The 72,089-nt window shown below is 41.8% G+C and overlaps 1 protein-coding gene across 1 annotated transcript; it reads left to right on the forward strand.

Annotated features, from left to right (window-relative positions):
• Positions 1-876: 876 nt before the first annotated feature.
• On the forward strand, positions 877-28,346 carry slc7a11 (solute carrier family 7 member 11). Its single transcript, XM_061080282.1, has 12 exons — positions 877-1,153; positions 2,929-3,055; positions 8,118-8,233; positions 9,233-9,358; positions 10,770-10,869; positions 11,003-11,047; positions 12,930-13,053; positions 19,200-19,303; positions 25,604-25,700; positions 25,801-25,950; positions 27,400-27,577; positions 28,291-28,346. The coding sequence occupies exons 1-12, from the start codon at positions 877-879 to the stop codon at positions 28,344-28,346; spliced, it is 1,500 nt and encodes a 499-aa protein (XP_060936265.1).
• Positions 28,347-72,089: the final 43,743 nt, after the last annotated feature.

The following is a 72,089-nucleotide window of genomic DNA, read 5'->3' on the forward strand; positions in this document are numbered from 1 at the left end:
GGGCCAATGTGTCCCAATGCCCAGGGGAAGATTTTCTATTTCTACTTCTTTTTGTGGCTCCATTGGGGGGAGACACTGCCAAAAAGGGGGGCAATGTAGGGGTAAGGCTAAGAGAGAGGAATTGGGACAGGGCCCAAGTCTCTGGAATTGACACTGTGAAATTGTCATACAAATAGAAAGTGTGTGATTTTATGTCCTGGCCAAATCGTTGACTGTGTGTGTTCTGAAGACTATAAGATTAAAAATCTGTTAAATCTTTCATTAACTTTAAGCCCCTGGGTTTGGGACCCTGATAATATACCTGAACACAAATAGTAGGGTGTTACTATCCCCAAGAGTTACAAGTTATTTTGGGTTAGAATCTTAATGAACCCAATAAAAAGTTTATAGCACCTTAGTTCCAGCCCAGGAAGCATCAGTGCTTCGGCCCTAAAAAACTTTGGTAGAAGGGAGAGTTAAGGGGCAGGCACAAGTGAGAGATCAGTGAGCAGGGCAGGCATGACAATACAAGAAACAGAGTGTGTGTGTGATGTGTGAGAGAGAGAGAGAGAGAGAGAGAGAGAGAGAGAGAGAGAGAGAGAGAGAGAGAGAGAGAGAGAGAGAGAGAGAGAGAGAGAGAGAGAGAGAGAGAGAGAGAGAGAGAGAGAGAGAGAGAGAGAGAGAGAGAGAGAGAGAGAGAGAGAGAGAGAGAGAGAGAGAGAGAGAGAGAGAGAGAGAGAGAGAGAGAGAGAGAGAGAGAGAGAAGGTCTTTGCTCAATGGAATTTAGTTTAACTACTAGTTTTGTAACTTTGCCTGAACAGACCACTAAGTGGGTGGAGGCTCAACCACTTCAGTTCATTACTTTGAAGAGAGATTGCGTTAGACAGTGTTAAAATATGACCAAAAGGTCTACATCTACTGGAGGAGTTACAACAAATGGACTCAAGTTTTCTGAAAATGGGACTCCAGATTCCAATGGGAAACTGCAGGATGAAGATGACAGGAAGGTAGGATTGGGGAAGAAGGTTACCCTGCTTCGAGGGATTTCTATCATCGTCGGAACCATCATCGGGGCCGGGATCTTCATCTCTCCAAAGGGTATCCTGAAATACTCTGGCAGTATAGGAATGTCCCTAATCGTGTGGATTGGCTGTGGTGTGCTGTCACTTTTTGGTGAGTTCTTCATAGCTGTTTTAGGTATAGAGGAGTTGTCCACTACTTTGAAAATCTATTGAATGGGATTTTGATTTTAGTTTCATTGGAGGATATGCATTTACTGACTGTACACAGAATAAATAAGTCCTCAGAACACAAGAAATCCCTTCTCCTTGGAGAGGGGTTCCGACCAGGGAAACAACAACAACTTTTAATTATATAAATTAATGTCACAGCAAGCTACACAGAAAAACTGTGACAACATACTGCTAAAATACTCTTTGATGACCAAAACTTAGTGTAAGCTTGTTTGTATGTGTATGTGTTATGTTTATGCGAAAGAACAAGTAAGTTATGATACAAATACAAAAGTACACATTACTTGGATTATTGCAGTTGTGCAGCTTATTAAAAAACAGTGCTATGATTGAGTTGTGAATGGTTTTGTGATGTATGTAAATATCTTCTATGAACAACAAATTGTGCCACCAATGCACAGCTACATTGGGATATAAGGTAGGTATGCAATAGTGAAAACCTGGTTCAAAGACTAACATCCGTTTACATCATACTTTTATGGTACGTTTTCTTTAAATAGTTCTGTTTTATCAAAAACCCTTACAAAGCATAAGCAGAGAGTATTACAACATAGGTGTAGTAGTTGTTGTCTCTATAACAAAGTCGCCATTTGTTAAATGTTATGTGGGATGTACTTGAGCGCAGCAGGGGCCAAAGCCAAAACTTTACCCCAGGGTCCCTCAAACAGCTTAATTGAAGGTAACAGTAATACTGCAGCTGTGCAATGCCTTTGATGCTCATGCTCATGATCTTAAACAAAAATATAAATCATGATAATGTGAATTATCATTATTATTCTTGGAGCAGCATGGCTCCAGAGGGAGAGTGGTCGTCCAGCAACCAGAGTGTTCCTGGGCTAGAAAAGTGTGACATAAATGCACTCCATTTTTCATCATTAGTATTATTATTGATGTGATATGATAAGTGTAATGATGGCAACATCACATTTTGAATAATCTGATCTTGCAGAACACATTTTATTATATTATTCAACCTGCTTTAATTATGTTTCGGCGCTGTTAGCACTTGCTCAAGGTTTTAGAAGGATTGTGGTATGGTTTAATACAGAACACAATGTTAACCAAAACCACCTTTCACCAACATTTTCCCCTGGCTTTTGTGGCTTAACCACAGACAGGAGGTCAAGATTAGCAAAACAAACAACAGAGACCCGAATCCCTCCACAGCAACTCATGTGCATTTTATAACTGTCACATCTCATCAATTCAAAATACTAAACAGACAACATTTAGGCAGCAGTTGCTTTCAACAACACAGCACAATGTTATCATAGTAATATATAAATGTAATATCTAGGAGGTTTGAAATACCAGAATTGCAGGAGACAGTGCTAAAGCACTATTGTGCATATTTGTGCATTGCAACATATATTGTTGAGGCATTCTTAAAGCCTTGAGTTTTTATACTGTAATAAAATGCCCAAGCACATTATCCTTGCGTTCTCTTCATAAACCCCCCTTTCCTGAATTCCCTAACCTTGTAATTAATGCATACACCTAAATCTGTCTGTCTTAAGTTATGGGTTGAGATGTTGGAAACCTCCCCTCAGTGATATATCTAGGTGATCATGGGGCCCAGAGAGGGACAGTACATTTCTTCAGATGAGGCTAAGACAAGTTAATTGCCCTGGGTCTATTCTCTGCCTACCTTATTGTTTCAGAGCCAAAGCTAATCTGTCAACTCTGTCACTACAGGAGCCCTGTCCTATGCTGAGCTGGGGACTTGTATTAAGAAGTCTGGTGGACATTACACATACATAATGGAAATCTTTGGACCTCAGATGGCTTTCATAAGGCTGTGGGTGGATCTTATTGCAATAAGGTAATGCCTGCCTCCTTGATGCATGTTTATTAACCTAACCTTTAACTTAAAGCTGCACTAATCAATACTTTTATATTAACAATGGAGGAAATCCCTATGTGTAATGTTCCTCATTCTGCATGCCGAGCAAGATACGGGGGCAATGTGGGGTTCGCTTTCTTGCCCAAAGACACTTCGGCTTGCAGATGGGGAAGACTGGATTGCACTGCCGACCTTCTGGTTAGCCACAGAGACCTGTAGCCTATGTACTCATCAAATACCAGGACACAACGGTCCTGCAAAACACATAAAACATTGTCAAAACAAATGGGTGGATTCAGTTGTCCAAAACGCTAGAGGGTTCTTAACTTGAAACAGGTACAGTAAAGGATTCGAGTAGTTCTGTTTGTGACATAGTCAATAGATGGATATTGAAACTGGGTTGAAAGAGAATTTCACTCCCAAATTCGCTGTGAACCACAGGCGGCCACAGGCGGCATGCAAAGACAATAGACGAGACTGACTGAGGAGCAGCGCAGCTCCTAGTGTGTGGCTTCTCACATAGCGGCTAAAATACAAAGCAAGACAAATAGTTGGTGAACATTATAGAGGAGCAGGTACAGACTCAGATATTTCCCTTAAGAGTTGGTGGTGACCCAACAGAGCGGGATTATTAGACTTCATAACCGTGACCTAAAATAATGATAATGCTCTTATGTGTAAATAGGTAACTGTTTGCTTACATGTTAGACACAAACTATTTTGTAACATGATTGTACGAGATTGTTCCTTTGCCTCGAAGTGGCCACGAATATAAGTGAATGCTGCTCTAACCTTTTTGGCCTGCTTGAACATTGTGTAATCTTTTGATCTTGTCACATTATTAGTTAAATATGAGAAATGCCATGAAAGGGAGGAAACAGAGCCCTGGATTCCCAAATGTAACTATATCTATGACACACTATCACTTTTATATAACACAGTTCTATTGAAGTAAACTGAACTAAACCTCCCAAAAAGAAATACAACAAGGTTTGCACTTAGACATGACACTGACCTATATGTGATAAGCAAATACCTTAAAGCAAATACATTATGTAATTTCCAAACCATTACCACCTGTAGCTTGAACGGTTCTCAAGTGTTTGCTCTTTCACAAAGAACCGGATCTTGATATGATTAGTTCAAATGGAAAGCAGTATAAGATATTGAAAAATATAAAAAAGAAAAGAGAAATATATATAAGCATAAAAACCTCTCAAACAAATGCATCAGCCTGCATACCTTCTCTTAGGTCAAGCCTTTTGTTCAGCATGTTCTAAAATCATATAGTTTATCCAGAACGATGCTGTGTTGAATTGTCACCTGCTCATGGTTCCAACCCTCTGCCAGTAAAAGTGTATTTAGTGGTTAATCTGCAAGTCAGCGGTGTTTAATTGAACCCTCTCCCAGGACCGACAGAAGAAAAATAATCTGTATTTATATTACATGTTTCTAGTCTTGATGACAATTCAAAGCACATTACACAACGGTTTTACATTCTTCCACTCACACAGTGCATCTAATTGCAACACTTTCTCTATGAGTAGGGGCAATTTGGGATTCAGCATCTTGCCCAAGGACACTTCGGCATGAGGAATGGGGAGGACTGGGATGTAACCACTGACCCTACGGTAAAAAAAAAGATATAAAAACAAAACCATTTACCATTTACCCTCTGATTGGAGGACAACCACACTAAGCCCTGAGCCACAGCTGGAGTCCGAGGGGCAATTAAGACTACATAATGTCTAACGTAAATGGAGAGGTGTATCAATGTTTAAAGTTTATTTACAAAAGTAAAAAGTCTGAGAGATGAAGGGAGCAGTAATTACACCTGTAATGATAGCAGTATTGCCAATAATGGTATATAAATATATATTATGTTATATTATATACTATATATACTGTACTATTTTTATATACTGTCTAACAATAACATTACCATCATATCATCAGTACTATTACCATCATCTTGCCACTGCACCTTATCTACCTATTTATCTTGTGTTTCTGTTTTTATTCTTTCTACCTCAATATTTTTTATTTTATTTTTTTGTATTGTATTTTATTGTATTCAAATATACCGGCTGCTATGACGACTTAATTTCCCTTCGGGGATGAATAAAGTAATCTATCTATCTATCTATCTATCTATCTATCTATCTATCTATCTATCTATCTATCTATCTATCTATCTATCTATCTATCTATCTATCTATCTATCTATCTATCTATCTATCTATCTATCTATCTATCTATCTATCTATCTATCTATCTATCTATCTATCTATCTATCTATCTATCTATCTATCTATCTATCTATCTATCTATCTATCTATCTATCTATCTATCTATCTATCTATCTATCTATCTATCTATCTATCTATCTATCTATCTATCTATCTATCTATCTATCTATCTATCTATCTATCTATTTATCTATCTATCTATCTTATCAAAAAGGAAGGTTTAAGCCTTCTCTTAAAGCGATGAATCCACAGAGAAGTGGATTATGATTCAGGAGTTTATATATACGTATAATTTTATCTTTTGACCTGTAATCTGGAATCTATTGTGAAATCCATTTGAACTAACATTGAAGTTGCTATACTCCCGTGAGAAGAGCGATAGAGTTTAATATATATTACACAATTTACACATAATGCAGCCCATTGTCTCAGTGTGGTTTGTTCCCTTAACATTATCTGCATTTCAGGAAATGTGTAAGACTTTGCTGGGTGACAGAGATCACCACACCTGAAAAAGAAAGGCACTGTCTGTCTCTGACCTTGTGGTGGTCCGAGGTAAGTTCAAACCAGTGTGGGGAGAAAAAAGCTCCATGTGAAGTTGTGTGTGTACACAGCCGAGGCAAAGCAGTATAAACAGTCCAGTGGCTATCCTGAGCCGCCCAATTTTATGCTGGCCTCGGGCTAGCAGGACTGAATGGAAACCATGGGAAATGAACAAAGACAGAGGTAGAGAATGAAAACAAGAGCGAAAGAGAGATTTCCCAGGCTGCAGCAGCTCAGTGGCTGTTGTGGGAAATGAAGAAGGGAATACTGACAAGCTATAAGATGAGCCAGTGGGACCAGTCAACCTTATTTGATTCTTATTGAAGCCAAGCACAAGTCCACCACATGAGGAGGCCATTATGGGAAAAGGTTGGATGTAATCCTCCCTTAACATATCACACACCCACACACAGTCACACACACAGTCACACACACACACACACACACACACACACACACACACACACACACACACACACACACACACACACACACACACACACACACACACACACACACACACACACACACACACACTGTATCTGTTCATTTGAGAAAAAAAGCTACCATTCACATTAATACAACTTCTGTTGAATGTAAAACCTGTGTTACCTACTATTTCATGTCAAAATTGCTGCTGTGAAAAGAGTCTATTGGAAGTCATTTCTATGACTGTGTGGTGAAGTGTGCATTTCAAAAGGGTACACTTCATCCTGCGGATTATATCTTCTTTTGTGTTTGCTCTTATTAATCTAAACAGAGTCAGGACTCATTGACTGGACCCTATAGCTACTGGTGAGCTATACAAACAAAGTAGAGGAGATAAAAATCTTCAAACTACTATAAATATAATCTACTATAGATATAATCCGCTGAGGGTTTGACTGTTATTGTTATGATAGACCCTCTGTAGGGCTATTATTGAACTACCTTTTTATTGAACTTCCTATTAAACACCGCATTGACTATGAAATCCTCCTCCATACATTTAAGGCCATCCATAACCTCGCTCCCCTATACCTTTCTGACCTCCTCCATATCAATGTCCCTACCCGGTCTCTCAGGTCTGCCTCCTCCATCAGCCTGACCGTCCCCCGAGCCCATCTGTCCACCATGGGATCTAGAGCCTTCAGTCGCTCTGCCCCTCACCTCTGGAACTCCCTCCCCCCTGACATCAGGAACATTGACCCAAATTCAATCGCTCTTTTTAAATCTAACATCAAAACCCACCTGTTTAGGCAGGCGTATAAATTTTAATGTTCCTGCCTGCTGGAATTGTTGTTCTGCTGCTGCTCTGCTTTGTGCATTTAAAAAATTTGATTTAACTGTATTGTTGACTGTTGTACGGCGACCTTGAATATCTTGAAAGGCGCCTTATAAATAAAATGTATTATTATTATTATTATTATTAACTAACCAAAGCTTGTTGCTGTCACTACATTCTGTAATACTCGAGTCTCATAAATGGATTTTGTATTTAATATTAAGTTGGATGTCTATTTCGTGTCTGCCCTTTTGAGTGATGTCCTATGGAAAACTGGGTTTTGCTCATTTGTCGTGTTAGCCAAGCTAAATATCTTGGCAGACATGTTTTTTTTGCGTGGTGACAAGTATATCCTACTTAAAGGTTCAGTGTGTATACTTTAGTGACATCTAGTGGTGATGTTTCAAGTTGCAGCTGAATACCCCTCACCTCACTCTCCCCTTCCAAACATAAAAGAGAACCTGTGATAGACTTCAGTTGTCATTAAAACTCAAAGGGTTTTTAGTTTGTCCAGTCTGGGATACTGTAAAAAACATGGCGGCCCCCGTAGAGAGGACACGCTCCTGGTGTAGATATAGAGTGTTTAAATATAAAGAACCCGTTCTCCGGTAATACAAAAAAACAAATTGTACATGTTAGATGATTACACACAGGTGAAAGCATCTCTAGGATTACTTTATATTCAATATCTGCCAGTAGAACCCTTTCACCTAAATCTTACACACTGAACCTGTAGGGCCTTTGCACGGAAGACAGGTTTTTTTCATGCACATAATTTATACTTTTTGAACCTGTATCAAGTTAACGCAAGCTTTCACATCAGTGAAGGAAAATTCAATGACCGATATTGTAGCTTTTTGCAAGGTTTCATGATGAAACAGAGTTGTAATTAGTTTCAGTATAAAACACAAAACAAAAAAAGGAACTGTTAATTCTTAGAAAATGTGGTATTAGTTTATTCCAAACCTGTGTGTGTGTTTTGCAGGCCTGCAGGGATGGCAGTCATCTCTCTTGCCTTTGGTCAGTACATCCTGGAGCCTCTGTTCATGCCCTGTGCTATCCCCCCTGTAGCTGTCAAACTGGCCACTGCAATCGGCATAAGTAAGTACATTGACTGCTGTTAAATGAACTAATCAGAGTGACAATATGTCAGGGTGGTGTTTTCTGTTTAACCTGTTATAACCTGCTATATGACTGACAGGAGATGTAAGCACACAGGATAACAATAATTAAACTATGCAGTTAGAGGCTGGAGAAAAGAAGGGGTTGGTGTCAGCTGTCCACATGGAAGACCTACGACTGTCTTTATCTTGACAAAACTGTCAATTAAAACACAGCAACACTGAACACCACACAGACAAAGTATAAAGCAACTCTACAAATTATGTGACAAAATACATGACATAATTGAATACCCATATTCAACAAAACGTATAATAAAGCTGCTAGCAGTATATGCTGCCACAATCGCTTGCACCTTGGGGATGCCATTTGTGTTCATTGTACACTGCACTAACATGTTAGATGCCCTTTCCTGCTTGAGGTACATGGTGGCATGTTTTGCACATTTGATATAATTTGCTGTCTCTTCTATGTGGTGCTGGAGAAAATGTGCGAAACACACATTTTGTTGCTGTTTAGACCAGACCATAACATTGTTATGTAAAACCAATGTCACTTGTCAGGCTTACTTCCTGTTACCAGAAGGTGGACCTATGACTTTACCTGAATATGTGCATTTAGATGTCTTCAGACAAGGACACATATTAAACATGTGAAGTTTGGGACAGAGGACAACTCAAAAGCTTGTCAAATTAGCTTTGGAAAAGACTGTCGATTAGCCTGAGGAAAGTCAGTTCATGGTAACATTTCAAAGTTTACCAAAAGTTTTTTTCTTTTAGATATTTTTCATATATATATATATATATATAGAAGATGTAGATGTGGTAGATGTGTAAATTTGCTATTTTAATGTAATGACTGAATGTACTGAATTACCAACTTCTAGTTTAGAAACACAATAAGCAACAGCCACTGATGACTAATGGGCTTCCAATATGGCCACCAAATAATGAATGATATGAATCTCTCTATCTGTAGCGTCTGTCATGTACCTAAACAGTATGAGTGTGACCTGGTCAGCCAGGATCCAGATCTTCCTCACCTTTAGCAAGCTGCTTGCCATCGCCATCATCATAGTGCCAGGATTGTATCAGCTATTTAAAGGTAAGACATCAAATAGCCACTGTCAGTATCACACTGGAGCTTCATCAGCCTCTCAAGTCCAGGGCAATGTAGTGTTTCTTTGTGTTTCAGGATGGTTTTCCAGAGTTCACACAGAGCAGCTGCAACAATTAACACAGCTTCCTTTGTCGCACATCAACATGCACTATAAATATGACCTTGAAGCCTTTCAGGCCACAACACACAGCTGCTCACAGCATGAGCATTTCACAATGTTCTCACAGCAACAACCAGAGTTCACAGGGACCAGAAGATCAGACAATACTTTAGGATGACGTCTTCAGCTGTAAAATGATAAATGTCTTACTGGAGTTGTTATCACGTTCCATACATGATAATAATGCTGCTCAAATTTTCATCTTATAATCACAGATCACAGATAGTGATAACTAAACACACATTTCGTTTTTAGCTGAAATATATTTAAAGTTAACTTAATGACACTATCCACCAATAACTGCATCATATCAGGTGTCAAAAAACAACTTTTTAAGTTATCAAATTACTGGAGGATCATTGATACACAGTTCATCTTTGGCTGAAGCTCTGGAGCAGTTGTTTACTGGTTTGTAACTCAGCTCTTCACATACTCTTTACAGAGTATTAGTGTGAAGGGTTGTTTGTCTCTCCACGTCAGCCCTGTGATATGGTGGCAACCTGGCCACTGTGTACCCTGCCTCCTGACCAATGTGCCCACCCCCTTAAAGGATTTGCAGTATATATAGTAAATTAATAAATTTTTATATTGCTCATACAGGCACTCAAATACACTTATAATAGAAAATGTAAATATAATATACAAACACAAAATAATTTGTAGAGAATTTATAACCATAAAATACTGTAGTTCTTTTAGTAAATCATAGGAAAAAAATATATATAGGTACTGAAATAATAATATTAGACATCTTTAATTTATTTGAGGCAATGAGTCATTTTCTCATTCACAAAAAATAAATAAACTGTACTTCATACCTGGTGAGCTCTGAAGAAACCATACACATCAAATCACTTTGTTTTAACATTATATGCAAATATATTTAATTCAACGGAAATCAAATTAAATCAAAACTCAAAACTGCAGTTTAGCATTATTATTCCATTGTATGCAAGTATGTTTTTTCTGTTTGTAGGCAGACATTTTTCTAAAATATGATCTACATAAAGCAGGGCACTTATATATAAAAAGTATTTTTAATCTCCCTGAAAAACCTGCATTGTAATCTTAACAATTTAAATTTTTTTTGAAAGCTCATCACATCCTCATCATCCTTAAAAAAATAAGAAAAATTCTCTCTCTCTCTCGCTGTCATGTGTGTGTGTGTGTGTGTGTGTGTGTGTGTGTGTGTGTGTGTGTGTGTGTGTGTGTGTGTGTGTGTGTGTGTGTTTGCAGGGGAGACCAAGAACTTTGAGAATGCCTTTCAGTTTGACAACATGAAGCTGTCTGGAATGCCACTGGCATTCTACTCTGGGATGTATGCATACGCTGGGTGGTAGGTATGGTCCTCCAACGTACACATGAATACACACATACTGTTTGTACCTGTGTAAAGTTTCAGTCAGACATTTATATCTCTTCATCATCCTTTTAATCAGTGGAGGTTTTACAATTGCTTCCTTTTCCAGGTTCTATCTGAACTTTGTGACAGAAGAACTCGAGCAACCTGAGAAGTGAGTTAACTCTGTTGTACTAATCGTATATTGATCAAGTTAACTTGCTGAATTTGAAACCCCAAAGAAAAATGTAATTTTTTTTAATAGTTGCACAAAAGTGAATCGAGGCACATGAAAAGTGTTTATCACCAATGTTTTATTTTGGCTCACCTTATTTAGAACAAAGCTAAAGGTGTTCCACACTTGTTTAGTGGCCATCCACCAGTAGATGTCAGGAATCACCAGGAGATGTTGGTGACTACCAGTGGAGGTTAGGGACTTATCTTCAGTTGTGTTCCGAGGCAGGCCCACCACAGGGTGATCTGATCATGTGTGTGAAAGGTGTTGGCCTAAGTGATAAAGGAACTCTGTAGACTGTTTAAGCATCTTTCAACTAATTTAATCAAACCTTAACTGTTTTGGTGAGCTATCTTCAGTGAAATGGCTCCGAAAACTCACTATAAACTACCTGCTCAGCACTAAACAGTGAGTAGAAACAATTAGAGACCAGCTGGTTAACAAATTGGAAAGATATTGATTTACCTCAGGAGTCGTTAGTGACCAAAATAGAGGTAAAAGAGAGAGAGAACAGAGCGGAAATATGAATGTTGATTTATTCAAAAGCACGACATGTTGTCAATCAAACTAATGATCAGCGAGATCATTATCTATGACAGATTAAAGTAACTTAATATTTAATAGTCCAAATTAAAAATGTTATATCCTATTTTTGGTAAATTAACAGGAGTTATTTTTATTTTATTACGTTGTATCCCTCCTTGTCTGTTAATGTTTGATTTAATTCATTTAAGTTGTCATACGGCAGAAACAATTTCTGGGGTTTAGGGTGACTGCTCTAATAGAAGCAGAGATGTTTCGTATTGTGCGTGTATCCAGAGCCTGATATATATATTTTTCCTTAGAGTGCCCTTGTTGTCCGAGAATGTACTTGAATTGAAAATACTTGAAAATACACAATTGAGCCACACAGTTGCACTGGGTGACGTGTTTCAGGATGATTATTACACACTTTGTTCTGAATCGACTCCAGATGAAGTACCCTGCTGCTGTAGAGACCAAATGCGGATTCATCTGCTACAGAAAAAAGCTCCTAAGAAATGCACCATTTTCTCCTGCTTGACTTAAGTTAATTTACAAAAGAACATCCAAAAGCTTTTCCTTTTTTTTTAGATTTGTATGTTCAGTAGGAACCAATGCACTTGGGGCCGTGAGCCACATGGGAAGGTAATCCAAATACTGAAGAATCACATTATGGGTTTCTGTCTTTACATGGATTTGTTGAAAGTAAGGAAAACAAGAATAATGCTAGACTAATGAAAACGCCTTTAGATATAAAAACCTTTAAGATATGACTCAGTGCAACTAAAACAATAACGGCGTTTTATTGTCCATTCTTGAATGGAAAGAAAATATGCCAAGAAGTGATTAAAGATTGGAAAACTATGACTACTACTCTTTGCTGTTGTTTGATATTCTGCCATCACAACTAATGTAACAAGAGAATGCTACCCCTGGTTCATGTTTTCATACACAGTAGAGTTCAGTTATCAGTAACTTAACATTCCAGTTACAACAAACAGAAGTGAGGAGAAATCAGTTAATGAAAACAGCATTCACTGATCAAAGAGAAATGGACAGCAACAGAGTATGACCTAACTGTTGTTGTGCAGTGGAAGTTGATGTTATACTGACTTTAATATGTAACAATATTCAAATTTACTTGTGTGTGTTATTTTTTGAAAAGCAGCTCTCACAACCTATCCTCAGAAAATTTGTTTAGTCAGGGCATCGATGGTTGTTAGACAAGACGTATCGGTCACACAAAGTGAAATAAAGGTGAATGACCTTGTGCTACTGTTATTATCCCTCCTATCCTCAGGACTCTTCCGTTAGCTATCTGTATCTCCATGTTCATTGTGACCTCCTGCTATGTGCTCACCAATGTGGCCTACTACACAGTGATGTCAGCAGAGGAGATACTGGCGTCTGATGCTGTTGCTGTGGTAAGTAATACAAAATGTTTTAAACACAAGCACACAACAAACAAGGTAAAAATAAATAATAATAATTGCATTCACTGGCTTGGTTCAAAGTTCAAAGTATAATATTTTAACATTTCAACTCTCAGGGTCGTGGTCAGGTACTCTTCCTTATATATTTGAATGAAAAGACAAAAAGGACAATCTCCCCTCTAACCAGAGATGACAATACAAAATAACACTCTAAATTACTATCAACCTGAAAATACATTTTTAAGTATAACAATTGCTTAAAAAGTTACAGTTATCCAGTTGTGTGTAGAAGTTTGAAGCTGATTGCTCATGTTTTTGAACTAAAAATAATTGCAACACCTTGGCCACTATTACTCATAAGTCTAAGACCTTGCTAATTCCCTCAATGGGACTTGTAAGGTAGGTCAACACCTGCCATTTGGAAATGTCAGCTCATTAGAAAAGCTCCTCAAACTTTCTGGTTACACTAAACATCATGGGATCCTCTGAGCAACTGACGGAGGATGCTAAAAGAATAAATGATCAAAGGTGTGGGACAGATAAAACTTCCTGCTTGAAATCTGAAAGAGATGTCAGTTAAAGGGATTTTGATGAAGACCAAGAAAGCTTTCAGGAAAACTGCCTTTCTGCTGGGCTGAGGCAAAACTAAACCCCACCATGTAACTGCAAGAATGTTTAACTGACGTGTGGATTTGGTTGGAGCACAATTTTACTGTGCAGCAAGGATGAACACACAGCCATGCACATCAGGGCCTTGTGAATTAAACAAATGTCAACATCTGCAAAGTCACATCTGGTTAACTCCAAGTGTTTTGGGGACAAAACAGTCATGTGGACAAACCTTCCAACTAAAATTCGCATCAAATTCAGGTTAAAAATGTCAAGAGGAACACACACAACAAAGCAAACCCCTTAAAAAAAACTTCTACTGCAACAACAAGGCAGTGATCTTGAACTGCTACAACAAACACAAACTAAAGCTTTTAAAATATCTCAGATGTAAAAATGTTGACTGGAAATTCCAACATCAAGAGTAGAAGGACTCTTACCTGCTACAGGAAATGTTTGCAAGCTGACCATCTGCCAAAGGTTGGCTTGTACTGACATCATGTGCTGCCAAAACTCCTAATTGTGCATCATCCTGTGAAACTCTTAACACAACATCGTTTTTTTTTCTCCAGCAGAGCAGCAGAGACTGATGATGTTGTGTAGTGTTGTGTATAAGTGAACAATAATGCCCTGTTGGGGTCTTGTTAGGACCCTATTCATAACAACACAATGATGGAGTTTGTTGAAGATTTAAGTGCCTAAATGAAAACAAACAAAGAGAAGGAATAATACATAACCCCACATGCACAGACACAGAGCACTGGTTGCTTGTTTATACAGTTTTTATTGAGGGAGACTTGTGAATGTTGAGAGAAAAGACCCAATAGATTTCTTATATATTAACAGAGTATCGTAAGATTGTACTATGTTTCCAGTGATTCCAGCTGTATTATTCTTTTTTTAAGATTAGTTTTTTTACATTGTTTTATATCATTGAGTTAACAATTTTTTTTTATCTTATATGCCTAAAAAGGAATGAAATCACAGACAGAGGCTGTTATAATTCATGCATATTAAACTTAAACCATGTCCAAATTGCACTAAACTTGGCACTGCCCTTCCCATGACCACTAAGAATAAGATAAGATACATTTTTATTTATCCCACACACATGCACAAACATATTCATGCAATTTGTCCTCTGCTTTTATCCCATCTGGTGCAGGACACACAGAGCAGCCATGTACGGCGCCCGGGGAGCAAATGTTGGGGGAGTAAGGTGCCTTGCTCAGGGGCACTAGACAGGGTAGGGAGAATAGTCTTATGATATTTTGGAAAGATCCAGGTTCGTCTTTTGTTGCTATTCCATCCAGGTAAGTTTTCGTTGAAACTCTGTGGAGTCGAACCGTGGAGTCGAACCAGCGACCTTTTTCTGCCAGTAGTCCAAGTTTCTGCCACTAGTCCACCGCCTCTCCCCAAATACACATGGCAAGTGTGAAGTCAATTAGAGGAAAGATTTATGAGATATGACTATTATTATCATCATCATTATTATTATTATAATTACATAAATTGAAAAGTTCCAGTGTTTTCGAACTTTGTCAGCCCATTTTTAACAATACCTGGATAACACTGATGATATTCCCATGATAATCCTGGTATTTTTATTGGTGATATAAAAGGTTACACACTGCGTTATATGTGGCTGAGGTCTCACCTCTCTGCTATTAGTGATGTTTGGTCCTATACCGAGCACCATGGTTTCCTTCCTGCACTTAAAATGTCATTATCAGCAGAGTGTCTCTGACAGCTCGGCTTCCAGCAGCTGTTAATGTGATTGTTTCAGCCGTGATACTGCTAATCAGATCACAGACATCCCCTAATAACAGCCACCATTGCTTATTAGACTAAAGGCTGCTATCAGTGCTATTGTAAACCTATAGCAGAGGAAGACTCATTCACTGAGAGATCTCTGATCTTTGCTAATGCACTTAGTTTTATTGCCCTGTGCAAGATGAGTGATAGGAGCGCCTTAAGAAAGGTGTTAAGAGCAAGTGTTCTTAGACGCCTGTGCTGCTATAAAGGAATTCTACTCTGTTCTTTTCATAGGCAAAACTTCTCAAACTTAATTACATATTTTAACTCATGTTTAGCACTTGTCTTGAGGAGGCCGCCCTATATATTGGAGTTGTACGTGAGACATAAGATAAGTGTAGGTGCTTTGTGCAGTTGGTCTATGAATGCCGAACAACATTTATGTATGTTTCTCTTATGGCTGATCACATATGTCTTTAAAATTGACCAACATAATAAATCAAACCAAATGTTAACTGATGAATCTCTAACGGAACCTCAACAGTTAGTTAGTCTAGTTTAGTTGGCTCTTGTGTCACTTGTATATTTGCCCAGTGTGACATTATACTGTGTGTGGCTTTCTTACAGATGAGGTACATTGGTTTTTGTAAACACAAACTGGTGTCTTTTGAATCTCTAAAACATGATGGTATGCCTCTGTGGCTACAATGGAAGCCAGTGCACCACTCAGTGATTGACCTCTGTCGTTATGTGATAAGACTGAATGCTGCCTCTGTGGTGTTCCAGATCATTTCCACATGCTTGACTGAATTAAAAAATGTCATAGTAAAAGCTAATTTGTAAATAAACTCTAACCTCACCAAGACAACAAAAACAACTCCCTTCTTTAGTTTTATAGAGACCTCATTCTGTGTAGAGCTCCCTGTACACATTTGAATCTATATATGTTATGGTGATTAATCCTTCAAGCCATTGCATAAAGACCAATTGGGTTTGGGAAAAATGTCTTCAGAAAATGTTCTCTTATAAACTCATTGCAGTATTGTAAATATTTAACATATTCAAACAGGATTCATTGCATCGTTACCTGGAAAGGATCCTAAGTGACAACATAATTTCCGTGTCCGTTTGTATACATTTACAGACACATATTACAAAGTCATAATTTTTCCCTCTTAGTCTGTGCTTGTTCAAACAAGCATGGGCCGCGACTAATCAGCACTGAAGGGCTTCATGAATAATAAGCAGCTTTTGCTCCCACCTCTGCATGACCCATTTATGACGGGTTTTACCAGCAGCCCTGTAGACTGCTCTAATTCTATCTAAAAGCCGGCGTATGCTTCTGCAACTGCGGCTTTTCACGCAGTTGTGTCGACGGACTCGTTATAATTTATGGTTCTCCAAGGGTTGCGCGTGTTGCAAAGCAATTCACCACCAGCACACTAGGCGGAGTACTGTTTTTTGTCGAAGACGACCTTAGAGACGCCTTCTTTGTGTGTGGCAGTAGTCTTCGACTGTTTATTTACATCGCCACTGCTGCTCCTCATAGCCTTTTTCTTGGGGACAAATTTGTCCCATATCTTCTGTTATACAAGTGGTCATACTTTCGGATCTTCTGCCAAACACTCTTCTATTTTGATTTTCTATTATTTTCTCTTCTAAATCTTTCATGGTTTCTGCCGGTATTATGGGGCATGAAACCGGAAATTTGACTCCGGAAAGGATGTAGTTAGCAGACCAATCGCAGCCTTGCGTGCTGTGTGAGGCTTACGTAGCTTTATGGTTTAGTTAGAAAAATAGTGCGACGCACGCAAGAAGGGGTATGCAAGCAAGCAAGGGGCTCGCAAGGGCTCTTGCGCTGTGGTATTTGCGCTTAAAACGTAGGACAAATTTAACGTTTTGCAAAGGGAAAGCAATGGGGCCAAAGAAAATCCTGTAATAACAACCTGAAGAGACCCATTTAAGATCACAAAGGAATTGAGGTTAGATATTGATGCGTCAAGTTGTTTTTCAAGCAAAAATAATCCAACTAGAAATAACTACTTTAAAAGTGTAATGAAGTGGCAGTGACATAAACAGGCTATTACACCTACGGCCTTTACAGAAATTACAGAAAAAAATCAACTGGCACAGTCGTGACAAAACGGAAGTTTAGAAGGTCAGGATTAATAGCAGCGTAGCATTCTGAATGTGTCTGAGTTACCTCTTACTCAGGGTCTGTGTTATTATACAGAAAGTTCAATGATTGGCTGGCTCCTGTTTTAAAAGTTATATTGCACTGGAGACTTTGTTGTTTTATTCTCTTTCATATCTGAATGTGTTACTTAAATTAATAAGATCAGACCAAACACCCTTGTGGCTTATTTGCATTTTTTTCTTTCAGCCTAATTGGATGAAATCTCATTTCAAAGCAGATGCTGAAGTTTGACTGACGTGCTCGTCTTGTTTTTGAAATCACTGCTGTCAGCTAGTATTTTTCGTTAGATTAAATTCTTTACTTTGGCAACTGAAACTGACTAAAACTAAAAAGGATGAGGTGGACCAAAAATGATGAAGAGCGGTGTTGTAGGATCATAAAAGATCAGATAATCATCCCAACGTAGACGTCTATAGATTTTCACCAGGTTTATCAGAATATGATAAATATAAGAGGGGAGAGACTGTTCATTTTAAACTGTTTCAACACTGTCCCTCTTCTTCACCTCTGCACTATCTATCTCCCTCTTTCTTTAGTGTCTCTGTCTCTGTCCTCTCTCCTCATCTCGTCTCCTCTATCCTCCTGTTCTCTTCTCATCGCTCCTGACCTGCTCATAAAGAGGATAAAATCACAATTTTCCCAACAAAATTCGAAGTCATATCTAATTTATAGATTTATTTTATACATAAACTTAATCAGTTATTTGAACCCGTCAACAAATATCTTATTATTCAACGACATTATTAAAGCATTACTCCATCCCATAGGGATCAAGGCTCAATAATCTATAAGGGCCGACACACCACACAGCAACATAACTGAATGCCAGATACAAGCCAAAATTCAATGCAATCAGGTCTCCGCTGCCATGTATGACTTGCTGCAGTGTAATAAGTGGATTCTGAATTTCAATAACATTTATCTTCCATAACATTATCTAACCTCAACCATTCCTCTTTGGGATCTTTCAAATTCTCTCTCCTATTGAATTCCAAAAAATTTTTGGTGTCTCTCTTCCATTTTACTCCGGTGAACCTGTGAAAGAGTTTTATTTTTTATTAATTATCCAGAGTATCAATAAATATATTTAAAATTGCACTTTTGACAAAACATAATTTAGTCTTTTTCATTTGAAAAAGCTTCTTACATCCATATCCTTTGGGGCTTGCCTCAATGACTTGGCTTGTTAGTTACCTGCCTGGTGACAAGTAACACATTGTCACACAAAATGCACAATTCCCAAGAGGTGGGAGCTAAATTGGCTCATTGAATGATACACAGAGGACTTGTATCATATTGATCAACAGGATAAGATCAGCATATTAATAGATTTTGGGCTATTCATAAAACATTCAAGGCTAATGAGACCAGGGACGACAAAAACTAACATGGACATTTTGTCTCAGCACTAAGGCTAAATCTATAAATACTTGATATTAACACGACTGAACATAAAGACAGGAGGCAGGGGAAACAGCTAGCCTGTCAAAAGATGACAATTGCTGGTCACTTATTGCATTCATGAAGTCTTCAATGCTCACGTTCTTTTCTCTCCGTATGTTTGTACCTGTCACAGGCATTCGCAGAGAAGTTGCTGGGGAAATTCTCAATAGCTGTTCCGGTGTTTGTGGCTCTGTCCTGCTATGGCTCTATGAATGGCTGCATCTTTGCCTTGTCAAGGTATAGATGGTTTCTCTTTGCTGGTTTTCATCTCACAAATGTGTACATTTACAGGATATAACAAACCTACTTAACCAATAACCAACTCTTTGTTGACACTCTTATATTTAGCCTGTGCAAGCAGCCCTCCAAATCTGTCAACTCAGCCTGTAGTGACTTATTAGGTATGCCTACAGTGTATCAACCTGCAGGTAGCTTTCAAAGGTTAAACTTCAGGTTTAACTTCTCGTTCTCCATACCGGCAGCCTTGATTTCTTACTCATTGCAGTCCTATGACCCTCTAAGGTCATAGGCCTGATCCTTCATGTGCTCATCTTCCAAGTACTCAGTCAGTGGTGTGATGGTTGTCACGGGTATGGTGAGGACCCAAATGCAGCACAGGCAGACGAGATCTTAATTGGTAATGAACTTTATTTGTCACTGCAGTCTTAAACAGTTCTTAACAGTGGCAGGGTGAAAAGTCTTTGTTCCCAGTGATCTTCAGCGAGATCTGGCAAGGAGTGAGTCTGGTGTTGCTGAGTGGAGGCAAGGTCCACAGCAGGAGGATTACCTAGATGCAGACAGGATCAGTGGTGAGCTGTGTAGCAGGCCGGAGCAGGTAGCAAGCAGGTAGCAAGCAGGTAGCAGGCAGATAGCAGGCAGATAGCAGGTAGCAGGCCGGAGCAGGTAGCAGGCAGGTAGCAGGCAGATAACAGGTAGCAGGCCGGAGCAGGTAGCAGGCAGGTAGCAGGCAGGTAGCAGGCAGATAACAGGTAGCAGGCCGGAGAGAGAAATGCTGGAGGTCAGGCATTTACGCAAGACAATCTGGCACTGAAGCAGAGACAGGAGCAGGCTTATATGCAGCCAGGGCTGTCACAGGTGTGGAGAGTTGGCCTGATGAGGGGGCGTGGCTAACAGGTAGAGTGGAGCAGAGACAGAGGAGTGGAAAAATACCAGCAGACAGGAGATGAGCAGACTGTGACAGAACCCCCCCCTCAAGGGACGGCTCTCGACGTCCCAAGACGAATGGACCAAACCGGGTGGGAGGCGGGGGCCTGGAGGAGGGCTAATACTCGTCCGAGAGCCCAGCGTCCATCTCCAAGACCCTGGTCCCGGGGAGACTGTCGTCGCTGTCGTTTGGGGACTCCGACGGAGGATGTGGTCTGGGAGGTGGCCTGGTTCTGGACGTCTGGGTGGGGTTGCGTCGATGGAAATCCCTGATGATGGTGCGGTCCAAGATGTTCCTCCCAGGAACCCAGAACCTTTCTTCAGGGCCGTAACCCTCCCAGTCCACCAAGTACTGGAATCCCCTCCCACGCCGGCGAGACTGCAGGATACGACGGACAGTGTAGGCGGGACCTCCATCGATGAGGCGAGGAGGCGGTGGAGGTGGTGTGGCAGGAACCAGGGCGCTCTCTTGGACCGGTTTAACCTTGGAGACATGAAACGTGGGATGAACCCGCATGGATCTAGGGAGTTTGAGCCTCACTGCCACTGGGTTGACGATCTCCTGGATCTCGAATGGGCCGATGAAGCGAGGAGCCAGTTTCTTGGATTCCACCCGGAGGGGAAGATCACGGGTGGAAAGCCAAACTTTCTGACCCGGCTGGTAGTCTGGGGCCTTGGAGCGGTGGCGATTGGCGGCCGCGGTGTAGCGGTCAGCGGCCCGGAGTAGAGCCGCCCTGGCTCGGGTCCAAGTCCTGCGACAACGGCGGATGAAGTCCTGGACAGAGGGGCAGGATGTTTCTTTCTCAAGTGCCGGAAAAAGCGGTGGTTGGAACCCATAGGTGCACTCAAAGGGGGAGAGACCGGTGGCGGAGCTGGTCAAGGTGTTGTGGGCGTATTCTACCCATAGGAGCTGTTCGGACCAAGAAGTAGGGTCTTGAGAAGTCATGCAACGTAGTGCCGTTTCCATCTCCTGATTCTTGCGTTCGGTCTGGCCGTTGGACTGGGGGTGGTACCCCGAGGACAGGCTGACGGTGGCTCCCAGGAGCGAGCAGAACTCCCTCCAGAATACTGAGGCGAACTGGGGACCCCGATCAGAGACCACGTCCACTGGGATGCCATGGAGACGGACGACGTGGAGGAGGAGTAGTTTAGCCGTCTCTTTGGCAGATGGGAGTTTGGGCAGGGGCACGAAATGTGCCATCTTGCTGAACCTATCTACCACCGTCAGGATAGTAGTGTTGCCGCTGGATGGTGGTAGACCGGTGACAAAGTCCAAAGAAATGTGCGACCAGGGACGATGAGGCACAGGCAGAGGATGTAGAAGACCGGCAGGGGCATGATGAGCCGGCTTGTGCTGGTTGCAGGTGGGACAGGCATTGACGAACCCCCGAATGTCCTCATCCAGTGACGTCCACCAGAACCGGCGCCGCACCACGTCCTTGGTCCGTTGGATCCCTGGATGACAGGTAAGTTGAGTGCTGTGGGCCCATTGTAGAACCTCAGACCGGAGGTCAGGCGGGACGAACAGACAGTTGGGAGGGCAAGCACTAGGTCCGGGCTGGTCTTGGGCGGCGACCCTGACCTTCTCCTCTATCTCCCAGGTGAGTGTGGCCACCAGACGGGAAGAAGGCAGGATAGTGTCTGGGTCGGTCCTGTCCCCCTCCTTTTCCGAGAACTGACGGGACAGGGCATCGGGCTTGACGTTGCGGGACCCCGGTCGATAGGAGAGGGAAAAGTTGAAGCGGGTCAGGAAGAGTGCCCATCGAGCCTGGCGGGAGTTCAGTCTTTTGGCGGACTGGAGGTACTCAAGGTTTTTATGGTCAGTCCATACCAGAAACGGCAGTTTAGTCCCCTCGAGCCAGTGTCGCCACTCTTCTAAAGCCAACTTGACGGCGAGGAGCTCTCGGTTTCCAATGTCATAATTCCTCTCTGCCGGGGTCAAACGTCGGGAATAGAATGCGCAGGGGTGCAACCTCTGGTCGGAGGCTGCTCTCTGGGACAAGACAGCCCCCACTCCCGAGTCGGAAGCGTCCACCTCGACCACGAACTGCCGTTCAGGGTCCGGTATTTGGAGGATGGGGGCCGAGGTGAATCGTGTCTTCAGGGCCAGAAAAGAGTCATTGGCGGCCGTGGACCAGAGAAACGGAACCTTGGAGGAGGTAAGAGCTGTGAGGGGGGCCGCCACCGAACTGTAGCCCCTGATGAACTTCCGGTAGAAGTTGGCGAAGCCCAGGAAACGTTGCAGCTGCTTGCGGGAATCAGGGGCGGGCCAAGTGGTGACGGCAGAAACCTTGGCTGAGTCCATCTCCACGGTCCCTCTCCCTACGACGTACCCCAGGAAGGAGACAGACGAGACGTGAAACTCACACTTCTCGGCCTTGATGAACAGCGAGTTTTCCAGCAGACGTTGGAGGACCTTCTGGACGTGATGTACATGTTCCTCTCTGGAGCGGGAGAAGATCAGAATGTCATCAAGGTACACAAAGACGACCCTGTTGAGCATGTCTCTGAGCACGTCGTTGACCAGAGCCTGGAAGACAGCAGGAGCGTTGGTGAGGCCGAAGGGCATCACCAGGTACTCGTAGTGACCAGTGGGGGTATTGAACGCCGTCTTCCACTCGTCCCCCTCGCGGATCCGGACCAGGTGGTAGGCGTTGCGCAGGTCAAGCTTGGTAAATATGGTGGCCCCCTCTAGGAGCTCGAAAGCTGAGGAGATGAGAGGCAGGGGGTACCGGTTCTTGATGGTAATGTCATTCAATCCACGATAATCAATGCAGGGGCGGAGTGTCTTGTCTTTCTTCTCCACGAAGAAGAAACCTGCTCCAGCCGGAGACGAGGAAGGGCGGATGATGCCTGCCGCTAGACCGTCATTGATATATGTCTCCATCGCCCCCCTCTCAGGAACGGACAGGGAATACAGGCGTCCTCTGGGGGGCGTGGCACCGGGCTGGAGGTTGATGGCGCAGTCATAGGGCCGATGTGGGGGCAGGGAGGTTGCCTTGGCCTTACTGAAGACCTCCCTGAAGTCCAGATACTCAGCCGGGACCCCCAGCACATCGGTAGAAGAACTGGTCGTGGCAGAAGGTCGTGGTGTGGCGGCTTGCTTGAGGCAGACCTGGTGACACGATGAACTCCACCCCAGGATCGCCCCTGTGGTCCAATCAAGGTGTGGATTGTGACGTCGGAGCCATGGGAACCCCAGAAGGAGAGGATGACGAGGAGAGTGCAGGATGTGAAACTGGAGTGTTTCATGGTGGTTCCCGGAAATTAACATCTGTATAGGCACTGTCAGGTGGGTCACAGTTCCCAGAAGTCGGCCATCCAGAGCGTTGGTGGAAACTGGAGCTGGCAGGGGAATCTGACCGACACCCAGCTGCAGAGCTAGGTTAGAGTCCATAATGTTGGCATCAGAGCCAGAGTCAATGAGGGTGGCGAGGGTCTGGGATCCCTCAGGCAGTAGCAGGCGGACCTGGCACAGGGATCGTGGGCTGGAGGAGGAGCTAGATGTATGACTCACCAGGAACTCCTTCCTTCCTGATGAGCCCGACCTTTTAGCGGGCACCTGGAAATAAAGTGTCCCGCTTGGCCACAATACAGGCAGAGGCTCCCCTCGCGGCGTCTCCTCCTCTCTTCTGGCGTTAGACTGGCCCGACCCACCTGCATGGGTTCAGGCTCCCCTGAATACCGGCAGCCAGAAAGCATCGATACGTCGGAAGCCGCTGGTGAAGGGGCGGGCTGGCGTCGTCCTGCGAGCCCCTGATGTTTCTCCCGCTGTCTCGCTTGAATGCGACGGTCAATGCGGGACGCCAGCTCGATGATGCCGTCGACAGTGGTGGGAAGGTCGTACGAAATCAGTTCGTCTTTAATGTAGTCAGCGAGCCCCATCAGGAATGCGTCGCACTGGGCAGCCTGGTTCCACTCACTGGAGCTAGCCTGGGTGCGGAAGTGGATGGAGTAATCGGCCACTGAACGAGACCCTTGCTTCAGACCTAGAAGCCCTCCAGAAGCGTCCGGACCTCGGGAAGCTTCTCCGAACACTTTGCGGAGCTCAGCGGCGAAGGCTTGGAAAGTGGAGCACGCTGGAGTGCGACGCTCCCACTCGGCTGTTCCCCACAGCCGAGCGCGCCCCGTCAGATGATTCACGGTGAACGCCACCCTGGCGTCTTCCGAAGCGAAGGTGTGGGGCTGGAGGGCAAACAGGATGGAACAGTTTGTGAGGAACGGGCGGCAGCCCTCCGCGTCCCCGGCGTAGCGTTCAGGAACCCCCACACGAGGCTCCGAGGCGGAAGCAGAGGCAGCCGGGACTGGTAGAGGCTGGACTGGTTCTGGAGGCAGAGGGACAGCTTGAGCAAAAGCTGCGGCGAGTTGTTGGACCTGCGAGGCTAGCAAGGTAACCGCCTGCTCCTGCTTAGTCACCGCCAGTTGAACATCTGCTGAGTTCGAAAGCAGCAGCGCCTCGTGGTGCTGGAGCATCGCCTCTACCTTCTCCAGGCGATCCATCGGCGTGTGCGCTGGGTCCATGTCTGGCCAGATTGTACTGTCACGGGTATGGTGAGGACCCAAATGCAGCACAGGCAGACGAGATCTTAATTGGTAATGAACTTTATTTGTCACTGCAGTCTTAAACAGTTCTTAACAGTGGCAGGGTGAAAAGTCTTTGTTCCCAGTGATCTTCAGCGAGATCTGGCAAGGAGTGAGTCTGGTGTTGCTGAGTGGAGGCAAGGTCCACAGCAGGAGGATTACCTAGATGCAGACAGGATCAGTGGTGAGCTGTGTAGCAGGCCGGAGCAGGTAGCAAGCAGGTAGCAAGCAGGTAGCAGGCAGATAGCAGGCAGATAGCAGGTAGCAGGCCGGAGCAGGTAGCAGGCAGGTAGCAGGCAGATAACAGGTAGCAGGCCGGAGCAGGTAGCAGGCAGGTAGCAGGCAGGTAGCAGGCAGATAACAGGTAGCAGGCCGGAGAGAGAAATGCTGGAGGTCAGGCATTTACGCAAGACAATCTGGCACTGAAGCAGAGACAGGAGCAGGCTTATATGCAGCCAGGGCTGTCACAGGTGTGGAGAGTTGGCCTGATGAGGGGGCGTGGCTAACAGGTAGAGTGGAGCAGAGACAGAGGAGTGGAAAAATACCAGCAGACAGGAGATGAGCAGACTGTGACAATGGTGGATTGAGTAGCATACTGAATGTTTCAATGTGAACACAGGAGATTATATCAATGAAGATTAAATAAGTAGAATTGTAGTGTTTGGCAAAATCCCATTTAATTAGAAGTTGAAAATGACCTATAAAGGAGAATAATTTACAATTGGATGTAATGTACTCAGTACTTTTAGTTACAGTCAGTTCAATATTACTATCACTATTTGTGCTCACCAGAATGTTCTATGTGGCATCACGTGAAGGACAACTCCCCGAGGTTTTGTCAATGATCCACGTCCGCAGACACACTCCCCTGACTGCTGTTCTTATAATGGTTAGTTTACTGCAACCAGAACCACAATGTACAGAATTAATAACTGCTCCTTAGACAACACTGACAAAGTGAAATATCCCTAATACTATCATGTGTGCAGTACCCTATGACCATGCTCCAGCTGTTTGTGGGGGACATCTACAGCCTGCTGAACTTCATGAGCTTCCTGCGGTGGCTGTTCATTGGTGTGGTGGTGCTGGGTTTGATCTACCTCAGGTATAAGAAACCTGACCTCCCTCGCCCCTTTAAGGTCAGTTTCCTAACATCTATACTAAATCCTATGCAACAATATAAATTCTAACAGAGCTCACTCATTGTCACTGTTTTCCAGAGTATTTCACCTTGGTCTTATACCTGTAAACCTGTGATTTTGCTCAGATATTTGTGATTATAAATAAATGTGAAATGCATCTTTCCCCACAAACTCAAAAACTCTTTAAACAGGCAAATGTATCTGTGGTCTATTGTCAGAAAGTATTCACACCTCTTCACTTCTGAACTTTTTGCTGTTTTAGATTTAAAAAAGTTTTCAAAACCTGTAATTTAGTATGTTGTAGAAGTCAGTTTCGGGGCAGTTTCAGCTCTGTGTCTTCTTGGGTAAGTCTCTACTAGCTTTGGACAGATGAAAGGACTGAGATTTGCCCTGAAGCTGCTCCAGTGTTGTCTTGGCTGTATGCTTCGCAACATTGTCCCTCCAGTTTCAGGTTTAATCTCCTGTGCAGCAGGATTTCTTCAAGGACCTCTTAGTATTTGGTTGTATTCATCCTTCCCTCAGTCCTGACCATTCTCCCTGTCCCTACTGCTTAGAAGCCTCAATAGCATGATGTGGCCACAATGCTTCACTGTAGGGATGGTATTAACCTGGTGATGAGCAGTAACTGGATGAAACTTTTTCTCACCAGAGAATCTTTGCCAGAGAACCTCTGCCTTAGGCCTGGTGATCACAGGACTTTCTACTCTGTAACAATTTTAAAAACGTTGAGGAGCAAAGAAATAACAACAGATTTCACAGATTTTTATTTTATGATTTCCAGAACATACACACAAGACTTTTGGTCAGAACTTAAGATCACAAACTTGCCGTTTGTAGGAAATTATTTCACGGAGACTTATGATCTCACAGAAACTTGTGTGATCAAAGGTGATTTTCAAAGAAAAACAAACACGGCAATATTTCATGGCTGAGAAGGCAGACTAAGCTTTCGAAGAGTGAGCTGGGGGTGATTTGGAAATGTATCGTTGCTTTTAGTTGCAGTACGCAACATCCGGTTGGTAGTGCTTCCTGATAAGTTCGCTCTCGCTGGCTATAGCGAGTTATCTCAGTATGCCATCAAACATTATTTTATAAACCCTATTTGGGCAGATAACGGCAATGCCCCCACTGTAGTCAGAAGAGGCAAATTGGGTCTAAAATTGGCCCACTTATCCTTAGGTGTGGCTTTTCCACAAGTTCTCTCATCCCTTCAGGATGTCTGAAGCTATGTTAATGTGACTGTGGGTCCTGGGTCACCTCCCTGACCAAAGCCCTCCTTGATGGGTTCTCAGTCTGATTGGTTGATCGCCAGCTCTTGAAACTCTAGTCATGCTGGTTCCAAATGTCTTCCATTTCACAAGTGAAAATGGGGTGTGCATACTTTCTGAAATTACTCTATATACAGTGAATGAGTCGTAACAGAAATCTCTCCTGACTTGTCCATAGGTCCCGATCTTCATTCCAGTGGTATTCTGCCTTGCAAGTTTCTTCATGGTCTTTCTGTCTCTGTACTCGGACCCAGTAAACACAGGGATTGGATTTGCCATTTCCCTCACTGGCATCCCAGCATACTACATCTTCATTTACTTCGATCAGAGACCAAAGTGGCTTCAGAGGGCATTAGGTAACCTAAAGGATAGCTGACAACTACTAATATAATGGCTCTTCATATTCATTCGCACATGTGAAAGATTATGAAGATTGGGTAGTCCACTGACAGAAAAATAACTTTACTCAACTGTTCTAACAATGAGCAATAAGCAACTCAATCAAAAAGACAGATTAAACAATAATGGATAATTTTTTTCTCATACAAGTTTTTCTGGAACCATCAGAGACATGTGACACAGAATCAAATCAATTTTTATTGTGTACTCATATGGACTGGCATATGAGTGACACTTATTGTTGGAATTAGTCACAACTTGGAAAGCCTCACAGGAGTTTGAACAAATACTAGCTTGTCTCCATTCAAGAATTATGTTTAAGCTAGAGTTGTTAATCTTCCCATAAAACTGTAGAATATCTGTGTGGAATATTTGTCATTTGCAGAACTTTGCACATCCCCTTGACATGCCTGACGTTCACATTGAAAAACGTTGGGGTCTACCCACATTAGCCAAAAGCTAAATTTAACTTCCAAATTACACAACATTTTTTTAATCATATAAAAGCACATTTGTAGAAACCCAATTATTGTAAACTTCCATATGTTCCAAATTGTCAAATGAATTATCAAAAGGTGGTGGAAAATTACTTTTGTGTTATATAGGTATATACAGGTTACCTTATTCAAGTCTAGAAATGACCTGATAATGTTCTTTTCTCTTTCCTTAGATTCCTTCAACAGAAGCTTGCAGATCATCCTGGAAGTTGCCCCTGTTGAGGAATAACACCACTCAAAACACTATATCCTACTTTCAATGATAAATAGCTAATATGCTGACGTTTGTAAAAGCAAAACTGGTGTCCACTCAACATACTTCTGTAGGGTTGAAAGTGAAGTATGTCACTGCTGGATGTGATTTTAAATGTAATCCATTTTTTGGAAGAATAAAGACTTAGGAAAAAAAAGTTAAAATATATACTACTGTTAAAGTCGATCATACATCTTTGACATTATGATTATTCTCACCAGGGGAATGAAAATCTCATCATCATATTCTTGGTTAATAAACAATAATAACTGTGTGTCGACACAGCAAGTCACTGCACATGATACAAACACTGTCTGAACTAATGGGGTTTTATAAACTCTACGGAATCTTTGTAGAAATGTATGTCCCATTTTATCACTTTGAAGTTTCCTTGAAGTACCCACACACACAGATGTGTTTTATGTAGTATAGTTCACTCTAGGTGGGTCAAATACCAAACACTGTGAAATAAAGATCATGTTTTCACATTAAAACACCATCTTATGTGATCAATAATAACTGAGTCACAACCATTTCTCTGCAAAAACCGGCTTAGCTACGGACCTAAGTCTTCATTTAACTCTTTAATTTAAACATTAACATATGGTCACCTGCTTTTAGGGGACTCAGTTGATCCCCTCCTGTGTTCTATTAAAGCCACTTTGCAACCCCAGCAACTAATTTTCATACTGAAGCTGACCTCATAAATGTGTTGTGGGCATGCATTGTCATTGATGCCTGCTGTGTTCTGTGCCAGAGTATTTTAGCTGCTGCTAAAGCACCAAATATAACTCAATGCAATTGTTGAAATCAAATGAATACAAACTTATCACTTAGCACATGGGAGACAAGATGTTTTTTTTATATGTTCACAGATTGTCAAAGAGATGATGGTCACTGATATTGGGGTAAATATTGGTCTATTTAGGGGACTGGAATCTATGAGTGTAATTTGCGCAATTTGATGCAGCTCTGAATCTTTTTTTTAAGGTCTAGTAGAATTTAATGTAGTTCTTTAAGGGGAAGCATGACTAGTAGAATTAAATTGTAAATATTGAAACCAGAAATATAGTCAGTATTAAATTGGATTTGTTTGTATAAGGAGCATTGTACAACAGGACAAGTGCGTATTTTTTAGGTAAACTGCCGAAAAGGATGATATTGACTATATATCTGATTTAAATGTTAATCAAGACTTGTAAGTTGCAGCATTACTTTATACATATAAGATTTATATATATATATATAAGATTTCTTAAGATTTGAATTTTGATTTTTCACACATTATCACTCTCAACATGATGTTACCTGTCAACTGTCATAATCAACTAACCCACTGTGGAATGGACATAAGGTCGCATTTACAAAACACCCTTAATAGCTCAGAGTTAAATCGAAGAAACTCCTAAAAATAAAGGAGCATGTCTCTCCCAACTCTCAAAGAGACTCCAGAGAGTAACTCAAACATCCTTTTACTGTTGAAAGGGTCTGAGCAGTCTGACAGAAGTGTTAGGTCACTAAGAAGCAACCAAGTCCAGCCGTGTGAGTTGGATTCAACCAAACCACTTTGCACATTCAGTTTTACTTTTCTAAAAAAAACACATCATCTTCAGTTTCTGTGCTTCTAAATCTGCCAAGTGAATCCAGTGAAATAAATACATGAGGATCATAAAAGCACCATCTATTTGGAGCATCTGCAGTGAGTTCTGCATTTTGTGTGGATTTTTAAAATATATAAAGTCCTTGAATCCAATCTGCCCTCCTTCCCCCCTGGGTAGGTCATCTGTCTGTGTAACTGCTGCCCAGTGGCACAGCTCTGTGTCCTGTGAAGTGAGGGCTTTTACTGCTGAGGAGAGGATGGAGACAAAACACTTTAGTGTGGAACCATGAAAAAGCTGGCTTACACTCAATGAGCATTAAATGGGAAATGGTCTGTATTTATATAGCGCTTTTCTAGTCTTGATGACCACTCAAGGTGCTTTCACACACACATTCATACAGTGCAACTATGAGCAGCATTTTTTTCAATAAGGGGCCATTTGGGGGTTCAGCATCTTGCCTAAGGACACTTCAGCATGCCGATGGGGAAGCCTGGGATCAAACTACCGACCTTCTGGTTGGAGGACAACTTCTCCACCCCTCACCCACAGCCGCACATAAGTTAGCTTTGCCTGTAGTGCAGGCATATGGATCTTCACCACTCTGCTGATGGCTTATAGGCTGCAACTGCTCAGGAATTACTTGAGCATCAACCAGTTCAAATGAGCTTTTAAGGAGCATTCCACAATATTTTCATTTCATTAACCCTCGTGTTTTTCCTGGGCCGGATATACCTAGAGTTTGTATCTGCAGGGTCATTTAGACAGACAGCTGATTCCAATTGTATTGTTGGGGGGGTCAATTAGACCCATAGAGAAGCCGGTGTGTTTCTCCGTGTGCCTTTCTCCCTGACCAGGTCACGATGTGATGTCAAGACCGTTTCACCTGAGAACAGGTTCTCGAACAGCTATTCTCCCAGCCAGTGGCGATTTTAGCCTGAAATATCTGGTGGGGCAATTTTGTATGACGTCATGTCACCGTCACAAAAATAGAGGTAGCTAAATATTATAAGCAGTAGGCCTATATAGACCAGTAAGATATACTATGTGCTGCATTTTGAGTGCCAGCAGGGTGCAGAAATCCTATTTCAAATTCATTTCACATGCTTTAGCGCTCAGCCCGACACAAAGATGTTGCCTATAATACAGCAATAAAGTAAAATTATTGCAACAAATTAAAAAGATTAGACAGACACATAGCTCAAATAACTTGCATAATTTATTAATTTATTATTATCAACATGAGGCGACATGCACCAGCTTCATCTGCACAATACTTTGTGTTTTCCTCCCTTAACTAAAGAAGGCCTTCAACTGTTAAGAGTTGGCAGTCTCATGGATAATAAAGTTAATTTCTATATTCATTATATATTATATATTCAAATGAACACTTATTAGAACAATGTTTATCTTTTGATTTCTGATTTGATACACTTTAGATAAGAACCCAGTGTTTTATTTTTCTTCTTTGCCATAAGAGACAGAACACGGTCAGCACAGCTGTGTCCTTCAGGCTCGTCTGTACCTAATAAAATGATAGGAAACATAAAAGTATGGCATTATTGTAGAGGAAGTGTTACTTATGAATAAAGTTTGTATCTTTATTTTCTGTGGATATTCAACTACTGATTTTGAATATGGTTTTGGATTAAACTGTGCACTACCAAGACAATGAATGTACTGTATGGAGTTCTTCCACATTATAAGTATTTCATAGTTTATTCTCCAAACACACTCATCCTCTATGAGTGAGAAACTAACGCTTCTCTCTGCTGGGTGGACCGGATCATGTAGCATGCCTGCGTGCTAGCCGCCGAGCTAAGCTAACAACCACACGACTACAATTACACGTCCCTTTGAATCACTACTTACAGATAAATACAATACTAAACTTGACTAACCTCAGAAACGGGAGCTCACACGTCTTTAGCCTCTCTGTCAGGAGAACAAGCAGAACTTCAAAACGTATCATTCATCCGATGTGAGTGAACCTGTACACAGACTCAGGTGGTGTTCAATGATGGGGGTAGCCTGTTAGCCTTTTAGCTCAGGTGACGCCGAACCGGAAACAGGCTGACCCTGGAGTCGAGTAGCTTGGGAGATTTCGTAGGGCCCATCTGAAAAATCTCCACTCTCCCAATGTTAAGTGTGGCCTGTGTGGTTCACGCTGATTGGTGTTCCCATGGCACACATCTGACGCTTGCCCCGTTGTGCCCAGAGCAGAGACGGACGGCAAGAGGGAAGTGTTTCACAAAGCAAACTCACAGACAGAAATACACACAAATCAAATGACTCCAAAACAAGACTATAATGCTTGTGAGTCAAGTTTATTCACACACACATTCACGCTACTTTGCATTTAAATAAAATAAAATATATTTTTGCCACAAAGTTCAGATATGCAGTATTTAGCTTAGCTTTAGCTGCACAACAGCGCCATCTGGTTGGGCTGTGCCCCACCTTCCCCTAATGTAGAAACGCCACTGCTCCCAGCAACAATCCTCCGATCCCGAAGAGGACTCGCAAGAGCAAAACCGAGAAACGGACGGAGAAGCAGACTGAGACGACGGAGACGACGATGGCGACCACAAAGACGGCGACGGCGACGAAGACTACGACCCATTGGGTGATGCTGCTGCAGATTTATCATCCTTGGAGGAAGAAGAACAAGAAAAAGAGGACCCCGGCACCACCACCACTACCGGAGTCGTGGAAAGAGAGACATTCCTGTCAAGAAACAAAGAAATAGCATGGACCTTGAGGGCGTACGACCCCTCCTCCTCCTCTGATGCGGGTCAAAGCACAGCAGCTAAGCCCATCTGCGTCCGCCTGGGCCCCACAATGCACGCAACGTCCCGCGCCGGTGGCCTCAGTCAGTGAGCTCCAGGACCCCCTATGAACCACCTCCACTGCCTTTGGGGCCCTGGTTCACTGTATGGGCTTTTCTTGACTCTAGACCCCCAGCAGGAGCTTCTGTATCCCCATGTGGGAGTATAAAATCTCTCCATCCCCTCTCACCACCCACAACGACCTTTATTATTAGGGTCAAAAGAAATCCAATGTATTTGTTAGTGAGCTTAGCACTAACACTATAATGCATTTCCCTTTATCTACCATGATGACATCATTAAACAACACAACCAAGTCCAGTTGACCTGTTTTCAGCAGTTGGATATACCATGACCTCGATGACTGAGAATCACCACATACCAGTAACCACAGGTGTTTCCAGTTCCAGCTCTTTTCACTGTGCAATACTGTCTTTGAAGTTACATCCTCAGTGACGCCTAAGACATCAGTTGAAGTCAAGGTAATGTAGAACTGTATATGGGAAAATGAAATATTAACTTAAATGTTTGTTTACTTGAAAGAAGTTTTTTTACAACTGGACTTTTACCTATCACAGAATCGTGTGTATTTTCCATTAACATATCTTTAGTTGCATTAACTAACCAGTATACTAATGAACAGCATATAGCCAGATAGCTGTGGCAACAACAGATTGGAGGGGTCCATATCTGAGAGTCCAACATTAATCTTTAGTTCATGTTGAGACTGTTGACGCAGCACTGGGCTCTAACTATGCTCCAGCTCTTGTTTTTTCAGTTGTGTCATACTGTATGTATTCATGCAACCAGGTGCAATACTTGGAGAGAATGTCTGGACACGTTTGTCATTCTCCTAATTTTCAAACAATATTCCCTTTCTGACCATCTCAATGACAGCCAGCTTTTCACCACACATTTGAGTGTAACCATTAAGACCAGGATAGGCATATGAATCTCGCAACTTCAGGCGTGACAGGTGAATTAGCAAGGATGCAAAGGTCAGAGTTGAAAATTGATGAATACACACAAGCCGGATTATGTGTCCCTACTAATGTAAGCCGTTTCCTCAATGCTGTGCATAACACACTGAGGAAGTATGTTCCTTGTGCAAACACGTTTTAATATAAAGCCTTACTTACCTTTCAATTCACATATGTGTGTGGGTGTGTGCAGGCAAGATGAAACAGTTTTATCACATTGTGTCAGTTGGAATGAACGTTGTTGCAGCTGTTTAAAAGCTACACACACGCACACACACGGAGAGGGTGGGGTTGGCACAATACTGAAGGCCATTGTTGACAGACAGAGAAAGACAGAAAGAGAGAGAGAGAGAGAGAGAGAGAGAGAGAGAGAGAGAGAGAGAGATAGAGCTATCTTGCATTTTGAGGAGCCATCTGAGAAAACACACCAACCTGCATTCACAGTAAAAGTTGGCCAGCATGTGCTTTGACTGAGGTGTCCAACTGAGACACAAAACAAACAGTTGATAGTGTGTTTATCACATTTCATACAAATTTAGTCAAGCTTCCAAATTATCATTCTGCTTTCTACTTTGAGCCTATTTCATTTTTTTCTCAGTTACTGCTAGATAAAAAAAAAAGAACTCAGGTGGAGTAGAGATCAGACAGAAGACATAAAGAAAGGTGAATGGTAAAGTTATTACTCAAACTATCTGATGTTAACATTGATTAGAGTTTACAGACTTCCTGCTTCAGCTTTCACCTACTCAATCTGCTCAGTGTTCAAGTCCTCCAAACAAAGACACAAGGATGCTGTCACACTTAAAGACCTGCATCACATGTTTAAAGCTATGGAGGGAATTGTCCTGGATATTGATTTGTTTTTGAATGTGTGTCAGGCTGTGGATTTAAGGTCCCTGTGCGCTGAATTAAAAATAAGAGCATTGTTGTTGGACGCAAAATAAGTAACGCCCTTGAGTGCAGGATGAATCATCAAACAGTTGAAAGTATTTCGCAGGGAGAGAAAAGAGAAAGATGTAAAATAATGTGATGTTGGTTTATTACAATTGATAATTGAACAGTTAACACTAGGACACCGGATTGAACCTGCAAAAATGTAATTTTCATTTCATGAGTCATCAAACCTTTTTGTTTTGGTTCAAACAATCTCTCATGTGCCACAGGACATCTTCATGTATATATCTGAAATGTTTTACATTTTAAATGTTGTTTTCATTAATTGTCAAAATGAATCTGAAATCTACTGAGAATTAGCCAAGAAGCAGCAGCACAACAGCATGCTGAACATTGTCAGGATGTGATGTTATTTTTAGTTCAGCAGGATGAATATGAGCAGTCAAGCATTGAAAGCTTCCTCTAAGGGAATATCACTACAGTATACGACACTTGAGCTTCTGCTCTCAAGCTGAACTCAACAACAGTGTGAATCTGCTCAGTGATCTGCTGCTCTGTAGTGCAGAACATAAGTAACTGTGCTATGTGAAGCCTGGAATGGTGAGTAAATTCAGGCTTGTCCAACTTGTTCGTCCATGTATGATTTTAAAAATATCTATTTTTTTAAATAAATGTGGCTTTGTGCTTACAATATTCTTCTCTTTTCATGAGAAATGTGTTTATAGGTAAATTGAATACTTTCTTGTTTAACCACTTACAGTTGCAATCAGAAATATTCAACCTCCCAAAGATTTTAAGGATTTATCAATAAGTTTTTTCAAAGAGCAAAATTCTACTTCGGATTAATTCTTTATGAGTTGAGTGATACATAAAATCTACACGGAAACGCATGATGTAGTATTTGTGTGTAACAGTATATTTTGTTAAGATAGCCATGTCACAATTATTCAACCCCTATATAATGTTTTTGTTTTTAAAGCTGTCTGATAGTTTCTATGGCCTAAAGTGGAGTTGAAACATAATTAAGTCTTTGGGAACTCTATAATGATCCTTCATTTGCTTCAGCTGTGATGCATATATAAACCCCACCCCTGAAGGTATTCAAGGTGAGTTGCAATCATGGGAAAGACAAAGGAGCTTCCACAAAAGCTGAGAGAGGAGATTATTTCATCAAACCTGAAGGCCCTTGGGTGTAAGAAGATTTCCCAAAAATGTATATTCACAGACACACCATTGGGAGCATTATGAGGAAGTTTAAAACGTATGGAGCAGCTTCAAACCTGCCTGGCCGTGGAAGAAAGCCCAACATTACATCAAGGGCCCTCAGCAACTTAGTCAGAACAACTCAGATAAACCCCTGTGTGACTGCAAGACACCTACAGGATGACCTGATGAAGGCTGGTACAAGTGCTTCACTGGCAACTATAAGACGTGCACTGAATAAACAAGGACTCCATGGCCCGACTCCAAGAGGCACTCAGCTCTTGACCACAAGGAACATCAAAAGTCGACAAGAATATGCCAGGAGGGCAGTTGACTGGATAAGTCAACTGAGTTTTGGTTGACAGTTCTATGGACTGATGAAACCAAACTGGAACTATTTGGACATATGGACCAGCGGAATGTCTGCCATGCGAAAGGACAGGCTTATGACCATAAGAATACCATACCCAAGGTCAAGCCTGATGGTGGGTCATTGATGATGTTGGGCTGTTTTTCTCTGGCAGGAACTGGCAATCTTGGTCGTGTACCTGGCATCATGGATTCTCAGAAATACCAGGCCATTTTGAGGAGGAATGTGATGCCTTCTGTTGACAAATTAAACCTTGGTGATCATTGGAAATTCCAGAAAGACAATGATCCAAAGCACACCTCCAAGTCAAGCAAAGCTTGGTTGAGAAAAAGATCCTGGAACGTCCTGGAGTGGCTTTCTCAGTCACCAGATTTAAATCTGATTGAACATTTTTGGTGGGATTTAAAGAATGCAGTTGCAGCACGGAAGCCATCAAACATCATTGAGCTAGAGGCGTTTGCCAAAAAAAATGGGCAAAGATTCCGATCGAGAGGTGTAAGAAGCTTTTCCGGACTTACCGTAAACGTTTGTTAGAAGTTATAAAAGCTAGAGGATGCGCCACAAAGTACTGAAGTTGGGGGTTGAATAATACTGCACATGCACATGTGTTAAAATAGTTATATTTTTCATTTGAACTTCAAAGTTTAGTCAACTTCAGTCAAAAAAACTCAAATATGTATAAATAAATATCTTTTGTTGTTTAATGAGGTTTTTTGTCATTTATTGTAATTATCTGTCATCCACATCACTATAATGTCTATATATTAAAACTAATCTTAATGTAAGAATATTCACAAAAGAATACGAGGATCTTTGATTGATTTGATATTAATTTCTTTAAAATCAAATTCTTTGGGTTCACTGAAGTTCTCTGATAAGTAATTTTGGTAAAAATAATGAATTAAAATGTAACATAAGTTCTTAACTGTTTATTATAAGAGACAAAATTAAACCTTACATGAAAAAATTATAAGCTAACAAGTTTTCCCTGATAGTGTGATATCTGCATCTGCAGTTGATTGTGGCCATTTTTAAGCATCTTTTATTCAACATCTGAACGTATCGCTGTAAGATTGTGTGGTGATGTCACAGAGACAAGAAGACACAGATGGAGGCTACATTGCTTGATCTGCTGCCAGACCATTAAAGGGTCCATTTCTTTATCTCAATCTAGATGAACATACGTCAAAGGTAAACAATCATGTCATTTGTATTCGTAAATCGTGCAATACACTTGAGTCACCAGTTTGTGTTTAAGTTCACAAAATATTTTGTTTAGATAGACTTTGTTCACAGAGATGAGAAACTTTATTTTCATGAGGTACAATGCTTAATGGGAAAAACATGAAGATAATGTACAGGACGACATATTATAACTTTGCAATTAATTTGCATACAGTTCATTCTATACACCATCCTTGGCAAACACTAGCTGTGTCTCAATTCAGTGGCCGCATCTTCGGAGGACCCGGTCAACGCAGCCTATAGCACAGTACAGGATAACTATCTCAAATTCTCTGCTCTATAGTTAAGTAAAGACTGTGACCTGCGGAAGAGAGTTTATATGGACACCTGTATAAGGTCAGAGGGGTCGTGCTGTGCTTGTACATGCAGGAGGTTTTAACAGAAGCCATCATGATGCACTGTATGAATATCTCACTGTCCTTTGTTTAAGTTGCAAGGAGAGTGACAAGATGAAGCTAAAACATAAGGCAGCAAAATCTCAGTTACATTGGGGCAGTGAACAAATCATCCAAAATACGACATCTTCCAAAAACATGTTGATTGAATCACTAACAGGACATCAGAGGAATGTCCATGGGCTCAACTGTGTAACCCCTCCAAAACTGACCAAATGCCTGATGACATGCAACTATTCGCCTGTCAGTCAATGTGAGTCCAACCACACTCCTAGGTTCATTTTTCTCTTTTTGTTTTTTTGTTTTTGCCTTGTTGCACAGTGAATGAACAGTGTGAAAATGTCCTACATGTATAATTAAATATCGCTACAAACAACAATGCACAGGAAGTAAATAAACTTGTATTTTTGAATTACATTACATTGGTTTTCCATTGGCTGGATTCATTCTTATGTTCTAGGGTGATTCCCCTCCTCTACTTTTCTGTTTACTTCTCTCTTTGCCTCCATTTTCAGGACTGCCTGGCCTTTCATTGTATTATGAAGTAGTATTCACGCACTCACACAAACATACTCAAACGCAGACACGTACGCAAGCGCACACACACGCACACACACACAGACAAACACATCCTATTTTCCTGAAATAACCCTGGACAGCCACATGGAGGTGCTGCAGTGCTTCGTAACATGCTGGACATTTCCTATATATTGTCCTTCTTTAATTTCACTGAAAGGTACGAAGCAATGAGAAACACCTAAAGTAAAACATGTAGACAGCATGAAGGTATTGTCCCACTAGAGTTTAATTGAGGCAGGAGATTTGTTTGTCACAACAAAGGAGGGACATGGAAAAATGTGTATCACAATAAACTGACATCCTTTCATTGAATGCTTACCTACATGTACACTCGAGTAGCATTAGAATGAAAAAAAACACATCAAATAATGACGTGCAGTGGTTTGAGCTGTGTTTCAGTCTGTCAATGAGGCAAGAAGCTTTTCTCCACTAGACAATGGGAAACAGTTTCAGACATTCAGTGGTGCAGGATGAAATGACAGAAATGGGTCTCATGCTTCTAGCAAACAAGGTTACATAATGTTTGAAAGATGGGTTCTTTTCAAGTCAAGGATGAAAACAGAAAGACGGTGGCAGAAAGTCTGAATGAGACATTTATGTGTCATTAATGTCCTTTTCTTCAGTTTATCCTTATTCTCCTCTAATCACTCTGCAACAGCAACATTTCATCTAAGTCCTGATTGCTGTCAGTTGTCTTTGTAATGATAAAGATAGAATACCAACAATATCAGTACCAACTTTAGTATATTGGTACAAGTTTTGGAGTGTGATGTGCCTTTGGTTACTTGTGTTGACTTAGCTTTCATTTCTGATTGCATTGTAAAACTCCAAAACTAAAAAATGATTCCCTCCTCCATTTGGCAGAACAGGTGTGCGAGACGAGTAGATCAAAAACAAACTTTGTTTCCCAAGCTTGTACTCATTACGAGTGTTGATTTAGTAAAAAAAATTTAATTTCTTCTTTGCCTTTTTGTTTTGGAATGGGGAAACACAATTATAAATCAAATTCATCAATTAAATTTAATTTGTATAGCCCATATCCACAAATCACAATTTGTTGTATAGGGCTTAACAATGTGAAACATCCTCTGTCATTAATCTTAAATATCGATAAGTGATGGGGGTTCTCTCGTCCTCCCCCAGAAAACTGCATATTTTACATTTTTACATATTTTATATTTAGATGAATCACAGTGTAGTTTTCTATTTATCTGCTGCCTCTTCACATTTAGGAAGGAAAGACCAAGCAATGAAGTGTGGTGTTAACATCGAAAAAAACGACTGAACTAAAACATCAAGAGCCTGTCCATATTCAAGAAGGAAGTGAGCTGATTCTTTTTCGTAAGGAAACTTCAACGTGTGCAGCAGGATGTTGGAGATGTTCTATCAGTCTGTTGTGGCCACTGCACTGTTCTGTACTGTGGTCGGCTGGGGAAGCAGCACTGGAGCCAGTGGTGCAGAGGAGGACACTGAACAAACTGTTTATTATCACCCTCACCACCCGTTCTACCACATACTGAACAGACAGCGCAGCACCTTCTCCAAAAGTGGCGATCAGCAACTATCATCACATTACTGTCATTGCCTGCCTACAGCTCATCAATGTTAACAGCCACACTCACACCCACATCATCATCACCACCTGTCAGAACTTCCTTCACCGTAATATCCACACCCACAGCTAATACCCAGAATCTAATCATAACTATGCAACAACACACAAAGTATGAATCCAGCCCCTTAAAACTAGTCAGTCATTACAGCATATAACTGGATGCGTCAGGTTGAACTGTGCGAAAGAAGAAGCGTGGTCCTAAAGTGAAGCCCCCGGTTAACACCAACCTGTTCACGTCTCTAATAAATTTCCCCCACTCAGCAACACACCTGCTAAAGAACAAAGACTGGTTATTGGCGACACTATTCTGAGAAACGTGAAGTTAGCGACACAAGCAACCACAGCTAAATGTTTTCCTGGGGCCAGAGTGGGCAACAAAGAGTCACATTTAAAACTGCTGGCTAATGTTAAGCGTAAGTACAGTAAGATTATTATTCAGGTCGGCAGTAATGACCACAAACTCAGGAGTCGGAGGTCACAAAAATCAATATTGATTCAATGTGTACACATGTACATATCCGGTCTCTCAATCCAAAATCCCCACTTGTTCTGATTACTGATCATCAGATCGATTTGTTATGTCTAACCGAAACCGGGCTGTAAAATGGTGGATATGTACGTTTAAATGAATCAACGCCCCCCCACCCATATTAATACTGATAGTCCTTGAAGCACAGGCAGAGGTGGAAGGGGTTGCAGCAATCTCTAAATCGGATTTATCTATCAACCTTTGAACTTAAGGTAGTTATAACTCGTTTCCACTAGCCAAGGTGATTTTCACCTATCCTGGAAAGATAAATGATAATAACAACAAATAAATGCCAGAACCTTCTATTATAGCTCTACTGATCCATCTATTCCAATACTCTGAGTAGCAATAATTTCATGAACTTCTTCACAAAAAAATGATTACCATCAGGGAAAAAAATACACCACCTCCTCCACATCAATAGCACAGATACATCGTTGAGTCAAGAAAACATAGAATTACCTGTTGCACCATATTTATAATTGAACCACTTTTATTTGATTGATCTTTCTGAATTGTTGTCACTAGTTCCATTAACTAAACCAGGGGTTCTCAAACTTTTGCAAGCTGGGCCCCCCCCAAAGCTGGGTAGTTTGGTAGTTTGGCCCTCATAGAACAACAAAAGTGCTGCTAATAGATGCACTGTATGAATGTGTGTGTGAATGGGTGAATGTAAAACTGTACTGTAAAGAGATTTGAGTGGTCATCAAGACTAGAAAAGCGCTATATAAATACAAACCATTAACCAAAACCATTTACGTAAATGCATCACTGCCCCTTCTGGGTGAACTGGTTGAACACCACATAACAAACGTTTGGCCCTGACCACATTGAGCACTGCCCCAAATTGCACTCTGCAGTGAGAGGCTTCTCACTTAAACCGCTCTGGAGCTGGTTAGACGTTTATAAGATATCATGGTGTTTGGCGCTCAAGAAGCACCTCCAGCTGTACAGCTGATAGCTGTTGGCTGATTAATTCCCTGGATATGAAGGCAGCAGAGATCTGCCACATGAGAGAGAAACATGAAGGAGACTGACATATGGAGAAGAGAATGGAGAGGAGACATAGCTGAGCTGAGCCACGTTACCTGAAAAGGTTATTTTGAGTGAATAAAGCCCATTACCCTTGTGTTCTTCAAGTTCAGGAGCCTCATTTATATTTTTCATTGTTTTAAAATAAACCTTTGCATTGCTGTAGTTTTATATTTTACATTACATTACATCTACATTTGCATTAGATTGGAGATATTGAAGAAACTCTTTAGTGACAAATTATTTGCAGTTTTGGAGTAGCTCTACACTATTATAGTAACGATTACTGGACAATAACTTCATTGTTGTGTTTTTACTGTATGTAATGAACTGAGGTATTTTCCAATAATTATTTAATTAACTGGGTAACTTGGATGGCTAAATCATTACTAGATCTCATTATGCTAATACAGAACAAGTGAAGAATTTATTTAGTCATTCTTTGCAATTAGTCAGTCCAGTCGGCATAAGCAGAAAAAATGAAATAGCTAACCTGGTGCAAAGAGTGAGGTATTCATTGGCAAAGGGAGCCTGAGGGTGAGGTCAAAGGTCACTACTTACAGACAGTTAGTTAAGAGGCATCGAAGAGGTCAAACCTATAAGGAATTCTTGTTTTCATGAATGTGTGCATGTGTGTTTGACTTTGCTACACTGAGGCTGTGACTCAACTCAACTCAGTGGGAGGATGGGGCTGGTTCCTCAAGCAAAGGGTTGCCCCCTTTAACAGGAAGTAGCCGAACCCCACAAGAAGGTGAGGTCTACCCACAGGGTTACTCATTGCCAAAATATGATGTGACAATCCTGCCTCTGTGTATGTTGTAGAGTTGGATGAATGAAAGCTTGTTCTGAAGAACTCTGCAAGCGTTATGCCTCTGTATGTTAATCTGTAGGAAAGGTCTGAGGCTGCACTGGAACACACACACACACACAACCAAAACAGTGCTATTATTGTGTTTGTATATGGGTCTCAAGGCCAATTTATGCCTCTCCGTTATTTCTATTACGGACAGATAAGACCGCCCTATCCGTCGTGAAACGTCCTCTCCGAGCGCCTCCGACAGCTTTTCGTACACGTCTGATTTTTCTAACTATCCGTCTTCATTTTGGAGACCCGACGGACCGCTCTTGGCTGTGATTGGTCCGCGAACGACATCATTTCCGTATGACGTCATTTCCGTATTTCCGGACCTCAAACTTTCTGTTTACTTGTAGCAACAAACACGAACACAACTATGATTCTACGATTAATGTGACGTGTGTGTTAAGCCAGCGGAGTTGTCCGGCTGACGGTGGGGCATGTGTGCACGGTCACATACGGTTATAACGAGCTTTCAAAACGGCGCTAGCAGGCTAGGCTAGCCACAATGCTAACTGCGGTGGTAACAGTGCAAGAACCCGCCGTCACGACTTTAATTCCACTTCTATCATGACACTGTTTCTATAATACCGTCAGGTTAGAAGCAAACACTGGGTAGTAGTTAGTGCCGGGAGTCCCTGCTGACTGTGTGTGGAAGCTGGGGGGGAGCTAGGTCCGGGTAGCTTCTAGCTACATGTAGCCTCAAGCAGATTCAAGCTGTGGAATCAGCAACACAGTTCGGAAACAAGACCGGGGAACCGCTGCGCTAAGAAACGATTACATCAGCATCTTGACACGCTGGGTGTCACTTTATTTAGATCTGTTAGCTGCCATGGTTCAGTGTGTGGGACGCAAGCTAACATGTCAACAGAGACACGTGGACTTCTTCTTTCCAAATGGGGTAGGCTTCTCTGAGCTCGTCTTCCGTTGCGCCACCTATGGGTTTGGCGGGGAATTGTTTTTAGACGGATAGTCGTCGGAGAATTAAAAATCAAAAAGACACTTTGTCTTCCGCTGAGACTTCTCCGAGAAACGGATACGTAGAAGTATATAAGAGCCTTCAGTTCTAGTAGTGAGACCGGCTGATGAGACAAAGCCTTTAACGGAAACTGACCACAGCCAAAGAGATTGACATTATTATTCCTAAGCAGCAAAAAATAAAACAGGGGATGTACAAAGCATGAGACAGTATCTCCTGGCCTGTACGTTGATGGTAGTCCTTAATGAGGGTCTGATACAGAGAGGCTCTGCAGGGGACCTAAGACCTCTCCTCTACTCGGCAGCCTACCTAATCAGCCAGGTATTGTAAGTGAAGTGGCAGCGACACACCAGGACACAGGTAGATCGAACAATAACCTCCCTTTCTTGCTGTGCAAACAGCAAAATAAAACAGGAAACAAGACAACATGCAGAATCAAAAGGTAACTAATTATTTTGGAGGTTGTGACAAATGCTGCAGAGAAAAGCAACGGCATTAACTCACGTTGTGGTTCAGCTTTGTAGGTGGTGTTGTTCTTGGAATATTTATAATTTTTTTGATCTATGATTATTATATATGTATATTTTGTGCTGGTATGCTTTGGTAAAATTTTTTAATAAAAAGGGTAGTATTTCTATAGCCCTTTTCTTGTCTTGATGACCACTCAAAGTGCTTTACAGTACACTTTGCCATTCACCCATTCAGACACAATCTATGGGAAGAACTTTTTTCTTTAAGGGGCCATTCAGCCACTTCGACACTTCGGCATTCAGATGGGAGAGACTGGGATCGAAATGTCGACCTTCTGGTTGGAAGACTACCCTCAGCCACAGCCGCCCCTTTGGCAATGCTGTATTGTGTTGCAATCAGTGGCGGTTCGTCATACAGGGCGCTGGGGCGCCGCCCACCCTACAATTTTGAGATGAAAAAAAAAAAAAAAAAAATGACATGTCAAAAAACATTATATATCAAATAATTTAATAAGAAATGTACTGTTTTAAAGCGTTAAATGTGTGCCGGAGACCGTAAGCCCCTGTCAAAAACCACTTAATATATTATATTTGGTAATATATTTGCCATTCATTATCACTGAGAGAGAAGCCACTCCTCCCTGTGGGCGACGGGCAAGTGGAAGTCTATGGAAGCCAACAAAAGGGGCAGGAACATTTGAGCAAGGACAGCTTCTCAATGGCGGATGACAGTTCGAGCCATGGGCGCACTTCACTTGCGCCTACAGCCAATGAAAGGGTTTCTTATACATCATGCTGACAGGACTGTCCAATCAGAGACCTTATCACTGATCTACAGGAGCTGCATAGTTAGCAGATACTTTTAATCTGCACGGAGGTGCAGCTCCGATCCCGGAGCACTGAGTGAGACAGGTAGAGGACAGACAGTGGACAGATAGAATCATTGTTGTTTACTGTGTCGTGTGTGTAGTTTTATCGATCAGTAATAATCAGCTGAAATTTTTAACCACATGTTAACGTGCATGGGGACGTGCTCCTCCGGGACCGGGACCGGAGCACCTCCCGGAGCACCTCCCGGAGCACCGGAGCACCTCCCCGGGGACCGTGACCGTCCCCGGGGACGTCCCGGCGACCGGAGCACCTCCCGGAGCACCGGAGCACCTCCCCAGGTGCACCTCCCTCCGGTGCTCCTCCGGGGACCGGGACCGGAGCACCTCCCGGAGCACCGGAGCACCTCCCCGGGGACCGGGACGTCCCCGGGGACGGTCCCGGAGGAGCACGTCCCCGGGGACGTCCGGACCGGAGCACCCCGGAGTTTTTTTTCTCTCATTGCGGTGGGCTATTTAAACCGCGCCGCCCAAGTGCGCCCCCCCCAAAAAAAATTTCACCAGCCGCCACTGGTTGCAATCATAATCATTAAGAGCTCTGAGTTAAATCTTGTTTCAGTTTCTGGATGCTAGACCCTTAGGTGCTTTTTTAAGTCTAACATCAGCCATGAGAATTACTGTCACATGCATGTAACTCTTGGCCATATATTTATAGATTGGAAGTGGTCCTTCACCATTGAACCCTCAAACACTTGTGAATGTTGGTCTTTGTGATCGACTATTGCTTGAAAATAATTGTTGTTTAGCCCACCAGTAGAGTTCAGAGGTTTTGAAGAATCTCTGACAGGGAGCACTGAAGCTGTGTTTGTGGGGCACAGTGAAGCATTACCTGCTTTTAAAAAGATACATGAGGATATAGGAATCAAATAACTAATCTGGCATCAACATGCCACATCCGTGAGATCACATGTTTACCCCTTGGTGAAATTTGATGTGGACAACACAAAATTAAGTTCCTGACTAATAGCTGTATGATTTAATATTTCAGTACTACCACATGATGTATGAAAAAACAGGTTCCTTATAAAGTGCTTGGTGGCCCATCATGCAGCACAGTACTGTTTCTTATGGTTTTATTTATTTCCTTCTTTATCACAGAGAAATATGATATGTATCATCAGTAGGAGTCAAAACTACAACTCATAAGGAGTGTGAAGTATGTTTTTCCATCTTGTACAATTTCTCTCTTGAAAGCAGGGCCAGACATCTGGAAAGTAAGTTTAGCTCCCACTTGTTTGACCTTTATTGCCGCTATTGTACTGATTCTTGAGTACCAAACTCCCTGCATTTCTGAGTGTGAACCTGCTTCTTTTTCTCATTTTGCGTCATTGCCTCTGACCAGTGGCATAGCAACATTTGAAGAGCTGATAAAAAATCTGAAAATAAATATAATTTGAATAAACTATATAATTTTGTGTACAATTGTATACACATGCATACTTGTGATGTCTTTTAGCCTGTTTTTGATTTTGTGTTCGGTTTATAAGCAGCATGTTATAATGTTTTTTCTTTCCATTATGCAGCAGGCGTCTGGAGGCCAAGAGTCTTTTTCAAGATGTTTTGAAACACCTGGACCCTATGCAGCCATCCTAGTCAGTGGTTAAGTGGTGCATGTGATCTGTTTCCAGGGCCAAGCTTTGGTAAGATGCAGCAGTGCTGTGTCCTTTGTTGTGGATCTCAGATGGAGGAATAGATCAAATACAATGTCAAACATAGTTTGTCTTTTTATGGTGTATGCTAAATGTAACCTATCTAGATTTAGCTGGGCAGCACAGAAGCAATTACAGTGTGAAGACCAACATGAAGTTTAAAAAAGACACTTTTTACCATGTTGATGCCTCACTTAAAAAGATGTGATGGGGAATAAATTCTGCCATTGTTGTGACCTGGTTTGGACCACGTTATGGACAAAGCTTCATCTGTGATCTCACACTTAAAAAGCGGATAATTTTTGTTATTTTATGTTCATTCATTCATTCATCCCTTCCCACTCCAAACATGACACACACCCTTAGTACTGAGGTTACTGATGATAACCTCCCAAACAATCTTCACTCTATTTTAACTTATTTATCATTTGCCTTCATTCAGAGTTCCCTAAAGTTTTGACATCTCTCTAAAGCCGGGTCATGACAACATTGTTAATAAGGCAGCCAAAGGTTTGAATACATTAGTCTGAATTCGAGTTTAGTCACTGCTCATCACCTAATCTAAAATCTACTAACATGACCTACTTTACATACACATAAAACCTAGTCAGTGGAAATCATCAAATCATCTGTTATTTCTCATTTCAAAAAAGTTAATTTGTGTCACCTTGACAACGGCCGGCGGATATGAGGGACAAAGATTTGAGCAAGAAGGAGGAAATGAGGCCTGCTCTGCTTTTAGCATGTTGCATGGAGACTCTGCTGTGTTCAGCAATGTGCTGACATTTTCTCCGACTCTATCACTTTCCCTGTGAGCTGCTTGTAGAGCAAGTGTGTGTCTTTGTGTTTATGTGACTCAAACAAGAAGAAACACAAAAACACACCAGGCTCATTTGTTTGGCTGATTGGATTCCCCTAGTGACTAATGCGCTGCCAGCAAGACATCAGACAAGTTTGATCAAGTTTTGATGTGATCCACGGATTTCAATATTTTCTCAATGACTGCTGTCGCTTCTCTCCCCTGAATGTTGCTTGGCAAAGCTCGCTTCTTGTCTCATATTAATTGGTTAAAAAATCAAAGCAGGCACAGAAACAAGAAGAGTTGAAAGATAAAAAAGGAGCTACAGCGAATGTTCTGCCTCTGAGCCTGGGCCTGTATGAGTTTGAGACTTTCTGTCTAGGAATTTTAAGACACTTGTTCCATCAATCTTTTTTTTGTTTGTTTGGGGCTGTTTCTTTGGCATCTCTCTGTCTCCCTCCCTTTCTTAATTCATTCTAGCTCCTCAGGCAGATTCTCATTGTTTTCGGATTTGAAAGCCTCTCCACCCACTGTTCATTAGTCCTGGAAGCACACACTGGCATTAATCTGCTTGTTTGTGAATAATGATGGCCTCCATGATACTCGCACTGTACATTACACCCATCCGTTATTCTTACTAATGACCAAACAACACCATGCAGTCATGCCTTGCAGTAGAGATAGCACACAATCTGACTCCAGCACATCAGTCATACATACAGTATAACTTACACATGACAAGAACAAGTGTTTGGACACCAAGTCCCACAAGGCACTGGGAGAGTTAATGAGGTTGAACCAGGAAGAGATAATACATCAGTGTCTTTGCTTAGCCGAGTCGAAAGAGAAGATGCACTACTAACATCTGGGATATAAAAAACAAAAGTATTTAAGTAACAAGTTCTGAATAAAACCTATTCTCAAATTCTTATACCACATCACTCACATCTCATCTCTCACCAATTTACTTTCTTATTGAATTGAAGATTAAAAGTCAAAAGATGGATGTTGGGTAGGAAATCTCCAGAGATGTGCAGCTTCAGGGTAACTGTCACCACAGTTAAAACAAGATAACTGTTACAACAGTGAAAATTACAATAACTGGGTGGACATCTGGGATTTTTCAATGGGGATCAATGGGGCAAAGGGCAGAGACAGAGGTCAGACTTGCGCACATGGGGGCAGAAGAACAGGATTAATCAAACATGCTATATGGAGCGTGTAATATATTTTAAAATAATATGATACCTTTGATACATCATGTGTGTGTCAGCTGCCACCAGGGAAACGGCTCGCCTGCCTGAAAACATTTGAAAGTGAAATTCAATTACAGATCATTTGTAAAGCGCCAAATCATAACATATATTATCTCAAGACACTGCACATATTCAGGTTAGGACCTTAAAAACCATAGAGGAAGCCAACAGTTCCCACAATGAGCAGACACAATGGTGACTGTGGAGAACAAAACTGGAAGAAACCCTTGTAAACAATGGTTAATGGAATTGTTCAGGCAAAGGGAAAAACAGCTTTCAAAACTAATAATAAGAAAACAAATAGAAGCAATAGGTGGTGGCCACAGAAATATCAATGGATGTGAAACACTGAGACATCCATTATGAAAGTGGAGTGTGTCAGAGAGCATCAGCTGAGTGGGCGCTCCTAAAATGTGGCCCAGGACACATTCACGTCCACAATACTGAAAGAATGTGACAACATGCATCTCAGACCACCTCCGGATCCCCAGATATAGATGCTTATACCAGGTCGGAACCGGGCTGTTGACAGATTTCTTTATACAATAATCAAATAATTTGGGTGAGCATTTAAGTTTTTGATGGCAAACTATTAAAGATGCATAAGTTTATGAATGACTGAATGGACACATTTGTGTGGAATTGAGTGTCTAACTGTGAGACGGCCTTAAGAACCACAACAAATGTGACAAAGAAATTGAAGCTGCATAGATGAGGGACATTTGCAGTGCTGGGCTTGGCCAAGCAGGAGCCAAGAGGATATTTGGTCCTTTGAGTGGAAGCTTTGGGACTGATCCACAGAGGAAGAGCTGGATTGAGGGCATCATCCACCCTATGGTGAGATGAAGATCCTTCCTGAGCCACCCAGAGCTCTGCCTCAGCAGACACACTGAGAGACTGATAATATGCACAATCACAGACGATGTGAAACAACGTAGCACATGTGAAACAGTACTTCGGTTTATGTGGCAGTTTATAAAAAAACTGATTTATAGAAACAAATAAATAATTTAATAACACATGCTTTATTGTAAACCTAAATTATTGTGTAATTATTATATGAAGAATGTGAAAGTATTTTCAGAACCAACTTAAAGTATTCTTATTTTTGGGCACACAGAATTTTGACCAAATAAGTAGAGAAGTAAGCATCAAGGTTGAACTGTTTGTGTTTATTTGTGAATGGAAAATGTATTATTCGTTGTAATGAATTAATTAACTAACACAGATAATAATTTTGATCTATTTATATCTTATGAAATAATTATGGTTAATATTGTTGTAATTTTGTTGATTCAGTGTTGTCTGCTGTCCAGTGTCACACAATGTACCATTAATTTGAAATATAATGCCAAAGGATGTAAGACGTGAAGACACTTGACACTTTAGAATTGCCCTGCCCATAGCCTGTTTAAGAAGATGGACGACATGTCTGCTCCCAAAAATGTACCCAAATCATCTTGATCTTCACCTGGATGATGGCTGCAGAATAGGTCATCAACCCCACCTCCTCCATGTTAATAGATGGGACATGGACCAAACTAAAAAGTCAGAGTACATATAAAATATTTTTTTTCCCAAAGATTGTTAACTGTTTAACTTCAATTATGACTATGGTGTAAGACACGTCCAAAAACGCGGAGCTACGACACACTATGCTTAGACAAGCTAATACAACATAAACAGAGTTAAGGACACTGATACCCAAATCAGTTCTAAATAGTGACCCATGTTATATGAGGAATACAACGCACTTCATAACCAGGTTTGGGCTTAAGTCAGGTGAGTAAAGTAATGCACACGAGGGCGATTCGATTGGAGGGACCCTGCAGAGGGACTGACAGAGAGGTCAACCTGAAGCGTTATTCACATCTAGTAAATAACTCTTTGTAGTTCAGCTTCAGGTTTGTCTGTGAAACATTTGAAACTACACTGCAGACTACTCTCAGACTGACAGCGAGCAGCAGGATGACAGCTTCATCAACATGGCTTGAAAGTGTGCAGAGTTAACCTGTGTCATACGTAAGTCTGCTGCCATGAGTGATCGGGGGATTATTAGAAAAAGAGAGGCTAGGCAGGTCAGAGCAGCTCCACCAACTGCAATTGCATTAGTTTATATTAGTTTTCCTGATAAACCACCTATCAGCAGCCGTGTCAATTTTTGAATTGCCAGGAGGGATCAAGTGTTGTGTGTGTCTGTGTGGTCATGTAAACAAATCCCCCCGTGTGCACTGGGATAAACTCTGTGCATACACACACACACACACACACACACACACACACACACACACACACACACACACACACACAATGGGACAGGACTACCTCATTTGGTGTGATGGACCCAATAGATCACTGGGATCACTCCATCTTTATAATCACCTCCATCATAGGAACAGCAGAGGGGAGGGAATCCCAGCAGAGGACACACACACCACACACATACACACACACACACACACACACACAAATCTGGCTAACACTTAAAATATTGAACTGGGTTAGACTATATTTGTGCCACACACACACATTCAGAGCCCATACTTAATCATTTGGAGGCCTTTCTATTGACCTGGTGTTCTGTGGTTAAACAGGATATGTGCTCTGGTCATAAATCACTGGGCTGAACATCAACTTAGTGGAGAAAAGCAGACACAGACACAGATCTTTTTCACCTTCCACTGCCAACTGCGTCTTGAGTTGGTAGAATTGAGTTACATGGCTACATTTGCTCAGTATCACAGTCACTGCGGTTACATGTGTCCGATTGAAACCCGATTTCTGGCATTTTCGGGTTTCAATCGAAGATCCATTTCATGTAACTCCACAAATCTAGATTTCTTGTGTCCGACTGAAGTCGGATAACCACCCCCAGATAAGTAGATCAGATTTGGCTGTATATCAGACAACGCGTGCATGTAACTCTGGAAGCTAGACAACAACTGGAGATGACGTCTTTGCGCATGCTTGAGATCCTTTTTTGTTGGTAGTGGTGACGAGGTCAAGCGGAAATGGCTGTATCACCACTAGCTGTAATGAAAACAGCGCCACCTATCGTAGCGGGGTATGAAATGCTTTCGGACAAGAGTCGGATTTCTCAGTGCCATGTACCCTGAGATAGAGCAGTTAACCCCCCATGGATAGAGAAACCGGGCTTCAGCCGAAATCGGGTTTATGCCATCATGTAAACGTAGTGAGTGTAAATAATACAACACGCTGGATTTGCAGGAGTTTGTGCATTACCATAAGGCCAGAATAATAACATACATTTGATCACTTTAAAATAGGTCAGGTCCTTCTCATAAAACCCCTGTATCTCCTTGTATATTTCATGCTGTCAAACAAACTCAGAGGTTTAGATATTCTTTCACAAACTCAGATCATTTTCCACCGCCCAAGGCTGAGACCATTTCAAAATTCATTGGATAATATCATAAATGCATTGGCCTCAAGCGAAAACAAGGTCCCTCAGATATGAGGCTTGTACCTGACAGCAATGAAAAGCTTGCCTGGAGGAGACGGTGTATCTCTGTGTGGCTTCACAAAGTTTGAGCTCAGTTTTTTCTTCAAAGTATTTCAAAGGTAATGTGGAAAATCTTCTGCGCTCTCTGATTTGGATTCGCCATTAAGATCAGAGTGTTGTCAGGCGTGCCATTGCCTAAGTCCATTTCAGGCTGTATTTCAATTTTTTCCCTTCACTTCTGGTTGAAGTATATATGGTTCAGAAGACGTATGTTTGGGCTCTGCGGATGATGGAGGAGGCTGATAGCCTGCAGGAGGGCTGCTCAAGAGGATGCAGGTTTGGTGCGTTTTCAGTCCATGAGAGAAGGAGAGGCTGCTCACTGCAGAACCAATGGGTGGATCCTGACCAGGTCCAGACTCAGTCATAAAACTTGGCAGATGTAGTAGTTCAGTGAACAGCCTATGGATACTTTGGAAGTAGCAAGTAAATCAAAAATGAGATTTAAGACAGCGGTAATATATTAGTATTGCTCTATCTCAAAATCACATTGTTAACGTTTACATTGGTTATCAACCTTGTGGTCCAGAGAAGCGTTTTTTTTGTTTTTTAGGGCCCGAGCACCGAATGGTGAGAGGCCCTATTGAAATTGTAAGGATTATTAGGGCCCGAGCACCGAATGGTGAGAGGCCCTATTGAAATTGTAAGGATTATTAGGGCCCGAGCACCGAATGGTGAGAGGCCCTATTGAAATTGTAAGGATTATTCTTATTATTAGGGCCCGAGCACCTCCGGTGGGAGGCCCTATTGAAATTGATAAGATTATTAGGGCCCGAGCACCTCCGGTGGGAGGCCCTATTGAAATTGAAAGGAACAAATGAATTGGCTTTTTGAGGGCTTTCCCATGCTCAAAAAGTTGTTATACTTTGCAGGAAGTTAGAAATGTGTGAAAATGGCCATATTCTGTAGGATTTGGAAATAGGCATGGCAAAATAGCTCAATAGCGCCACCTACGGACAAGCCCCTCATTTAGCATTCACCGATCCTCACAAAAAAAATACCCAGTTGTGTATCGTCACCAGACGCACAAAAAAGCCTCTTGGAGCATTATGAAAAACGTAACAGGAAGTCCGCCATTTTGAATTTAGTCGCCATTTTGGCAATATTCCACGTTTTTACTTTGATGTACTTGTCGTAGAGCTTTCATCGGATCAACTTAAAATTTAGACGAGTGTCATCAAAACAATATGGAGATCTAAAGTTATCAAAAAAATCAACTTTTCGTCAGAGCGTGTGACCGTGGCGTTGCGTCAAAGTTTGATTAAACGCCATCAAAACACGGGCGTCTGTATCTCGGACATACTTGGTCCAATTGAGTCCAAACTACACACATAAGACAAGAGTCGCGACCTGATGACAACAACACAGAAATCCTGACTTAAAATTACAGCGCCCCCTGGTGGCAGCAGGAAATGTCTTGTTTTTGGTACGTCATACACTTGGATGTATTTCTCCTCATCCAATTTGCAGAACCATAAGTCTCTTGGATACATATGCTAAACCAAACAGGAAGTCCGCCATTTATGATTTAGTGGCCATTTTGGCCATAATCCATATTTTTACTTTGATGTACTTGTCGTAGAGCTTTCTTCGGATCAACTTCAAATTAAGACGAGTGTCTTCACAACAAGATGGAGATCTAAAGTTATTGGAATTTTAACGTTTCTTCATACCATGTGACCGTGGCCTGGCGTCAAAGTTTGATTACACGCCATCGAAACACGAGCTACTGTATCTCAGGCATATTTGGTTCAATCAAGTCCAAACTAGACATGTAAGACAAGAGTCGCGACCTGAAGACATCTGCAGAGACAACATGACTTAAAATCACAGCGCCACCTGCTGGCTACAGGAAGTGAAGCGTTTATCCTTGCCACAGCGCATAAACACATGCACACAGAGACGAGCGCTTGCTCATCCAACGCTCTCTCTTCCCCGACCGCAACAGACTTGAAACGCGCGTGTGCTCGGGCCCGTTAGTGCTACAACGTAGCCCTAGTTATTAGGGCCCGAGCACCGAAAGGTGAGAGGCCCTATTGAAATTGTAAGGATTATTCTTATTATTAGGGCCCGAGCACCGAATGGTGAGAGGCCCTATTGAAATTGTAATGATTATTATTATTAGGGCCCGAGCACCTCCGGTGGGAGGCCCTATTGAAATTGAAAAGATTATTATTAGGGCCCGAGCACCTCCGGTGGGAGGCCCTATTGAAATTGAAATGATTATTATTATTATTATTATTATTATTATTATTCATCCAAATGAATTGGCTTTTTGAGGGCTTTCCCATGCTCAAAAAGTTGCTAAACTTTTCAGTAAATTAGAATGTGGTGGAAAATTACGTATTCTGGAGTATTTGGAAATGGGCGTGGCAAAATGGCTCAACAGCGCCACCTGGAACGCAGCCCCTAGGTTTCCCCATGGCCGATCTTCACCAAAATCGGGGAAAAGGTGTATCGTGACTAATCATACAAAAAAGCCTCAAGGAGCATTATGAAAAAAGCAACAGGAAGCCCGCCATTTTGGATTTAGTTGCCATTTTGGCCATATTTCACGTTTTTACTTTGATGTACTTGTCGAAGGGCTTTCATCGGATCAACTTCAAATTTAGATGAGTGCCATCACAACAATCTGCAAATGTAAAGTTATCAAAAGATAATTTTTTTATCACACCGTGTGATCGTGGCGTTCAACAAAGTCTGAAGGAAACACATTGACTCATATTTGAGTCAAATAAGCTGACCTGGCAATGTTTAGACACAAGATGGCAGTATAAGACCATGAATTGACCAAGGACCACATTGTCTTTCACAGGTCATAGGAGTTCTTTCAAACAGTTTTAATGTGTTGGAAACTCAGCTACACTTACATATGTTTGACAAATAATGTTGATAGATAACTTTAGTACATGATTGAGGGTAAAAATAGTATATTTAACATGTACGTTACAGTGTGTGACCGTGGCCTGGCGACAGAGTTTGATTACACGCCATCGAAACACGAGCTTCTGTATCTCAGGCATATTTGGTTCAATCAAGTCCAAACTAGACATGTAAGACAAGAGTCGCGACCTGAAGACATCTGCAGAGACACCATGACTTTAAATCACAGCACCACCTGCTGGCTACAGGAAGTGAAGCGTTTATCCTTGCCACAGTTCAAAAAACGCATGCAACGCGGAGATGAGAGCTTGGTCATTGAACGCTGTGTCTTCCCCGACCGTGACAGACTTGGAACGCGCGTGTGCTCGGGCCCGTTAGTGCTACAACGTAGCCCTAGTTATTAGGGCCCGAGCACCTCCGGTGGGAGGCCCTATTGAAATTGATAAGATTATTATTATTATTATTTTTTTTCTTCCCCAAGTTAAATTAGCTTTTTGAGGGCTTTCCCATGCTCAAAAAGTTTCTAAACTTTGCAGTAAGTTAGAAATGTGTGAAAATGGCCATATTCTGTAGGATTTGGAAATAGGCGTGGCAAAATAGCTCAGAAGCGCCACCTACGGATAAGCCCCTCATTTAGCATTCACCGATCCTCACAAAAAAAATACCCAGTTGTGTATCGTGACCAGACGCACAAAAAAGTCTCTCAGTGCGTTATGAAAAAAGCAACAGGAAGTCCGCCATTTTGGATTTAGTCGCCATTTTGGCGATATTCCACGTTTTTACTTTGATGTACTTGTCGTAGAGCTTTCATCGGATCAACTTAAAATTTAGACGAGTCTCATCAAAACAATATGGAATACTAAAGTTATCAAAAAAATCAACTTTTCGTCAGAGCCTGTGACCGTGGTGTGGCGTCAAAGTTTGATGAAACGCCATCAAAACACGGGCGTCTGTATCTCGGACATATTTGGTCCAATCAAGTCCAAACTAGACACATAAGACAAGAATCACGACCCGAAGACAACAACACAGAAATCGTGACTAAAAATCACAGCGCCCCCTGGTGGCAACAGCAAATGTCTTGTTTTTTGTATGTCTTACACTTGGAAGTATTTCTCCTCATCCACTTTGCGCAACCATGTCAAACTGTGGCGAATGGGTCTCAAGACATTGATAATTAAGATATTAGATTACTGTGACTTTTCGTCAAACGCCATATTAATGGCGTGGCATCAAAGTTCACCAACTCGCCATGACACACGAAATTGCTATAACTTCGGTGTTCAGGGTTCAATCTCCCTCAAACTACATGTGTGTGTCAACAGCCCCCCCCCTGAAAGCTGTCAGACGGGTTTAAGGAATGGGCGTGGCAAAATAACTGACTAGCGCCCCCTAAAGGGCAGCCCCGGCGCTATGATTGGCCTACAGGTACGAAAATCATCGGGGACATGTGTCTTTTCATGACAAAGAAATAAGTCTCTTGGATGGATATGCTAGAGTAAACAGGAAGCCCGCCATTTTGGATTTGGTGGCCATTTTGGCCATATTCTGCATATTTACTTTAATATACTTGTCGTAGAGCTTTCATCAGATCAACTGAAAATTTAGATGAGTGTCTTCAAAACAAGATGGAGATGTAAAGTTATTTGAATTTTAACATTTCGTCTTTCCTTGTGACCGTGGCCTGGCGTCAAAGTTTGATTGCACGCCATCAAAACACGAGCTTCTGTATCTCAGTCATATTTGGTTCAATCAAGACCAAACTAGACATGTAAGACAAGGGTCACGACCTGATAACATCTACACAGACACCATGACTTAAAATCACAGCGCCACCTGCTGGCTACAGGAAGTGAAGCGTTTATCCTTGCCGCAGTGCAAAAAACCCATGCAACGCGGAGACAGCCGCTTGGTCATTGAACGCTGACTCTTCCCCGACCGCAACAGACTTGAAACGCGCGTGTGCTCGGGCCCGTTAGTGCTACAACGTAGCCCTAGTTAGGGCCCGAGCACCGAATGGTGAGAGGCCCTATTGAAATTGTAAGGATTATTCTTATTATTATTATTATTATTATTATTATTGTGACTAAAGTGAATTGGCTTTTTGAGGGCTTTAACATGCTGAACTTCTTACCAAACTTTGCAGAAAATTAGAGAGTGGTGAAAATTTACGTATTCTGGTGTATTTGGAAATGGGCGTGGCAAAATGGCTCAACAGCGCCCCCTGGAACCCAGCCCCTAGGTTTCCACATAACCGATTTTCACCAAAATCGGGCAAGTGGTGTATCGTGACTAATCATGAAAAAAAGTCTCAAGGGGCATTATGAAAAACGCAACAGGAAGCCCGCCATTTTGGATTTAGTGGCCATTTTGGCCATTTTGGCGATTTTTACTTTAATGTACTTGTCCCAGGGCTTTCATCAGATCAACTTCAAATTCAGATGAGTGTCATCACAACAAGATGGAGAAAAAAGTTGACTTAAAAAATCAACTTTTCGCCACACCGTGTGACCTTGGCGTGGCATCAAAATTTGATTAAACGCCATCAAAACACGAGGTTCTGTATCTCGGACAAACAAGATCCAATCGAGTCCAAACTAGACACATAAGACAAGAGACCCGGCCTGATGACATCTGCACTGAAATCATGACTTAATATCACAGCGCCCCCTGGTGGCATCAGGAAATGTATGTTTTTTTGCATGTCTTACACTTGGATGTATTTCTCCTCATCCACTGACCTCAACCATGTCAAACTGTATCAAATGGGTCTCAAGACATTGATAATGAAGATGTAAGATTACTGTGACTTTTCGTCAAACGCCATACTAATGGCGTGGCATCAAAGTTCATCAACTCGCCATGCACATGAAATTGCTGTAACTTCCGTGTTCATGGTTCCATCTCACTCAAACTACACGTGTGTGTTAACATCCCCCCCCTTAAGATATTCATATGGTTTTAAGAAATGGGCGTGGCAAAAAAACTGACTAGCGCCCCCTAAAGGGCAGCCCTGGCACTACGATTGGTTGACATGTACAAAAATTTATTATGGCATATGTCTTTTCATAACAAACAAATAAGTCTCTTGGATCGATATGTTAGACCAAACAGGAAGTCCGCCATTTTGGATTTAGTGGCCATTTTGACCATATTCCACATTTTTACTTTGACATAATTGTCCCAGGGCTTTCATCAGTTCATCTTTAAATTCAGATGAGTGTCATCACAACAAGATGGAGATAAAAGATGATTTAGGGATTGTTTTTTCGTCACACCGTGTGACCGTGGCGTTGCGTCAAAGTTCATCAACTCGCCGTGAAACACGAAATGCTGTAACTTCAGTGTTCATGGTTCTATCTCACTCAAACTACATGTGTGTATCAACACCCCCCCCCCCTGGAGATATTCATATGGTTTTAAGGCCGTGTGACCGTGGCGTCGAAGTTTGATTAAACGCCATCAAAACACGAGGTTCCGTACTCGGACATATATTGTCCAATCAACTCCAAACTAGACATGTAAGACTAGAGTCCCGGCCTGATGACATCTACACAGAAATCATGACTTTAAATCACAGCGCCCCCTGGTGCCTACAGGAAGTGAAGCGTTTATTGTCCAATTGAGTCCAAACTAGACATGTAAGACTACAGTCCCAGCCTGATGATATCTACACAGAAATCATGACTTTAAATCACAGCGCCCCCTGGTGCCTACAGGAAGTGAAGCGTTTATTGTCCAATTAAGTCCAAACTAGACATGTACGACTAGAGTCCCAGCCTGATGACATCTACACAGAAATCATGACTTTAAATCACAGCGCCCCCTGGTGGCTACAGGAAGTGAAGCGTTTATCCTTGCCACAGAGAGGAAAACGCATCCAACGCGGAGACGTGCGCCTGGTCATAGACCGCTCTCTCCCCCGACCGCAACAGGCTTCAACGTGCAGGTGCTCGGGCCCGCAAGTGCTACAACGTAGCCCTAGTTCTTATTATTTTTCTTCGCACAAATGAATTGGCTTTTTGAGGGCTTTAACGTGCTGAAAAAGTGGTTAAACTTTGCAGTAAATTAGAAAGTGGTGAAAATTTACGTATTCTGGAGTATTTTGAAATGGGCGTGGCAAAATGGCTCAACAGCGCCACCTGGAACGCAGCCCCTAGGTTTCCCCATGGCCGATCTTCACCAAAATCGGGGAAATGGTGTATCGTGACTAATCATACAAAAAAGCCTCAAGGAGCATTATGAAAAAAGCAACAGGAAGTCCGCCATTTTGGATTTAGTCGCCATTTTGGCCATATTTCACGTTTTTACTTTGATGTACTTGTCGTAGGACTTTCATCGGATCTACTTAAATTTTAGACGAGTGTCATCACAACAATATGGAGTACTAAAGTTATCAAAAGAAAAAGTTTTTGTCAGAGCGTGTGACCGTGGCGTGGCGTCAAAGTTTGAATAAACGCCATCAAAACACGGGCGTCTGTATCTCAGACATATTTGGTCTAATCAAGTCCAAACTACACACATAAGACAAGAGTCGTGACCCGAAGACAACAACACAGAAATCGTGACTTAAAATCACAGCGCCCCCTGGTGGCAGCAGGAAATGTCTTGTTTTTTTCAACGTCTTACACTTGTAAGTATTTCTCCTCATCCACTTTGCGCAACCATGTCAAACTGTGGCGAATGGGTCTCAAGGGATTGATAATGAAGATATAAGATTATTGGGACTTTTCGTCAAACGCCATATTAATGGCGTGGCATCAAAGTTCATCAACTCGCCATGACACACGAAATTGCTGTAACTTCATAGTTCAAGGTTCAATCTCCCTCAAACTACATGTGTGTGTCAACAGCCCCCCCCTGAAAGCTGTCAGACGGGTTTAAGGATTGGGCGTGGCAAAATAACTGACTAGCGCCCCCTAAAGGGCAGCCCCGGCACTATGATTGGCCTACAGCTACGAAAATCGACGGGGACATGTGTCTTTTCATGACAAAGAAATAAGTCTCTTGGATAAATATGCTAGAGTAAACAGGAAGCCCGCCATTTTGGATTTGGTGGCCATTTTGGCCATATTCTGCATATTTACTTTGATATACTTGTCGTAGAGCTTTCCTCAGATCAACTTAAAATTTATATGAGTCTAATCACAACAAGATGGAGATTCAAAGTTATCAAAATTGTATTTTTTCGTCAGAGCCTCTGACCATGGCGTGGCGTCAAAGTTTGATGAAACGCCATGAACACACGTGTTTCTGTATCTCAGACATATTTGGTCTGATCAAATCCAAACTAGACACATAAGACAAGATTCCCGACCTGAAGACATCTACACAGAAATCGTGACTTAAAATCACAGCGCCACCTGCTGGCTACAGGAAGTGAAGCGTTTATCCTTGCAGCAGTGCCGAACGCATGCAACGCGGAGACGAGCGCTTGCTCATCCAACGTTCTATCTTCCCCGACCGCAACAGACTTGAAACGCGCGTGTGCTCGGGCCCGTTAGTGCTACAACGTAGCCCTAGTTAGGGCCCGAGCACCGAATGGTGAGAGGCCCTATTGAAATTGTAAGGATTATTCTTATTATTATTATTATTATTATTATTATTGTGACTAAAGTGAATTGGCTTTTTGAGGGCTTTAACATGCTGAACTTCTTACCAAACTTTGCAGAAAATTAGAGAGTGGTGAAAATTTACGTATTCTGGTGTATTTGGAAATGGGCGTGGCAAAATGGCTCAACAGCGCCCCCTGGAACCCAGCCCCTAGGTTTCCACATAACCGATTTTCACCAAAATCGGGCAAGAGGTGTATCGTGACTAATCATGAAAAAAAGTCACAAAGGGCATTATGAAAAACGCAACAGGAAGCCCACCATTTTGGATTTAGTGGCCATTTTGGCCATTTTGGCCATTTTTGCTTTGACGTACTTGTCCCAGGGCTTTCATCAAATCAACTTTAAATTTAGATGAGTGTCATCACAACAAGATGGAGAAAAAAGTTGACTGAAAAAATCAACTTTTCGCCACACCGTGTGACCTTGGCGTGGCGTCAAAGTTTGATTAAACGCCATCAAAACACGAGCTTCTGTATCTCGCACATACATGATCCAATCAAATCCAAACTACACACATAAGACAAGAGTCCCGGCCTGAAGACATCTACACTGAAATCATTTCTTAAAATCACAGCGCCCCCTGGTGGCTACAGGAAATGTATTTTTTTTTGCATGTCTTACACTTGGATGTATTTCTCCTCATCCACTGACCTCAACCATGTCAAACTCTATCAAATGGGTCTCAAGACATTGATAATGAAGATATAAGATTACTGTGACTTTTCGTCAAACACAGTATTAATGGCGTGGCATCAAAGTTCATCAACTCGCCGTGAAACACGAAATTGCTGTAACTTCCGTGTTCATGGTTCCATCTCCCTCAAACTACATGTGTGTATCAACAGCCCCCCCCTGAAGATATTAATAGGGTTTTAAGAAATGGGCGTGGCCAAAAAAATGACTAGCGCCACCTAAAGGGCAGCCCCGGCACTACGATTGACCGACATGTACAAAAATCCATTTTGGCATGTGTCTTTTCATAACAAACAAATAAGTCTCTTGGATCGATATGTTAGATCAAACAGGAAGTCCGCCATTTTGAATTTAGTGGCCATTTTGACAATATTCACCATTTTTACTTTGATGTACTTGTCCCAGGGCTTTTATCAGTTCATCTTTAAATTCAGATGAGTGTCATCACAACAAGATGGAGATAAAAATTGACTTAGGGATTGTTTTTTCGTCACACCGTGTGACCATGGCGTGGCGTCAAAGTTCATCAACTCGCCGTGAAACACAAAATGCTGTTACTTCAGTGTTCATGGTTCTATCTCACTCAAACTACATGTGTGTATCAACAGCCCCCCCCCCTGAAGATTTTCATATGGTTTCAAGTCCGTGTGACCGTGGCGTCGAAGTTTGATTACACGCCATCAAAACACGAGGCTCTGTATCTCGGACATATATTGTCCAATTAAGTCCAAACTAGACATGTAAGACAAGAGTCCCGGCCTGATGACATCTACACAGAAATCATGACTTTAAATCACAGCGCCCCCTGGTGGCTACAGGAAGTGAAGCGTTTATTGTCCAATTGAGTCCAAACTAGACATGTAAGACTAGAGTCCCAGCCTGATGACATCTACACAGAAGTCATGACTTTAAATCACAGCGCCCCCTGGTGGCTACAGGAAGTGAAGCGTTTATTGTCCAATTGAGTCCAAACTAGACATGTAAGACTAGAGTCCCAGCCTGATGACATCTACACAGAAATTATGACTTGAAATCACAGCGCCCCCTGGTGGCTACAGGAAGTGAAGCGTTTATCCTTGCCACAGAGAGGAAAACTCATCCAACGCGGAGACGTGCGCTTGGTCATCGACCGCTCTCTCCCCCGACCGCAACAGGCTTCAACGTGCAGGTGCTCGGGCCCGCAAGTGCTACAACGTAGCCCTAGTTATTATTGTGACTAAAGTGAATTGGCTTTTTGAGGGCTTTAACATGCTGAACTTCTTACCAAACTTTGCAGAAAATTAGAGAGTGGTGAAAATTTACGTATTCTGGTGTATTTGGAAATGGGCGTGGCAAAATGGCTCAACAGCGCCCCCTGGAACCCAGCCCCTAGGTTTCCACATAACCGATTTTCACCAAAATCGGGCAAGAGGTGTATCGTGACTAATCATGAAAAAAAGTCACAAAGGGCATTATGAAAAACGCAACAGGAAGCCCGCCATTTTGGATTTAGTGGCCATTTTGGCCATTTTGGCCATTTTTACTTTAATGTACTTGTCCCAGGGCTTTCATCAGATCAACTTCAAATTCAGATGAGTGTCATCACAACAAGATGGAGAAAAAAGTTGACTTAAAAAATCAACTTTTCGCAACACCGTGTGACCGTGGCGTGGCGTCAAAGTTTGATTAAACGCCATCAAAACACGAGGTTCTGTATCTCAGACATATTTGTTCCAATCGATTCCAAACTACACACATAAGACAAGAGTCACGACCTGAAGACATTTGCACTGAAATCATGACTTAATATCATAGCGCCCCCTGGTGGCAACAGGAAATGTCTTTTTTTTTGCATGTCTTACACTTGGATGTGTTCCTCCTCATCCACTGACCTCAACCATGTCAAACTGTATCAAATGGGTCTCAAGACATTGATAATGAAGATATAAGAATACTGTGATTTTTCGTCAAACGCCATAGTAATGGCGTGGCATCAAAGTTCATCAGCTCGCCGTGAAACACGAAATTGCTGTAACTTCCGTGTTCATGGGTCCATCTCCCTCAAACTACATGTGTGTATTAACATCCCCCCCTTGAAGACATTCATATGGTTTTAAGAAATGGGCGTGGCAAAAAAACTGACTAGCGCCCCCTAAAGGGCAGCCCCGGCGCTACGATTGGCCGACTTGTACAAAAATGTATTAGGGCATGTGTCTTTCCATTACAAACAAAAAAGTCTCTTGGATTGATAGGTTAAACCAAACAGGAAGTCCGCCATTTTGGATTTAGTGGCCATTTTGGCCATATTCACCATTTTTACTTTGATGTACTTGTCCCAGGGCTTTTATCAGTTCAACTTTAAATTCAGATGAGTGTCATCACAACAAGATGGAGGTAAAAATTGATTTAGGGATTTATCGTTCGTCACACCGTGTGACCGTGGCGTGGCGTCAAAGTTCATCAACTCGCCGTGAAACACCAAATGCTGTAACTTCCGTGTTCATGGTTCTATCTCACTCAAACTACATGTGTGTATCGACAGCCCCCCCCCGGAGATCTTCATATGGTTTTAAGGCCGTGTGACCGTGGCGTCGAAGTTTGATTAAACGCCATCAAAACACGAGGTTCTTAGCTCGGACATATATTGTCCAATCGAGTCCAAACTAGACATGTAAGACTAGAGTCCCGGCCTGATGACATCTACACAGAAATCATGACTTTAAATCACAGCGCCCCCTGGTGGCTACAGGAAGTGAAGTGTTTATTGTCCAATAGAGTCCAAACTAGACATGTAAGACTAGAGTCCCGGCCTGATGACATCTACACAGAAATCATGACTTTAAATCACAGCGCCCCCTGGTGGCTACAGGAAGTGAAGCGTTTATTGTCCAATTGAGTCCAAACTAGACATGTAAGACTAGAGTCCCAGCCTGATGACATCTACACAGAAATCATGACTTTAAATCACAGCGCCCCCTGGTGGCTACATGAAGTGAAGCGTTTATTGTCCAATTGAGTCCAAACTAGACATGTAAGACTAGAGTCCCAGCCTGATGACATCTACACAGAAATCATGACTTTAAATCACAGCGCCCCCTGGTGGCTACAGGAAGTGAAGCTTTTATCCTTGCCACAGAGAGGAAAACGCATCCAACGCGGAGACGTGCGCTTGGTCATCGACCGTTCTCTCCCCCGACGGCAACAGGCTTCAACGTGCAGGTGCTCGGGCCCGCAAGTGCTACAACGTAGCCCTAGTTATTATTATTTCCCTTTCGGGGGGTTTTTCAGGGTCTAGACATGCTCAAAAAGTTATGAAACTTTGCAGGAAATTCAGGGTCTGCGGATATTTTAGTATTGTGGAGTAATTTGAATTGGGCGTGGCAAAATGGCTCAACAGCGCCCCCTGGAAAGCCGCCCCTAGGTTTCCCTTTGACCGATCAACACAAAAATCGTGGCCCACGTGTATCATGACCAGACAAACAAAAAAGTCTCAATGGGCATAATGAAAAATGCAACAGGAAGCCCGCCATTTTGGATCTAGTGGCCATTTTAGCCATTTTGGCGTTTTTTGCTTTGACGTACTTGTCCCAGGGCTTTCATCAAATCAACTTCAAATTCAGATGAGTGTCATCACAACAAGATGGAGAAAAAGACTGACTTAAAAAATCAACTTTTCGTCACACCGTGTGACCTTGGCGTGGCGTCAAAGTTTGATTAAACGCCATCAAAACACGAGGTTCTGTATCTCGGACAAACACGATCCAATCGAGTCCAAACTAAACACGTGAGACAAGAGTCCCGGCCTGATGACATCTACATAGAAATCATGACTTAAAATCACAGCGCCCCCTGGTGGCAACAGGAAATGTCTTGTTTTTTGCATGTCTTACACTTGGATGTATTCCTCCTCATCCACTGACCTCAACCATGTCAAACTCTATCAAATGGGTCTCAAGACATTGATAATGAAGATGTAAGATTACTGTGACTTTTCGTCAAACGCATTATTAATGGCGTGGCATCAAAGTTCATCAACTTGCCATGACACACAAAATTGCTGTAACTTCCATGTTCATGGTTCGATCTCACTCAAACTACATGTGTGTATTAACATCCCCCCCCTGAAGATATTCATATGGTTTTAAGAAATGGGAGTGGCAAAAAAATGGACTAGCGCCCCCTAAAGGGCAGCCCCGGCGCTACGATTGGCCGACTTGTACAAAAAATTAATAGGGCATGTGTCTTTACATTATAAACAAATAAGTCTCTTGGATCGATAGGTTAAACCAAACAGGAAGTCCGCCATTTTGGGTTTAGTGGCCATTTTGGCCATTTTTACTTTAATGTACTTTGTCCCAGGGCTTTTATCAGATCAACTTCAAATTCAGATGAGTGTCATCACAACAAGATGGAGATAAAAATTGATTTAGGGATTTTTCCTTCGTCAAACCGTGTGACCGTGACGTGGCGTCAAAGTTCATCAACTGGCCGTGAAACAAAAAATTGCTGTAACTTCAGTGTTCATGGTTCTATCTCACTCAAACTACATGTGTGTATCAACAGCCCCCCCCCCCTGAAGATATTCATATGGTTTTATGGCCGTGTGACCGTGGCGTCGAAGTTTGATTCAACGCCATCAAAACACGAGGTTCTGTATCTCTGACATATATTGTCCAATCAAGTCCAAACTAGACATGTAAGACTAGAGTCCCAGCCTGATGACATCTACACAGAAATAATGACTTTAAATCACAGCGCCCCCTGGTGGCTACAGGAAGTGAAGCGTTTATTGTCCAATTGAGTCCAAACTAGACATGTAAGACTAGAGTCCCAGCCTGATGACATCTACACAGAAATCATGACTTTAAATCACAGCGCCCCCTGGTGGCTACAGGAAGTGAAGCGTTTATTGTCCAATTGAGTCCAAACTAGACATGTAAGACTAGAGTCCCAGCCTGATGACATCTACACAGAAATCATGACTTTAAATCACAGCGCCCCCTGGTGGCTACAGGAAGTGAAGCTTTTATTCTTGCCACAGAGAGGAAAACGCATCCAACGCGGAGACGTGCGCTTGGTCATTGACCGCTCTCTCCCCCGACTGCAACAGGCTTCAACGTGCAGGTGCTCGGGCCCGCAAGTGCTACAACGTAGCCCTAGTTTCTAACTGAGATTGCTTCATAATTGGTTTTACTAGTCTTACCTTTATTAGATGTCCAGTGCTGTATCTGTAAGCTGTTTCTCAGTGTTTACTAATGTACCTTTTATTTCCCCATCCTCCAATACTGTGTGCATGCATAATGCAAAACATTGCCTACAGCGACTTTAAGAAAGTGCAGTTAGTGTATATATTATGAGATTAGCTTTTTCTGAAAGATGTTTAAATGGTCTGTTAACATGCACAAATGCATCAGACAATACAGAAGCAAGAATAATATGGCTCTATTTACAGATGGAGAGTGTTCTGTATGGATGCTATGTATGTATGCTGCAACAAGTGCAACTGTACAACTATTTACATGGGTGTGACATGGGTGTGTTTGCGCAAAATCATAATATTGCATTTTCTCAATCCACTTTACATAGTGGAGAGAAATTAACCGGAAGGAACCTCTGGCAGAACCAGACTCAAACAGTGTTTCAGGAAAATCCAATACAATAGAAGTAACTGGGAACTCTTTCTTCACACGTAAAAAAAAAAAAACAGAAAAAAACACAACATGCCTCCATACTGCTCCTGTGGTGTCATCACAGTGACTGTATACCCCGATTAAAATTCAAATCGAAAAGGCATCATTTACACTGTGTTTTTAGCCTAAATGTCCGCTCTTATGCTCCACTGGTTTGGTCGATTAAACCAAACACCAACATGGCGGAACTAAGTTCCGTGATCGCCATGTCCTTGTTGACTCTGTTTTGGACCATTGTTTAAAGAATAGTTCCGTTATGTATCCCCAAAAGACCAAACTGAGGGTAAGTTTGTTAGCTTCATTTTGTACTGTTCCTTAACCCATATTTAATACAAGTAGCTTTTGTTAGTTTGTGTGTGAAAGTCTAACTCCGCAGCAACTCTGCACATTGTATTACATCACCAACAAAGCAGAGGGATATTTTCTGCTTCCCAGCACACTATAGCAGTCCCACCACTAAAACATCTCTTTAAAAAACCTCTCCAAATGCAATCCTCAGTTTAACTGAATTAATATGCCAATTATCAATTTTATTTCATTTGTAGTGTGCCAATTCACAACATGTATGATCTCAATGCACCTACAGAATAGAACAAAGAAATTTCTTCCAACAGGGAGAAACCTCCAAAAGAAAACCAGACACGGTGTGAAGTGGGGGATATATAATTACGACACAAACTCAGACTCTCATAAACACACTCAATAACATCCATTTTAATGCAAACCAGTGCAGACTTTTTAATTTAAAAACAATTCCCAAACTAAAATATGTAATATGACTATATGATATAATTTTGGTTTTGCACAAGCATCTCACAACCCCCAAAAACTATATTGTGCGACCCCTATGGGGTTGGTACCCCCAGCTTAAGAATTAGTGCTCTAATGGACCATTTTTTCCTATCACACACTCTGGTCTGAATCTTTCTTTCTCTCTTACTTTCTTTTCTGTCTCTTTAATGTCTCCCTCTGCTCTGTGAGTGACTGTTGTGGTCATACATCTCACATTTTCAGAGCAGTAACTTGCTGTGAAGCTCCAGGGGTGACTTGATACATGTGTGTATCTTTGTGTTCATATTCTAAATGTGCATACATTAGTGGTTCACATGCACACTGACAGAGTTGCCTGTGAAGTGGAGAACTAAGCTGATCCCAGTGTCTGAGCGAGGCTTGCAATGTTAGATGATGCAAAGATGGAAATCAGAGAGAAATACCCAGAGAGCTTAGACCGCCCTGTGGGAAGAGAGAGAGAGAGAGAGAGAGAGAGAGAGAGAGAGAGAGAGAGAGAGAGAGAGAGAGAGAGAGAGAGAGGATGCATTGACACATTACCGCTCAAAAACTATACCAGCATAACCTCATTTCCTCACTGATTTAACCTTCTTTAGGCTATCAAAAAACAATAAATCAATGATAACATATGCAGAATGGATTATTGTAATGAGAAGCATTTTTTAATAACAACAGCTAGGGCACCCTCAGCTATTGTCCCTGCGAGTGCTTAGGCTCATAGTTGGGTGGACAAAGCTCAAGCAACTGGGCTTGGTCACCAGGAGGCAACCAGGTCTCAGTAAAGATTTAACAGTCTTTACTGGATGAGGTAATAAGATGACTCTAAATAAAGCTCGTATTAGAAAGAGACCGTACTAGTGTACACCCTGATTATCAGGCGGTCTATTTAAGCATTGAGAAATTTGCTCGCAGTGCTGCTGCAGTAATGCTACCAGTTGCTTCAGCCCCTCCTCCACCCCAGAATTCACCTGTAGGCTCCGACGGGGGTTACAAGTATTTGCTCATCACTCCCATCATTCCTGTGTAATCATAAGGGGGAGTGATTAAGTCTGAGCGTAGACACGAAACACTAAACCTGTTCTACTGCTGCTAAAAACGTTTGAACGTGACTTGTCTGACTGAACTGTTTTACTTTCAATACAAGTTGGATTATGTACTAAACTAAATGGCAGGACTCTACGGTATGAAGACATGCATTGTCCTCTCTGTAGATAACAATCAAAGTCCCATTAGAACAAATTAATGGATTCAGAAAGTGAAACGCTGGAGTGGTTTCACTTTGAAACGGGTTTGGGAATTATTCAAAATACGTTTGTGACATAGACAGATAAACGTTGTGTTTCACAGAAAATTTCACCTCAGTTTTAATGTTTATCTGATGAATTTATGTCACAAACATAAATGGTTGCAACACTTTCTGTATGCGTTTCAAAACAAAAGCACTCCAGCCTAAAAAGGGGTTCTATTGTGAAATATTTGCAAGCGAGGAAGATTCAGGCTTTAGTATACTGTATTTTACTGGTATTTATTTGAGTACAAAGGTCTACATAGACTTTTACACAAGGAAATATTATCCTATTTATGGCCGTATTCCAGGCAAAGCCTATATGTAAAAACATTGTGCTGCAGTAGCAGCTCCTCTGCAGAACATATTGTTTACCTAAGAAGATAAATATTGTGCAGTGGACAGATGTCGTTAATATTAATTAATTTGAATTCGAATATTATGGATTGAAAAGATAAAGTTGCATGACTGCCTTTCTTTGTTTATATTTATTCTTGTACATTGAGCCTTTAACAAAAATTCCAAAAATAAAAAATGTAAACCCTCCTATGTGGGTCTTTTTTGAAGATATCAGGGTGGTAGATCTTGGCTTACATTAAGAATTAAAAAGTAATCTTGGGCTCGAGAAGGTTGGTGACCAGTGCTTTAAAAGATGGTTACAAATTATCGTGACTTAACTCATTTGATATTTCATATAAAGATGGGAACTTTTCAGAAGAAGAAAGAAAATATACTGAGCTGAGAGCTGGAAAGTTAATAGATGGCTTGACGTTATTTGTTTGGATATCTGTCGGTCAGCAGCACAAAAATTACATCAAGTTTGGCTGTGAAGCACCAAAGCCTCTTCAGGCAAGAGTCCAGACATCAAATCAGCCTGAGCCTTTTGGCATTCCACAAAACATTCAGGTTTGTTCAAACAGAAACATGACGCCACAACACACTTCATGTTTCTCCTTTTTCAAACAGAAACATGACACAGCAACACACAACCACACAAGGGAGCCAAGATATGAAAGTCAATTCATTCAAACCTAATATGTGTTATCAGTTTTCTAATCTAGACGTTTTTACTATGTTTACAAAATGGACTGAGTCTAAATTCTAAAGGCTGAATGATTTTGGTGCCCAGTTTTTGCCCATTATCACTCATTTGATTATCTATTCAAGTCTAACCATGACACACCTACAGTTTCTGTGTGGACTGAAAGAGAAATTGGGGGAATGGACGCATCATTTTTTTCCCACAGATTGTTGATGGTAAGGGCTAAGGGCAATATTTTTGGAGCTACATAAAAATATATTAACAGTCCATCACACAAAACTTTGATGCAGATTATCAGTTTAACATGATATTTTAAAGACCATTTAAGCTTTTTTCTGAAGATGGAGCAAAGCATATTTTTTACAAGTTCTGTTCATAAAAAGTTGTTTATTGACTTAATGTAAAACCCATTGTGTCTTAACTGAAAGCTTTAACTCCATGCAAATCAGATATATGAGTAGCAGCTCTTCCACTAGAGAAACTTTGTGTTATCACGAATACAAACCTCTGATTCACCATGTCTCTGACAGAGCCTGTGAGGTGGGGGATTAAGCATCTGAGGTTTCACCTGCCCATTGCTTTATCTCTAGCTCTGGGGGAATCAATAACGTTTCAGTACGCAGTTACAGAGCTCACGAAACAGGCCTACGCTGATTTTTACAAACATTACAACTCCTTCAAATTGTTGCGGCTCAGGGTCGTCCTCTAACCAGAAGGTTTGTGGTTTGATCCCAGTGTTCCCCATTCTGCATGCCAAAATCTCCTTGGGCAAGATACTGAACCCAAATTGCAACAGCTCATAGAGAGATTGCTGTGCAAAAATGCACACTTTGTGTGTAAATGTTTGAATGGAAAAAATTGTACTATAAAGAACTTTAAGTGGTCGGGTACAGGTGAGAGTGGTAATAGGGTGAGAGTGACTATAAAATGATATGCCTGTAGATAGAGAGTTCAGAGGAATGATATGTATATATGTATGAGCGTGTGCAATTTGGAATATTTTTAAATAAAAATCTGCATCTAGTGTAATTATATGTGGCGGACACACTGTCAGTGAGATCAACAGATAACAGACACACAGCTTCTGTAGAGCAACCGCAGCCAGTGAGTCCAGAGCAGGGATCGACAGTGAAGACTGCTGAGATCCAAAGAACAAAATGTGCCTGAGAATTTTGTTTTTTTTAAAGCTTTATTTTATTTTAAACCATTGTATTTAAAGATTCAGTTCCTGGGCCATCAACTGAATGCAACCCTGATATTTATGTTAGCAGTCAGACCTCTGGCTTACTGTGTGTGAGATTCCCTCACATGTCCACACACAGCCTGTTTGCTGATGTGTGTGTATGTGAGTGTCACTGAGGACTCTCGAGACACCAAAAACCTTTCAAGGGCCCAGAGTGCAGTTGTTCAAAGGTCTCCATTACCCCCCTCTCTCTCTGTTTCCATCACATGATGTTTTTCCTCTCCTAGCCTTTTCTTTTGCGCTCTCTCCTGGGGTCTCTGTGCCCTTTCCCCTCCGTCTCTTGCCCATCAACACTGAGACCAAACAACAGCCGCCTCTGTCTCCCAAAGGATTGAACTTCAAGCACATCATGCCTCTGACAGGCTACAGGGAACAAGTGGCTAATGCTGCTGCTTCAAGGCACAGGAAGGAATGATTACACGGAGCAGGATTACACATATCTCAAGACAAACAAATGCTGAGGGTCTGTCTTTACAGTGCCGTGGTGCCAAATCAACAATTCATTGAATATTCCTGCTGCTTTGTCTGTTTTTGTTTGTTTTATCTTAATAGGAGCTAATGGTCGTGTGGGAAAATGATCCTTTCTTTAAAATCTGTTAAACCGTTGATTTAACTCAGATGACATCATGTTGTTTGCCAGAAGATACAATGGAATGAACACTGCATGCACTGCAATGCAGTCCTTCAATGAGGAGGAAATCTAGAGAGGTTGTCTTTAACAGGGAATGGTTACTGCTATGGGACAGATCTCAACAGTAATCAGAAGAGATTCCCAGAAATGTGCAAAATGTAGTAGGGTACACTCACCTGGCAAAA

The sequence above is a fragment of the Limanda limanda genome, chromosome 10 (genome assembly GCF_963576545.1).
Source record: "Limanda limanda chromosome 10, fLimLim1.1, whole genome shotgun sequence".
Taxonomy (NCBI): domain Eukaryota; kingdom Metazoa; phylum Chordata; class Actinopteri; order Pleuronectiformes; family Pleuronectidae; genus Limanda; species Limanda limanda.

Coding starts and splice junctions, on each gene's coding strand:
- slc7a11 (XM_061080282.1), top strand. CDS start 877: ATGACCAAAAGGTCTACATCTACTGGAGGAGTTACAACAAATGGACTC. Junction 19,304..25,603: donor TGCATCTTTGCCTTGTCAAG/GTATAGATGGTT, acceptor TGTGCTCACCAG/AATGTTCTATGTGGCATCAC. Junction 25,951..27,399: donor ACCTCCCTCGCCCCTTTAAG/GTCAGTTTCCTA, acceptor ACTTGTCCATAG/GTCCCGATCTTCATTCCAGT.